The 72,089-nt window shown below is 47.1% G+C and overlaps 1 protein-coding gene across 1 annotated transcript; it reads right to left on the bottom strand.

Moving 5' to 3' along the window:
• Positions 1 to 22,147: 22,147 nt before the first annotated feature.
• Positions 22,148 to 62,119, bottom strand: LOC147124574 (uncharacterized). Its single transcript, XM_085989597.1, has 4 exons — positions 61,390 to 62,119; positions 35,716 to 35,929; positions 23,662 to 23,839; positions 22,148 to 23,584 (listed from the first exon to the last, which is right to left on the bottom strand). The coding sequence occupies exons 1-4, from the start codon at positions 61,811 to 61,813 to the stop codon at positions 23,351 to 23,353; spliced, it is 1,050 nt and encodes a 349-aa protein (XP_085845723.1). The 5' UTR covers positions 61,814 to 62,119; the 3' UTR covers positions 22,148 to 23,350.
• Between the last annotated feature and the right edge of the window lie 9,970 nt (positions 62,120 to 72,089).

The following is a 72,089-nucleotide window of genomic DNA, read 5'->3' as shown; positions in this document are numbered from 1 at the left end:
CGCGCCCCCCGCTATAACGCCGGTCGCAATCTACGACCGGTTCAGGGGGCCCGACCTGCGCTAATTAAAGGGGAGGTGCGGGGTGGCCATTTTGTTTGCTGGCCGCCTGCCAGCACCACCTCCGCGCCGCCGTCCCCGGCCTCCTGAGCCCCCCCCAGGCAGTGCCGGCTGTGTCCCAAGAGCCCGGCACCTCTCCTCGGTGCCGGGCTCATTTGCCGGCACTCGCAATCTCTGATCGTACTGGTGCAGGCCCCTCCCCTTTAAGAAGGCACGTTGCGCCGCGATATTCAGTTTCAGCACTCCAAGAGGGACGCGGGGCGCCTCGAGCAGCGCCCTGCTCCCATTTGGGGCGCTGAAACAGAATATCGCGTTGGCGCAAGCGGCTCCATCCGGAGCGGTAATTCCGGCGCCCAGGCGAGCTTGGCGCCACCGAATTTCTAGGCCGATGTATCCAGAAATACTGATAATAATCACCACCTTCAAGGTGAAACTGATTCTGCAAAGCCTCATGACCAGATGCCCTTTAACGAACAGCTGTGCAAGGCTTTTACACCTTTTACATTGAATTCGGTGATTGATGGCTGGTGCCGTCACCAAAAAGAACGGAAGCAAGTGCCCCCTTTTAAAGGGGCACAACCAATAAACCGCAAATTAAAACAAATTTAAATGAAACTTAACAAATCAAATCAAATCAAAATTTTGTTTCCGGGGGCGATGAATCACTCCGGTTCCTCCGGTGCCCACCGGTCACGGAAGGCCTCAAGCGTACCGGCGACACTGCATGCTCCATCTTCAGGTACACCCGCGCGTGAACATTAAAAATGGAAGCAAGGCAGGCAGTCGGGCCGAACGACCCACTCGACCGCCCGCTTCCTGGACCTGTTACTGGCCACCTTGGCCAGGTTCAGGAGCAGTCCAACAAGGAGGTCCTCTGATCTGACCGCTCCCCTCCGCACTGGGTGTCCAAAGATCAGGAGGGTGGGACTGAAGTGCAACCAAAAATTGAGGAACAGCCCCTTCAAAAATTGGAAGAGGGGCTGCAACCTCTCACACTCTGTGTATACATGAGACACTGAATCCTCCAGGCCGCAGAAATTGCAGGCAGCCTGGGAGTCCGTGAACCTACTTAAAAATTTATTGCACGGGACTGCTCCATGCAACATGCAAGGCTTTTACAGCCATTATCTCAGCAGCCCAGGAAACTCCACCCTGCCAATGCAGGAAGGTGTGATGCCATATACTCTTAAAACAGTTTCATTTTTTTAATATTCCACCTATTCTGCAACTTCTCACATGTATTTTCAGAATGTGGATGTGGAGCCTAATGCAGAGCCACGCATGGATTGGATAAAGTGTACACTAGTGATATAATGCTTTTCCTGGAAAGGCTAAAGGTGCTTGCCTGTGGGAAGGCACACTATCACTAATAAAGTTTGATTGTGACTCAGTACTGAAGTCATGGAGTCTTGGACTTTGCATCATCGTTGATCAGTGTATACTGCTGTCAGACTCTGGAAACAAACACAATAATAGTTGTGAGATTATATTGCAGAATCTACTGAATCATGCCAGTCACACTCCATATATAAAAAGCCTATTCTTATTCACCTTATAAGGGCAGACCACTTGTGGTTAAGTACAAAGAATGAAACACGCAACATGGCAACTCAGAATTTGAAGCTCAAATTTGACACAATTCCTCAGGCAGTGACTTCTTCATCTCAAACATGCCATTAAAGAAAAGTTCTAAGCAAAGCTAGATACTTCCCCACAGAGAAAAGCCCTCTCATGTCTGTTTATAGAGCAGCATTGTGCAAGTCGGCCGTCTACTTTCTCAGTCAGCATGTGGTGAACAGAAAAAAAGAGATGAGAAAATATAGGCTGTTACAAATAAATCTTATACCTGTAGTTAGATTTGGACAGGAAATCTAATCTCACCTAGAGATATTGCCTTCTGGGATGCAAGGCATACAAAATCGGACCTGGTGCAGTGTTACCTCTTAACTAAGATTTTAAAAATGCATGAAATATTGGCCCAGTAAACCTGTTTTGGTAAGTCAAACCTGAGACCGACACTTGTTATTACTCACCTATCATCAATGAAAATTTTGAACACGTGTTAACGTGTTGCTTAACACCTGCTGCAACATCTCTCCCTGAAGTTACCCTCCTGTAATTATATAGTTGGTCTCAAAAAATTCAGTCCTTTTTGCAAATAATAATGATGGTTTTTGGAGCATTTACACAACCAACTGAAATTACAGTCTGCACTGTCAAAATGCAAATTTTCCTCACTTATGCATTCACCAGTGTACATATCTGAAGATAATAATGGCTCGTAATTTGCAGTCAGCGGCGAAGCAAAGGCATTCGCCGCTGGCCCCGAAGTAAGCTTCCCACAAAGATCTTGCGATCTCTGTGGTGAGGAGTTTGGCTTTTCTGACGTTCAGTTGAGATCAGTGTAAGTTAATGGGGGATCCCTAGTGCGAGCTGCTGTGACATCAACAAGTTGTCTAAGCAGCCAATCACAATGCAGAATTCTCACAGACCGGGAACCAGGAAGTGAAGAAGCTCCTTCTATTTTAACTTCAAAAAAATGTTATACAGAGCAAAACAAAGATTAGGGTTCTCGCATGGGGGAAAGGTAAATCTGAAATAAAGATGAACAAACTAAAAAAAATAAAAAATACATTTTTTAAAGTTTCTTAAAATTTTTAATTATTATTAAAATGGATAAATTTGACACTCCACAAAATTAAAGTTAATTTTTCAGGGCCATACATTTGTTTACCAGTCAATACACTGTTAAAACCCCAGTTACACCTATTCAAAAAGGATCTAGTTTTTAATGAGTTATTTAACAGCGATATTACCGCGGAAAAGCCCAAGTTTTCGTCAGTTTTGCTGATTCCCTGATTACACAGTTTGCCGACTATTGGGGTGGTGAGGGGATGGCACAGCGTAGTCAGTGTCGGAGCAGTGAATGACCCACTGCAACTTCAGGGTTTCCGTGTTAGGATGCGTGTGCTCTATATCCTGAAGGTGTAGTCAGTTTCAGAGGGGTAATAACAGCGAACACTGTTCGTTTGCTGTTATTACCCACTGCAAATTCCGGGTCAATATATTCAATAGGATATTGGTCGAGAAGAGCAACAGGGATGATTATCATGGGAGTTAATACTCTTAAGTTGCAAGGAAAGGCATACATGACTGAATTTGTTTTAATTGGGGGAAAAAGATTGAGGCAAAATAAACCAGGGCTTTGAAACGCTGTAAGGCATGGACAGTGGAAATGTCAGTTCGTTCAAATTGTTAGAGAGCTAGAAAATGAAAGTTGAAAATTAACGTGCCTGAAGCAGCAATAAAGATGTATTGATTAGCTATCTTAAAACTATCTTAAAAGCTGCTGGATCACTGTAGTTAAGAACAAGATTGAAAGTTAGAAGGATGAGTGTAGAATATATATAATTTATGCACATAAAACTTGCATTTATATAGCAACATTCATGAACTCAGGACATCCCAAAGTAAGTGTAGTCACTTGGCTGCATTACAATTTATGCACAACACGGTCTCACAAGCGGCAATGAAACAGCAACCAAATAATTTATTTTGACATTTGTGCTGTCAGTGTTCTACAGCAATGAAGTGCTGCAAACACTGACAATGACTGCACAAAGGTGCACGGCTGCACCCAGGTTCTCCCATGACTCCCTCCATATGCTTATGGAGGGAGTCCCAGCACGCAGGGAGGTCCTCTTCCCTTCCGATGGGCGGAAGACACCTCCCCAGGAGACCAACACAGCCTGGTTGCACATTGCACAGGAGGGCACAAGCAGGGATGTCGTCAGGAGGTCCTGAGTGCAGTGGCGCAAACCTTTCAATGGTCTCATTAGATCATGAAATGTTAGTACAAAGCCACACTCACCTTCATCCTCCTGTGCTGCTCATCACATCCCCATCACTCTGCCTTCCATACCCAACTCCGGCACATCCTTACTCACACCAACTTACATTGCACCTCCACCAATCCCTCTCTATCTACATTATCACATCCCCATCTTGCTAGCCACCCCTCACACTCACCCTCATCCTAGTGCAATCATACCAACTAACAACACACAAGGGTAGCCACTTGGGTGTTTTATCCAATGTTCATGTAATCAGCTGGAGCAATAGCCACTGAACTCCCGTGACAGCCTTAGGTTGACAGCCATGGTCCCCGAATAGCGTGGTTCCCGTGGCCATGAAGTTAAGGTGAAAAGGTAAGTTAAAAAAGCTTGTTAATGATCTGTCAACAAGGCAATAATGAGATTAATTGGGTCCCCCGCAGCTGCCTGTCGGGTCTGCCCAGCGCTGACAGACCCGACATTGGGAAAGGTGCGTGGTGGCGGGTTGACACCAGGGTTCCGACCTGCTGTCAAAGAAAAGCACATTCCCACCCGACCCACCACCGATCCCGCCCGCTTGACCCCCCGGAAAATTCCCCCAGAGAGTTAGCATGCAGGTACAGCAAGCAATTAGGAAGGCAAATGGCATGTTGGCCTACTGGGGGTTGGAGTACAAAAGTAAGGAAGTCTTGCTACAATTGTATAGGGCTTTGGTGAGACCACACCTGGAGTACTGTTCACAGTTTTGGTCTTCTTATCTGAGGAAGGATATACTTGCCTTAGAGGCAGTGATTGAAGATTCATTCGATTGATTCCTGGGATGAGAGGGCTGTCCTATGAGGAGAGATTGAGTAAAATGGGCCTAGACTCTCTGGAGTTTAGAAGAATGAGAGGTGATCTCATTGAAACATATAAGATCCTGAGGGGAATTGATAGGATAGATGCTGAGAGGTTGTTTCCCCTGGCTGGAGAGTCTAGATCTAGGGGGCATAGTCTCAGGATAAGGGGTCGGCCTTTTAAGGCTGAGATGAGGAGGAATTTCTTCACTCAGAGGGTTGTGGTTTAATCAAGGTTCGATACAAGTTTTATATGACTTCCCTGCTTTTCAATTCTATCCCTCTAGAAATTAGCCCCAGTGCTTGGTTTGCTTTTTTATGTTCTTATTAACCTACGTCGCTACTTTTAGTGATTTGTGTATCTGTACCCCTCGATCCCTTTGCTCCTCTACCCCATTTAGACACATAGGCCGCGATTTTCCCAGCGCTCAGAGGCCAGTTTGGAGGCCGTTCAGATGGTAAAATCGCAAATATTGATGGCGGGTTCCGATCCCACCTCCGTGCAACTTTCCCAAATGCGGCCTCCCAGACTCCCGATCGGTCCCGCCTCCAAGCGGCGGGATAGGCCCTTAAGGCAGTTAACAGCTTGTTAACTGCCTGGATAATGCTATTTTGACAGCGGTTTTCCATTTTTCCACATTTTCAGCGTATTCCACGCCATTCCCAAACCACGCCAGCTGATTGTTCCGGGTTCACCAAGTGACTGACTTCTTGACAGCTGCAGCTCCAGCATAGAAACGGAGCTCTCAACAAGGATCACTTACAGATGACAGAACTTTGTTTTTTCAGGTCTTGGAAATCTTTTTGCAGGCCTACTGATCTTGTAAATGGTGAAGCTGAGATCCATCTCCACTGTGACCTCCTGGGAAAACCCTCTCCCCACATTGACTGAGCGCTTCCTCAACTGAGATATCTACCAGCGGAATGGGAACCATTTATACCCTGTCACCCTGGTCCTCAGAATCGGAGGAAGAGCAGCCGTGGCAGCAGCAGAACCAGGCACAACAGCAGCAACAACAGGAGCGCCAACCTCCTGCTCACCCACCTGATGCTGCACAGGGCAGAGGGCGTCAGAGCAGGGCTGCACGTCGCCGCAGGAGATACCCCCAACACAGGGTTTACAGGCCGAGGATGACCTTCCTCAACATGACTGAGCAGCAGTGCCAAAGGAGGCTGAAACTTTCGCGAGAGATAGTTGCTGCCATCTGTGCAATGCTGCAGCAACACCTGGAGCCCAGAGGAGCGGGTGGCACCCCTTAACAGTGGCTGTCAAAGTCACCACTGCACTCAACATCTTTGCTTCAGGCTCCTTCCAGGGCTCATCAGCAGACATCAGCGGCATCTCCCAGTTGGCCACACACACTTGCATCACGCAGGTTACTGATGCCCTCTTTGCAAAGGCGCATAATTACATCCACTTCTCGACGGATCAAGCAAGTGTAACCATACGTGTGGTTGGTTTTGCAAATATGGCAGGCTTGCCAAGGGTACAGGGCATCGTAGACTGCACACATATGGCCTTTAGGGCACCCCATCACAACCCAGCTGTTTTTGTCACCCGCAAGGGCTTCCACTCCCTTAACGTCCAGCTAGTTTGTAACCACAGGAACGACATTTTGCATTTTTCCCCGAAGTACCCTAACAGTTGCCATGACTCATTCATCCTTCAGCAGTCTACTGTGCCTCCACTCTTCAATCTGCCAACACAACCTTCCGGATGGCTACTTGGAGGCAAGGGCTATCCCCTGCAGACATGGTTGATGACGTTGTTGAGGAGGCCATCGAACGAAGCAGAGGAGCGCTACAATGCCAGCCACATTTCGACCAGATCCATCATCAAGCAAACCATCGGCTTGCTCAAGATGCGATTCAGGCGCCTTGACAGATCAGGTGGAGCCCTACAGTACTCAGCAGCCAGGGTCTCCAGAATCATCGTGGTCTGCTGTGCACTGCACAACATCATACAGCATCGTGGCTTGCAGCTGCCTAAGGAACAAGTGGCTCAGCGCATAACCTCCTCCGATGAGGAGGAGGAGGAGGAAGACCTTGCAGAGGCGGATGAGCCAGCTGCAGCAGCACACGAGCACATTGCTGCCCGTGATGCAAGGGATGCACTAATCTTTGCCAGATTCGCTTAGGTAGACGAATCAAACACATATGGCTGGCACCTTCTTATCACACCATACACAATGTACAAGAACCTGTGGGTTCCTATCACTCTCACCACCATCATTACAAATGCAAGTTGCCCTGAGCCCTCAATGTGCAATTTCCATTTCCCAGAACACATAGGCCAGAACTTCAACTGTTTGCCATCACTTCTGTTTAATCAATGCATAAAAGGATGACAATGGCAAATATAAAGACAACAAAAGACAACAGAACAGAACACCCAAGTTACTACTCTTGTGACTAATTGTGCTTTACCTTCCTCTTATGCATGCTTCTACATGGTGCTTCCCCTGTGGCTTCAGCAGATGTGGAGGCACCTTGCTCACTTTCATGCTGCTCCTGCTTCAACACCTTTGGCGGGCATCCTATGGGTTTGTGAGCCTGGGAGGGCTCGGCAACAGTGTGCTCCTCCTGCGGCTGTGCAGGGGCTGAGATGCCCATCTCAGTTGGGTGAGGACTCTGGTGGGGCTCTGACCGAGGGCTACTCAGTGGCATGGGAGTGTGAGCACTTGGAGAGGAGTCACCACCTCCTTGTTGCCTGCGACCAACATCCCTCTCATGGGTCAGCCCCACTTCAGTGCTAGCAAGTGGCTGGACAGGACCTTGCTGCACATCAAGGGGGCCATGAGGACCCGTATCTGCACTGGCAGTCCTACTCAAAAGGATTTCCATGAACCTCTGGTTTCTCTGCTCAATAGCTGCCCATCGCCCATCCAGAGATGTCAGTCTATTCTGAACATTCACCATGTTTCCCTGACTCTGGTGACTTATTTCCTCCATGGCCGTAGCCATCCTCTCCTCTACCGTAGCCATCCTTTCCAGAGAGGTAGCCATCCTTACCACGGAGGTAGCCATCCTTTCCATGGAGGTTGCCATCCTTTCCGTGGTGATGCGTTCATGCGCCATTGCCTCCACAAAGGCACTGCTCATGTTAGACGTGGACTCCTCCATCCTCTCTGCACTCGCAGTTACCCTGGAGACAAAACCTGCCAGAGACTCCTGAACTTGTTCCTGGAGTTCCAGCACCATTCTCCTTCTGGATGGCCCCAGAGGCACAGGGTCCACATGCAGCTGAGCAGAGCTGGGAGTGCCCTGCGGCCTCCGACTAGGACTCTCCACTGCTGTCCCTGTCTCCATTATCTGCTGATGCTCACTTGTGAGCTGTGATACACCAGGTGACAACACTACTCTATGTCGCGAAGGTCCCAGCGAGGTGTGAGTGTCTGCGCTGGTGCTGGGTGCACTTAATTCTGCTGACGCTGCACCCTCAGAGGTTTCAGCTTCCTCTGAGGAGTCTTCAGGCTCAGGCTCTTCCTCCTGGACAGTGGGTAGGGGGGATGTCGATGGTCCTGTGGGGGAGTAAAGGCATGAGTTAGACATGTGATATTAATGGTGCATGCACATGGAATTGTGCAGATGATCATAAGTCAATCTGTATGAGCATCAGATGCCATATCAGTCACTCATGCAATGTAAATGAGAGGGATGCAAATCTATTCTGTCACCAGCTTGCTCTGCTGCGCCCACTTCCACATCCTCATCACCTCCGATGATCTCCAGGGCCGCCTCCTCAGCATTGGTGAGATTGGAAATGGAAAGTGGCCCTCCTCCTGTCATAGCCCTCTCCCTCTTATTGTGGGCTCTCTTTTCCTACAATGAGGGACACAAGTAGAGTTTGAGTGAGAATGATGGCATGAGTGTAGAGAATCCATAGCATAGATGCTTAGGAGACAAAGATGGAGTGAGGTGCCAATACCAAGGGCCCTCCCTGTGCGTTGTTAGTTGTTGTCATTGTATAACAGTGGTAGCGAGTGTGAGGGCAGCATAGTCGAATAGTGAAGTGATTGTGTACATAGAGAGAGAGGGATGGTTAAGGGTGCAAGGGATGTAAAGGTAAAATGGGTTGACAATGCAGAGTGCTGGTGATGAGAGGAGATGGGGAGCAGATTGAGGCCAAGTGTGATGTTATACTCACTTTCCCTGAGCGTACCAGGTCATTGAACCTTTTTCCATATCCCTTGATAACCTTACCTATCAAAAATCTATCTCAGTCTTGAATGTTGTCCTAACCTTTTTCTGCAGTGCCCCCAGGATCGAGTGCACAACGATCTGGAGCTGACCTCCTGAGCAATTTGAAGCCAGGCTGCTTTTGTTTACTGTGGTGGCTTCTTCCGCCCAGAGGATGGGAAAAGTACCTCCCTGCACCCTCTGACTCCCTCCACAAGAGCATGGAGGGAGTCATCATTAAATCGGGGAGAGGCCTTGGCCCTTGAAGTAGTCATGGCAGCAGTTGTTAGAGTGAAATCCACCATCTAATAATGAGAGAATGAACCAAGGCTGCATGGGCCCCTTAAATGCAGCTGGCTGACAGACGTCAGCAGAGGCGAGCAGCAGACCCAAAACCACTAATTGGGCTGGGCAATGCACACACAGGGACTCAATTTCCCAATTAGGGGAAAATTGCAAGTTTTTACTGGCTGAAAGTGGCGGCGGGACCAGAACTCGCTGACCACCTGACCCGCACCCAACCCACCACCAATGGGAAAATTGCAGCCTTATTATCCAAGCAGTATGTGGCCTCCTTATACTTCCTACCAAAATACCTCACACTTGTATATATTGGAATTCATTTGCCAATTAAATGCCCATTCTGAACGTTTATTAATGTCTTCCTGTATTTTGTTGCATTCTTCCTTCATATTAACTACAACCTCCAATTTGGTGTCGTCCTCAAATTTAGAAATTGTACTTCTGAATTTGAGAGGTTATAACTATCAGGAAAGGCTGAACAAGCAGGGGCTCTTTTCTCTAGAAAAGATGTACAGCGGGTTGGGAAGGAATGTGCAACAGTGCTCCCAGAAGGGGTGGAGAGGGGAAATCCAGGTCAAACGTGAAGTGGGGGTAGGCTTCACTGCTTACATTTTCCTCACTCTCCACTGTGACCCAACGATCATGGAGGAGAATTCCGCCCGATCGCTTGTTTATTTGGAATAATGGAAGTAGCATCTGTGAAAAGAAATTGGTCAGAGTTAAATAACATAGGTTGTAATGATAAATCAAAATTTTAAATTTCACTAGGTAACTTTAAGTAATCATGGTTTATATTTGAGCTTTATATTTACATTTTAGGTGTGGTTATTCACCATCATCAGGAGGTTAAATGGGCAGAGTCCATGAAAGTGCAGATTGTAAAAGACTGGATGAAACAGCCTCTGGTTTAAATGCCATTTTCTCTTTCCTTATTTCTTAAATTCTTACCCATTATAATGCTGTTAAATAATCTTTAGAGTAGCATACTAGTTCATATTTGGCTGGATTTACCACCCATTCATAAGCAAATAATATTGAGGAGAAAACGTTCCTTTTACACGATCAATATATTTGTGTCTACTCAGCAGCTAAGAACTTAACAGATGGCAAATGAATAGCATTACCTCCAATGCTGGGCTCCCTATGCTAGGTACACATGTAATTACACAATATCATTTTAAACTCTCTATCCCTCCTTTCCTTCAAAAAGTTAAATGGTCAACAATAATACAACTAACTAAATTGAGAATTACTTACCAGTCACAACTTTATATAACAGAACAGTATATTTGATAGAAAAGGCTAGCAATACTCAGCAGGTCAGGCAGCATCTGTGGGGAGAGAAACAGAGTTAACGTTTCAGGTCGATGACCTTTCATCAGAACTGGAAAAAGTTAGAGATATAACAGGTTTTAAGCAAATACAGAGGCGGGGAAAGGTCTGTGATAGGGCGGAAGGCAGGAGTGATTAAATGGCAAAAGGGATGATGGTGCAAGGCGAAAGGGGTAATGAGACAAGAAAAAACCCAAAAGATGGGTCTAGAGGAGCTTCAAATGACAACAGAACCATTACCAACGCCTGCAGTCTGAAAAAATGGGAGCAGTGGTTATGATCTGAAATTTCCTTTTGTTCTTTCCTCCCCTCCCCCTTTCCCTACCCCTGCATTTGCTTAAAACCTGTTACATCTCCAACTATTTCCAGTTCTGACACAAGGTCATCGACCTGAAACGTTAAATCTGTTTCTCTCTCCACAGATGCTGCCTGACTTGCTAAGTATTTCCAGCATTTTCTGTTTTTATTTCAGATTTCCAGTATCCGCAGTATCTTGCTTTTGTATTATGTTGTACACTTGGACAGTCTCAATTATTAATTATTAATTACATAATGCATTAGATATACTGGCATTATCTTATTTCTTAGTAAATTTTGGAAAATTGCATTTGAGCCTTCCCATTCCGTTGCCTCTACCCTCATTGGTCCTCATTGCTACCTAACTCAATCTCATTTCTAGCATCCTTGGAATCACCTATGTCCATCACACCCATCTTAATTTTCTAGTAATGAGATGCATTATTTGTAAATCTATGACCATCTCTTTGTACAGTCACAACTGACTTTTTATATCCTAGTATATGTTTGTATGTATGGATGGATGTTACAGTTTTCTTTGCTCAGTTTTTCACCAACCCCATCTCTGACTTTTGGACATGCTTTCTCTTATCAGCATATTTTTTGAAAATCGTGTTTATTGACTGTCTTCTGAATTATATGTCTGTTTTGTTTTACTCATTTGTGTAAAGTGTTTCTCATTTTCTGATTGAATAAGGCTGGAACGGAGGGATATCTGTGTGGAATCGGATGGTAATTTCTCATACAGTTCCACAATTCTTGCCTCCATGATTTTCCTTCAGATTATGCTGTGTGAAGTGATTTTTTAAGTGTCCCCCTGAATCTTTCTGCTTCTTTATTGGTTTCTGGACAATATGATATTATCCTTCCATAATGCCATCTAAAATATTTTGTGACTTGTTGGATATCTGTGGCGTCAGAGTCTTAACAACTTCCACAACTCCATGAATGACAAAATCCTGATCCAGGTGCAGTATTGTGCTTCAAATAGATGTCAGTTTCAGAATTTCAGCTTTTGGAAACCTTGAATATCCAGCTAATCAGAAGCAAAGGGCCCACAGACATAGATACTTTCTGCCGTTGGTAGAACATTCAGACATTACAGAGGTCCTCATTTCTTTTCGACTTGTGTTACCTGGCAATCCTATCAGCACTTCACAGCTTCTTCAGCTTCATCTTTCTTGTCCATGCCAGGGTATCACACTTTTTCATATAGTAAAGATTCGGTTTCAGCCACTTAGAGAGCGGCGCAGGTAGATGAGCATAGCTGCAGGCCATCATGAAGTACAAAAAAACAACTTGCATTTATATAGCGCCTTTAATGTAGAAAAACATCCCAAAATAATTCACAGAAGAATAATCAGACAGAATGGATGCTGAGCCAAAGGAGATATTAGGAAGGGTGGTTAAAACCTTGGCGGTGTAGAGGTTTAGGGAGGGAATTCCAGAGTGTGGGGCCCAGATGACTGAAGGCATGGCTGCCAACGATGGGGTAAAGCGAATGGACAATGCACAAGAGGCCGTAGTCAGAGAAACGTAGGGGGTGAAGTCCCATAGCGCTGAAAAATGGGCGCGAGTACTGCGATGTGCGATATGCCCATGCCCGTTCAAGGAGCGCAAGCAGCACGTCAACTTCGTGCTGCCTGCTAATCATAATGATTATAGCGCACAACCTAGCGCTGAACACGCTGCTGACAGGCTGCGCACTCAACAGGGGGCCGAAGTTCGCGATTGAGCGAGGCTAGCTTTACTTAAAGGCTGTGCGCTATTATCATTATAATTAGCAAGCACCTCTTAAAGCTGAGCTGCCTCCTGCTGATGAAAAATGCTAAAAGTGCTTCAGCACTAACACAAATGGCTCAACAAGCCAGGGAAAGGGCACCCAGGGTGTCGGACGTCATGCTCGAGCTTTGTGCAGAGGGTCAACACTGGAAGAGAGGTCCTCTACCCACAGGAAGCCATGAGGCCCTCCAGAAAGAAGGGTGTGGAACCAGATCGCTGAGGCGGTCATGTCGTCCCCGGGACCTGGCTCCAGTGCCCAAAGAAATTTCATGACCTCAGACTAGTGGTCAACATAGGAACATTAGAAACAGGAGTAGGTCATTCAGCCCCTCCAGCCTGTACCACCATTCAATTAGATCATGGCTGAACTGCAACTCAAGTCCATTTTCCTGCCTTTGTTCCATATCCCTTGATAACCTTACCTATCAAAAATCTATCTCAGTCTTGAATGTTGTCCTAGCCTTTTGAGGGAGAGAGTTCAAGATTTCTGCTATTCTTTGTGTGAAGAAGTGCTTCCTGATTTCACTCCTGAATGGTCTAGCTCTAATTTTAAGATTATGTCCCCTTGTTCTAGATTCCCCAAAGGAAATCAATTTTCTGTACCTAACTTATCAAATCCTTTTAACCTCAATCAAATCACCCCTCAATCTTATATACTCAAGGGAATACAAGCCAAATTTATGCAGCCTGTTCTCATAATTTAACCCTTTCAACCCCGGTATCATTCTGGTGAATCTGTGCTATTTCCCCCCCAAGGTCAATATATCCTTCCTACCGTTTGGTGTCCAAAGCTGAATGCAGCACTCCAGATGGGATCTGACCAAGGTTCTGTACAACTGAAACATAACTTCCTCCCCTTTGTATTCCAGCCCCTTGCAATAAAGGCCAACATTCCACTTGCCCTTTTGATTTTTGTACCTGTCGACAAGCTTTTAATCATTTGTGTACTTGGACTCCCGAATCTCTCTGCTCCTCTACAGCCCCTAGTTTCTCACCATTTAGACAATGCTCGGATTTATCTTTCTTGCTTTCAAAGTGGATGGCCTCACACTTGCCCACACTGAACTCTATTTGCCATAGTTTTGCCCACTCACTTAATCTGTCGATGTCCCTTTGCAACTTTCTGCTCCTACCTGCACAATTTACTGTGCCTCCTAACTTAGTGTCATCTGCAAACTTGGATATACAACACTCTATTCATTCCTCCATTAATAAATATGGTGAAATGTTGAGGCCCCAGAACAGATCACTAGGTACACCACTTGTACCTACCCTTTATCCCCACTCTCTGTCTTCTACCTCCCAACCAATTTCTAAGTCAAGTCAAAAGGCTACCATCAATTCATGTGCTCTCATTTTTGATAATTATCTTATGTGTGCAACCTTATCAAATGCCTTCTGGAAGTCCATATAGATAACATCCATAGGCATTCCCATATCTACCTTATTAATGACCTCCTCAAAAAATTCAGATTAATCAGACATGCTTTTAACAAAGCCATGCTGGCGCTCTCTGATCAGCTCATATTTGTTCAGGTGCTCAGTTATTCTGTCCCCAATGATAAATTCCAGTAGCTTCCCCAAAACTGATGTGAAACTGACAGGCCTATGGTTATCTGTTTTTTCTCTCCCACCCTTCTTAAATAATAGAGTAACGTTAGCAAATTTCCAATCTAATAGCACAATTTCCGAACCAAAAGAGCTTTGAAAGATTATGACTGACACTGTGCAATTTCCTCACCGACTTCTTTTAATACCCTGGGGTTAAACACCTTGGGATGTTTTACTACTTTAAAAGCACGTTGTTGTTACAGAGATAGGTAGGGGTGAGGCCATGAAGGTTTTGGTGCAGCCACTGACAATCATCTCAAGGGATTGGGTCACCTGTGCCTTCAATTATATTATTTTCCATCTGTTCGTTCAGCTTCTCAATTTTCTCTCTAAATGGAAATGGGCATGTCCTATAGTGTTGTGCACAGATTGCACTACAATAGTAGTCTGTCATTTCACTAACTTAGCATCTTGGTGCTAAGATGTTTAGTATTTCTTTGCATTCTTCATCAACAATGCTATTTTTTTTCACTTTACTTACTCCACCACTTATACTCAGTGACTGCATCTCTTATGCCGGCTGTAGGCTTCCAAACATTTTCTCTGATAATGGATGTTTCACTGGTTGTGGATCTCTTTTCTGCCTTTATCGCTGCTATAAACATAGCAAGCATTTTCAGAAATGTGACTGAACGTATAAAAATGATGGATGGGAAAAGACCAGCTGGTGCATCAAGCCTGTCCCACACAGTCGTGATCCCTTAACATCATGATTCACAACACCTCCCCGCCTTCCCCCCCACCCACCAGCAGCCAAATAATCTTCTGATACAGGCTTAAAAACAGATAAAAGACCCAAGGGCAATTTAGGGGGAAAGGATCTGGAAAATTCCTTTCAAATATCCTTAGGCGATCAAAACCAGGCCAGGAGACCACATTAACCATGATTTATATTACATAGTCTTCCACCTACCTTCTGTAGGTTGTGATCTCTACCCTAACCAGAAATAGGTCCAGCTCTCTTTTGAAGGTTTGCAGTGAATCAGCACTCACCGGACAAGCCGGCAACTTGTTCCACAAGTCTACTATTGATGAATGCAGCTTCACGGAATTTGAAGCATATGGAAACAGCTTTATTGAATTTTTGTATAGCATTAACTTTGAACCAGCTCCATTTGCATGAAGCTGCATTCATCAACAATATTTCTCAGCCATCTAGAATGTAGGATTCGCAAAATTTCCACATTTCCCCAAAGTTATTAATAAAAGGGACCCTGCATGGACATTTTAAAAAGGGTACCCAAAAGATGGCATCCGCACCTCGTGCCCAAAAGCCTGCAAGATTTTAAAAGCTTGGACTGTGGCAGTACAAGCAGCCTGTGGGGAAATCGAAACCTAAAATGCAGTTTCTGTGAAAAAGGACTTTGTATTTTGGAAAGCAGACACAGGACTTTGAATATGCATTAAGCCAGATCGTAGACAGATCAAAACCAGTTAGGCCTATACTTGAGGCCATCAAGTTGTTATGTATTGTGTGTTCTCCTCCCACCTGTGGTGGCGCTGTCACAGCAGATAAATGGTTGGGTGTTCTCTTGGTTAAGTTTAGCTCTCTTTGTTCGGAACTCTCCAGAACTTTCCTTTCCTTCCTGAATAAAGCACTTCATGTTTGAATCTCCGAGTTCTGAGTTGTAATTGGGTCTAGGTAGAAAGGTACCGACACAACAAAGTGGCGACGAGGATCGGATGAATCTGCGTTGTGGGAACTTTCTTGTTTTCGACTACAAAACACTCGGAACAGAGATTGCAGCATCACATTAACATTACGGGTGCAGTGAGTAAACAGAAATTTTAATTTGAAACGTGAGATGGCTACTATATTAGGAAACATCGGTGATTTTGATGAAAATGTGGAGCAATGGAGCGCTTATACGGAACGTTTTGACTATTTTGTATTGGCGAATGCGGTGGCAAACAAAAAGGTCGTGCCTACCTTTTTGAGTGTAATGGGGCCGAAGGCATTCAATTTACTTCGCAGCCTTGTGCAGCCAGATAAGCCAGGAACTAAAACATATAAGCAACTAGTGGAAATTCTTGGAGCACATTTTTCACCAAAACCTCTGGTTATTGCTGAGCGATTTAGATTTCACAAACGGAATCAAGAGGAGGGGGAATCAGTGACGATATTTATTGCTGCTTTAAAAAGGTTGTCAGAACACTGCAAATTCAAGGAGGTGCTGAATGACACCATTAAAGACAGACTTGTGTGTGGTCTGCAAAGTGCAGCCACACAGAAGTGCCTTCTTACTGAGGACAGCCTTACTCTTGAAAAGGCCATTGAAGTTAGTGTCTCCATGGAGATGGCGGAAAGGGAGGCTCACCAGTTGAGTTCAACAGGGAGAGTTCACAAGGTGTCGTCTGAGCCTAAAAGTGCGCGGAACGGCACATGTTACCATTGTGGGAAAACGGGCCATCACGCTAATGACTGCTGGTGTACGGAGCTGGAATGCTGAAATTGTGGCAAAAAGGGTCACATTGAACGTGCCTGTAGAGGTAAAAAAAGAACAGACAGAGCTGGGAAGCATGAAAGCAAAATGTCTGTATTTGGACAAGAGAGGAAAAAGAGTGTTCATTCAGTGCAGTATGATGGAACAAGCAAAACAAAGGGGAGCGACACCTCTGAGGAGGAAGAGGTGCACATACTGACGGTTGCAGGTGGTTCAAATGGCTACTGGGTGTCACCACTGGTGGAGGGACAATCAGTGCGGATGGAGGTGGACACAGGCGCGGCTGTGTCCCTTGTTTCAGACACTGTCTACAACAAAATGCTAAAGCATCTTACCCTTCAGCCAACAAACATTGTGCTAAAGACGTATACCGGTGAACCTGTGGCCATGAGAGGCGCCATTGAGGTGACAGTTAAATTGAACGGACAGACTGCAAAACTGCCACTATATGTGGTAAAGGGAAATTACCCATCGCTACTGGGATGTGGATGGCTAGAGAAAATCACGCTGGACTGGCCTGCAGTCCGCATGATGTCAAAAGGGGAGTCAGGTCTGACTGCAGTGTTAAACAAACATGCAGAACTCTTCAATGGGGAACTTGGGAGCATGAAAAAGATCAGCGTGAGACTGGACATTAAACCTGACAGCAAGCCGAAGTTTCACAAAGCCCGACCTGTACCCTATGCAATTAGGCCAAAAGTTGAGGCTAACTTGGAGGCCTTAGTCGAGAATGGAGTCCTGGAGCCTGTGAGCGTGAGCAAATGGGCCACACCCATTGTTCCTGTCCTGAAAAAGGATGGATCTGTTCGAATCTGCGGGGATTTTAAAGTGACTATTAACCCGGTGCTGTCTGCGGAACAGTACCCTCTTCCCCTCATTGATGATCTTTTTACGGGCCTGGCCGGAGGGTAAAAGTTCAGCAAAATAGACTTATGCCAGGCTTATCTACAAATGCATGTCAATGACCAATCAAAGGAGCTGCTGACAATTGTGACACACAAGGGGCTATACAGGTACTGCCGTCTTCCGTTTGGAATTACGTCGGCCCCTGCTCTATTCCAAAGGGCAATGGATCAGATTTTGAGTGGACTGCCAGGAGTCCAGTGCTACCTGGACGACATCCTTGTCACTGGGACAAATGAGGTGGATCATCTTCTGAACTTGGATGCGACACTACAACGACTGAAAGAGTACGGACTCAGAGTTCGTAAAGACAAATGTGAATTCTTTCAGTCTTCAGTTGAGTACCTGGGGCATGTGATTGATGCTACTGGCCTGCATAAGGCGCCGTCAAAGGTCAAGGCGATCATGGAGGCCCCAGCACCCCAGAATGTGAGCCAGTTACGTTAATTTCTGGCTACTTAACTACTATGGGAAGTTTATTCCAGACTTAGCAACATTGCTGAAGCCGTTACATCAGTTGCTATGTCAAGGCAAAACATGGAAATGGACTGAACTGTGCAGCGAAGCTTTTGCCCAAGCAAAGAAAGCATTGCTGAAATCGGAGGTCCTGACACACTTCGACCCAAAGCTACCCGTGCAACTAGCATGTGATGCGTCACCATATGGTGTGGGAGCAGTCATGTCCCACATCATGCCTTCTGGTGAAGAGAAACCTATCGCCTTCGCATCATGCACCTTGAACAAGGCCGAGAGTAACTATGCACAGATTGAGCGCGAGGCCTTGGGAATCGTTTTTGGAATTCGAAAATTTCATCAGTACCTGTTTGGGAGAAGGTTCACACTCCTGATGGACCACCGTCCATTGACTTCAATCTTCGGGCCCCACATCGGAATTCCGTCTCTTGCTGCAAGCAGGATGCAAAGGTGGGCTTTACTGTTGTCAGGACACACATACGACATCAAATATCACAAATCAGACTTGCACGGCAATGCAGACGGTCTCTCGAGGCTACCCTTGCCTGTTACTCCCCCAGAGCCTCGTCAGATAGACATCTTCTACTTTCGACAAGTGGAGGGAGCACCTGTCACGGCAATTCAGGTGCGAAGGTACACCCGCAACGATCCAGTCCTGTCTGAGGTAATGGACGATGTCATTCGAGGGAGAGCTATAGGAGATTCTCCTAGTTTGAAACCTTACGTTTCAAAAAGAAATGAGCTCTCCATCCAGGCAGGTTGTCTTCTTTGGGGATGCCGTGTCATCATTCCGCCACCTCTGAGGGAACCTATACTGCAACAACTTCATACAGGCCACAGTGGGATGGTTCGGATGAAGGAAGTGGCAAGAAGCTACTTCTGGTGGCCAGGTCTCAATGGAAATATTGAGGAGAAAGCCAAAACATGTTCCCCATGTCAAAGGGTCCGGAATGTTCCACAGCTGGCAACCCTACACCCCAGGGTAAAGTCAGGGTTTGAGGCAGTCTACCTCTACCCGTGGTTAGTTGAGTGCATTGAAAATAACTTGCCTGTTGAGGAATAATGTGGACCTTTCATTTAAGAGGGGAGGAATATGTTATGTATTGTGTGTTCTCCTCCCACCTGTGGTGGCGCTGTCACAGCAGATAAATGGTTGGGTGTTCTCTTGGTTAAGTTTAGCTCTCTTTGTTCGGAACTCTCCAGAACTTTCCTTTCCTTCCTGAATAAAGCACTTCATGTTTGAATCTCCGAGTTCTGAGTTGTAATTGGGTCTAGGTAGAAAGGTACCGACACAACACAAGTTGTCTGCATAAATAATCGGAAACAGCTTAAGGAAGCCATCGAGGCTTGACAGGCCGATTAATAACAATACAGCTCAGACATCAGGCCATTAGGTACGATGAACGGCCATCTAAATCAGTTAGTTTAGATTGCTACAATTATTTAAACTAGCCCGCCAAAATTGGAACAATGAACTAACCTGATTTGGCGTGCAGATAAGGGGGCTTCGAAAGGAGTATAACTGCAGGCCCCAGGTAGCAATCTCTCTCTTGACTCTTGCTCTCCTGCCCTTGTCCCTGCTCTCATGGCTCCGGCCTCTTGGGCTGCCGCTCGCACTCGTGCCCTGGCCTCGTGGCGGGTTCTCTTCCCCGTAGCAGAATTTTCAGTAACTAAGGACACCATACCAATAGCAAGGGAGGGGAACGAGACCCAAGTCCATAGCCATCCAGGACGCCCAGGCCGCACAAAGGGGCGAGATGAAAGTGAGTAGGCAGTTCAGGACTCGTATAGTAACCGAACGAGACGAGACGATAGGAGATGAAGAAGACGGTTAAAGCTCAATAAGAGCAGAGTAGGGCAGCAGAAAACGTATTGATGAGGCCAAGCGTCTAGTTATAAGCTGCCGCTTGGCGAGACGAACATTCTTTGTTGAACACTGCGAAAACACAGGTGGCCACGCCACGATGAATATACTGGCGTTCTTAAGCTTGGGTAGGAAAATCTAGACAGTTAAAACTGCCAACTGCCCTGTAGGCACAACGTTGCTGCCGCCGACCGCCCGAGGGAGAAGAAGAGGAGAACCCAGCGCGACGAGACGACGATGGCAGCGGAGGGGGAGAAGGTGTGTCGCAGTAGCAGACCCAGCACCGCGCCCCTGAAGACCACATGGCGATGGGGTACCTAGAAGGACCAAAGACCAAACCTCAAAACCTGCATTCGTCAAACAGTTGGTTTTAATTTGGATTGGTGAGCATGAATTCTGGCCCCTCATAGCTTAATCTAGTTAGGTATAGGGGTGGGATAAGGAGAAGGGGATTGTTAATATAGTTTGTTTTCCATTGATGTGCCATGTGTTCCCCATTCCCTGCATAAGTATAATTGTAGTGCTATATGCCTGTAATTGTGTTTTATACTAGTAATTTCTCGTAAGACTGCGTTAATTTCTGTTTCAATAAAATCCTGGTTTTCTTACATCCAAACCACCTGCCTACTCAAGTCTTTCTGTATCGCCGCCTGTACCTAAGTCCAGTGTCTAGAACCCAAGGGGCGTGGGAGCGATTCGAACCGTTCACAGTCGGGCATAACTGACTGGGCGCACGCGCCACACCACACCACCCCCCCCTTACAAGAACCAAATACTGCTTGCATTGGTACAGCTTCAATCTTAGCATGGTTGTCACATCTTTAGTTGACCCACAGTTTGCTATTACCCTGTTACATGAAACAGACATTTCTCCTTTGCTGATCCATTATAAGCTATTTCCTGTAATATTTCTGATTTGGTGAGCTTTTTTCATTTTCCTTGTTGCTCTGCTTTTATGGTTTCATGCCAGCTTTCTGGTTCTGATATCTTTGCAAGTGACAGCAGTGTGAAAAATGGTCTACTTTCCCACAGGATTGATATGATTTTCCTTTTGCAGGACAGTTGTACTCATGTGGATATGTACCACTATAGAATTAATAATCCTTGCAGTGAGCTTTTGTGTCTTTTTGTTTTGATTTCTATTACTTAATATCTAACTTATTGACAACATCCTTTGGTTCATCTTCAACACACTTTGCTCTTTTTATACCTCCAACACTACATTGTGGATCACATTTTTTCTCTAATGCATGTTGATGCAACTTATTTGAAGCCCAACTTTAGATAATCTTGACTTGGATATCACAGTCTACATTTCAGAGCTCATACTTCTCTGCTAACTGTCAAGGCCCTAAGCTCTGGAATTCCCTCCCTAAACCTCTCCGCCTCTCTACCTCTCTCTCCTCCTTTAAGCTGCTCCTTACAACCTATCTCTTTGACCAAGCTTTTGGTCACCTGTCCTAATATATCCTTATGTGGCTCGGTGTCAAATTTTGTTTGATAACACTCCTGTGAAGTGCCTTGGGACGCTATATAAATACAAGGTGTTGTTAGTTGGATGCAAAGCAAACCAACGGTCTTTTCAACATTTGGCGTAAAATGCTTCTGTACTATTATAATCATCACTCTTGTCTAGATTAGTCAATAAGTCAATTATTTCTTGTAACTCCTCCCCACCATAATGCAGGAATAACACCTCATTCCACTCAGGTTCAGTAAAATTACATGCAATCATTGCCCTTCAAACCTTTTTAGCTATTTTGGCCAAGAACCTGCATTGGAGAATGTATATCAAATACAGGCAGCACATGCATGGCTGGGGCAATGATGATAGCACACTCACAATACCGGGAAGGCTGGCCAGCCCAGTAATAGGGGTCCATTCTCAGGAGGGTGTAACCTGGGGCAGCAGCAGCCTACATTAGTTTTGTGAAGCCCAGAGGAGCACTCTTACTGAATGGCTCCTTCTGCCCTGTAAAATTCTACAAATGACTAAAATCAGAACATCACTTCAACAATCCGATTAATCATAGTAATTTGCAACTCTTACAGTTCGGGCTTTTTTTTAAGACATTTTTGTCTTGCGCTCGTGACCCAAAGGCAGTTTCCATCAGCAGATCAAATATCCTTATATGGGATCATAGGAATGTACAGAATTGGGAAAGGCCACCGCAGTCCATCTGGCTTGTCTGAGTGGTTCTTGTATTGTGATTAATCACGGTATGCTTATTACTGGAGAAAATGAAGGATGTTCAGATTTATTGACAGGTTAAATAGTACAGAAACAGCAAGATGATAAAACAGCACAATAAAAATAGAATCAGTCCACAGGGGTTAAAATACCCTTTAAAAAATCTGTTTCTTATAGGCAACAGGACTTTGGGATGAAACAGTCAGGTTTGACTCTTGGTAGACCTTCAAGAAGTGATGTGCATGTGGGTGAGGCAAAGCCTAGGTTTCTCATGGAATCCATATCTCTTGCTAGAAGACAACAGGAGAATCCTACAATTCTTATTTGGCCCAAAGGCCTCTGAAGACGATGGTAATGATCACCAATGCTCAAATGGCAAAGTACATAGGGATTATTCCGCACAACAATCCCTAACAATTTATTACACACAACCTGGTGCACAATTCAATATGTACCTAGAATCTTTATCATAATTAATTTCCAGATCTATCAACCTTGCCTGGTTCCTGTAGACAACATGTCCTCCATTTTGAAACTTAGCGAGGGAAGACATCCTCCATTTTAAATTTAGTTATTTTGAAATTATATGAAATAAAGTCAGAAAGTCCCCTATCTATCACAATAAATGTTTTAAAAGACAAAACAATTCAAACTATGTACATATAATCCTATGTCCTAGATATTATAACTGTTTATCTAATTCTCTGTATGCAAACTTTTCATTTATGCTTTTTCATGTTTGCAGTTATCCAGGTTACAATTCTGTCTCAAGGATATTAATACCCAATATTATTGATCACTTAAGCCAGGGAGCAGAATTTCCTGGTCATAGTTGTGTTGCCCTGCTCATCACTTGTTAGTAGAGTTTCACTATCAATTGTAGAAATTTGAATCATTAGTCCAATAATTTGAGTACCCTGTACACTATGTATTGAATTATGAAGAGATACATACAGTAATTATGAAACGCATAATATGTAAGTGAAAGAGAATGTATAATTCAAAAGAAATAGGTGTGCATTATACATATGGCAACATCAGGGTTTGGGTGATAAATTTCTGCTGCGGATCTCTCAATTAATTGTCGTTGCTTCAGCCATTTCTCCAGCAATTTTGCTGAAATTATGGTGGATGATTGAGAGAAATCCTGTGGAAATTCCAGGTGCAATGGTCTTACAAATGACAAAAGAAATATCCTGGGACTTGATTAAAACCACAATGTATTTTTTTTTCTTTCAAACAGATTATGAAAACTCTGTTTCTGGATCTTCTAGAACATTGCGAATTTTTTCTTGTAACCAGTTGAAAGTTTTATCAGCAACACGTTCAAAAATGTTGACATTAGCTTGATAATAGTGATCCAGGCGCTTCTCATTACAGCAGTGCTTTAAAACATCCAAAAAGTTGCAAAATGACTTTCCCAATGAGTCCCAGTGCTGAGGTTCTGGATACTTTTCCCTAGTATGTAAATAGAGAAACTGCAAAGCAAAGAAACAGTGAGACTGTGAACAAGCTAATTATGTTAGTTTATTTAGAAAATAGCTGAAAAACCTACCTTCATCATGAATGACCCGAGAAAAGGTCGTATCTTTCCTTGATAGCCTTCACATAGTTGATCCACAGTCCAATCGTAGCTATTGTGAGATTTAAAGATTTTGAAGGCCTTTTTACGATAGCCTCCTTTGCTATCAATATCCCCAAGTAAAAAGGCATCGATCCTTGAGAAGGAAGGCCTTTTTAAAAAAAAAAAATGTTTAGCTGTAATTTTCCCTTGTGCATCATCTGGTTATAAATTAAAGCAACTTTGGTCCTGTTTACCGCTTGATCACACAATTTTGTTCCGTAATTGCAGCATTAATCAAACTCTAATAGCTGTAGTCACAAGGAGAGTCTCTGAATGTGTTTATTACCTACACTTAAAGGTTAAGATTAAATAAGGAGTCAACAACAACAACTTGCATTTATATAGCACCCCTAATGTAGAACAACATCCCAAAGTGCTTCACAGAGGCGCAATCAAAAATGGATGCTGAGCCAAAGAAGAAAATAACTTTGGATAAAAGCTTGGCCAGAGAGTGGGTTTTAGGGAGGGTGTTAAAGGAGGAGAGTGAAGTGGAGGAACAGAGGGGTTTAAGGAGGGAATTCCAGACCGTGGGCCCTAGATGGCTAAAGGTACAGCCACCAATGGTGGGGAGAAGGGTGGGAGATGCACAAGGCCAGAGTCCTAGGAATGCCAAGTTTGTGGGAGATAGGGATTGTAGTGCTGGAGGAAGTATAGAGATAGGGAGGGTTTTAAGCATTAGGATCAGAATTTTAAGTTTGAGGTATTGAGGGACTGGGAGCCAACATAGATCAGCAAGAACAGGGGTGTTGAGTGAGTGAGACTTGGTGCAGGATAGGATATGGGCAGTAGAGTTTTGGATGAGTTGAAGTTTATAGAGGGTGGATGCTGGGAGGCCAGACAGCATTGGAATAGTCATGGCTGGAGGCGACAAAAGCATGGATGAAAGTTTCAGTGGTAAATGTGCTGAGGTAGGGGGCAAGTGGGCAATGTTACGGAGGTGGAGGTAGGCGGTCTTTTTGATGGGAATAATATGGTGTTGGAAGCTCAGCTTGGGGTTGAATAGGCACCAAGGTTGCAAACAGTTTGGTTGAGCCTGGGACAGTGGTCAGGGACAGGGTGGAATTGATGGCTATGGTATTTGAGTTTGAGTTGTGGACCAAAGACGATGGCTTCAGACTTCCCAATTTTTAGCTGGAGGAAATTGCAACTCATCCAAGACTGGGTGTTGAACAAACAGGCTGACAACACAGAAGCAGTAGATGGGTCAGGGAGGTGGTGGAGAGATAGAGGTGGGTGTAAGCTGACCTCATGTCTGTGGATGGTGTTGTCAAGGAGCAGCATGTAGATGAGGAAGAAGAGGGGTCTCCTTGGGAGACTCTGGAGGTAATGGTGTGGGGCAGAAAGAGTAACCATTGATGAAGTAGGGTTGGATGAGGCTCATGTGGAGCATAAACACCGGCATGAACCAGTTGGGCCGAATGGCTTGTTTCTGTGCTGTATGTTCTGTGATTCTATGTAACTGCTGAAGATGCTTTGGCTACGGTCAGATAGTTAAGAGTAGAACCAAATGAGGCCAGTCCCGCTGAGCTAGATAACAGAGGAGAGGTATTGGAGCAGGATGGTGTAGTTTACTGTGTCATAAGCAGCAAAGAGGTCAAGCTAAAGAGTCACATTAAATACCTAGGCCTAGAAATTCATTGACGCCACTTTTGGGGCGCTAAAGTGGGGCGTCCGCTAAAGTTTGCGGCCGCCGCCAAATCGATGCCACTTCTCCGATATTCATTAGCTTCGCCCTACGAGTTCGGGCGAGCGCTAAAACTGCTGCTGGACGCCTCTCTTTGGGCGCTAAGCCGGGGGTGGTGATCGATAGCGCCGAGGCCGGGCGCAGCGCAGGTGCGGCCATCTCGTGATTGACAGCAGACACCCTGGCGCCGGCCAGCTCTTAAGGGGGAAGGGTCGACTGTGTCTGCTGCCACGCCCTAGATAGTGGAGCCCTCCAGCTAGGCCTGAACACTGCTGCTGGACCCAAATAGTGCCTGAAGACATGGAGAAGGCCCGTGAACGTGCGCAGCGCTTCTCAGAGCGTGATCTGAGTGTGCTGCTTGCTGCTGTGGAGAAGAGGCACCATGTTTTGTACCCGGACAATGGCAAGAAGGCGACGGTCCGCGTCTACAAGAGAGCCTGGAGGCATGTCGCCAGCAAGCTGTCAGCCAACAGCGACGTCCCCAGGACCGGTGTCCAATGCCGCAAAAAGTTAAATGACCTCACACGCATTGTCAGGGTGAGTACCCTTTCCAGTGACCTCCTCATCCTTGCATGTGCACCTCACATTATGGGCAAAGGGACCTGAAAGCTCTAATGGCCAGCCTTCATCCAGCAGCTATGGGACAGGCATGAGCATCAATTGCACATTCTGCACTTAACACACTGGCCAAGCTATTCCACCATGGGAGGCATTGCACACCAGATCATGGCGACACACTGGCCAGGCTACTCCACCATGGGAGGCAGTGCACACCAGATCATGGCGACACACTGGCCAGGCTATTCCACCATGGGTGGCAGTGCACACCAGATCATGGCGACACACTGGCCAGGCTATTCCACCATGGGAGGCAGTGCACACCAGATCACGGCGACACACTGTACTTAGAGGCTGTCCTTTCTCTTGCAGGCCAAGCTGGCGAATAATCGCAAGAGCCGGACTGCGACCGGGGGAGGCCGACCCCATATCCAGCCACTCACCGACCTGCAACATCGCGTGGAGCGCCTCATGGGTGGCCGGGTGATTGGGCCCGTTGCATGTGGAGATGCCGACCCTGTTCTGGGCAGCAATGGTAAGGACATCACCTTTTGCACCTCTCTCCTCCCACTTGCGCATCAGATCTACATCCTTTGCCACTGTCCGACCAATGCGCTGAATGCCACCACTCATGCATCCCGCACTGACGCCCCCTCCTCACTCTAAAGCTACTCTTGTGCCTTCCTGCTTTCAGATGGTCAAGAGGAGGTCCCTCAACTTGCCAGTGACAGACCCTCCGAGGAGGAGCAGGAGGAGGAGCAAGAGGAAGGCGGCCCATCAGGGGAACCCTCAGCCGCGGCCACCCAGGCCAATGTAGGGGACACGTCTTCCCTGGAGGGCAGCGTGGCGGAAGTGTCGAAGGGGAGGGGAGCTCCTGGGACCTGCGTGCTGCAGAAAGGCGGGAGGGGGGTGGAAGCTCGGCGGCCTTCTCCCCAGAGGGGGGATGCGTCGGAGGGGAGTCCAATTGCTGGGCCCAGCGGCCTCCAGCAACGCAGGAAGGGTCGGCCAGCTCGGCGGCCTTCTCCCCAGAGGGAGAGTCCGGCCTCCAGTCAGGAGATGCTCTTCGCCGAGGAGATGGAACACCTCGAAGACTTGTCCGCGGACTCGGAGCGCCGGCACATGGAGCTCATGGCGGCAGTGGCACGGTTGCCTGAGTCCATCGATTCCCTCTCTCGGAGTGTGGCCGAGTTCGGGCCCTCAGAGGCCACCAGTCGGGCGGAATACCGGGCAGATCTGTCAGCGACTGGCCAGGTGATCAGTGGTGCCGTCCAGTCACTGGCTGCTCTGATGCGGTCAGTGAACAGGTCAACACGGGCACTCACTGCTGCCACACTCGCTGTGTCAGCCAGGCATCGCCAGGGCACCCGGCGCGCTGCAGCAGCACAGCGGTCTGTCCCTCGGCAGATTGGTGCGCATGCTGCAGTGCTGGCCCGGGCGAGTGCCAGTGTCTCAGGCGACCAGCGAGCGCCTGCCATCCGCCAGCTTGCCGCCATTCCTCCAGCCGCCACTGCCACTCCCCCAGTGGAGCTGCCAGGAGCTGCTGCAGCGACTGATGCTGGCCAGCCACAGCTGCAGCAATCAACAGCCGCCCGCTCGACGGCCAGACCTCGACTAGGCCGACCCCCAAGGGCATCTGCCGTCACGACATGTGCCCCTCAGGAGCCTGCCCCCAGCCTTGCAGCAGCCAATGGCCTTACTTTGAGGCGGAGCAGCAGGGCGGGCAGGGGCCACACAAAGATGGCCAAGGCATCGCCCTAGCGGGCCAAAAAGTCGAATGTGTGGCCAGTTGTGTTTGTTTTTTGAGGCCGAGAATTGGATGTTTGTTTTTTGAGGCCGAGAATTGGATGTTTGTTTTTTGAGGCCGAGGATGTGATGTTTGTTTTTTACGAAGGCCAAGGATGACGGCCATTTTAGTTGCACTGTTTTGTTAATCCTCTCCAGGTTGTGGGAGCGAGTAATGTGTTTGAGTGTTTTTTGGGGGTTTCGTCTGTTTTTGGTTTTCATGTGGGAAGGGCCCAGAGTTTGTACAATAAAGCATTTTATTTATTCACATTGTCCATGTTTGATCTTTGAAGTGTTTGTTGCCTTAACCGGCTGAGGGCTTGCGGAGCGGCTGCAATCATGTTCTATCATTGGCACAAGCCATTCCCTGACAGGGGGCCTAGAAGTGACGTTCAATAAGCCGCCGACGGGCGGCCCTTGGACCTTGTGCGTCCCTCCTGGGCTGGTACTCCTCGTCGTCCTCATGCTCCTCCTGCTCCTCCTCCTGAGGTGGTGGTCCAACGTGAGGTGGCAGTGCCTGAGTCCTGCGGATAGCCAGGTTGTGCAGCATGCAGCAAACGACGACGAATTGGGAGACTCGATCCTGCGAATACTGGAGGGCTCCCCCGGAGCGATCGAGACAGCGGAACCGTTGCTTGAGCATGCCGATTGTTTGTTCTATGAGGTTCCTCGTCGCTTGATGGCTCTCGTTGTATGCCTCTTCAGCAGGGGTCGTGGGCGCGCGGAGCGGGGTCATGAGCCAGGTACACAAAGGATAGCCTTTGTCCCCAATAAGCCATCCTCTTGGGGGGGGCTGTGCCTGGAACATGTCAGCCACAGTTGTCTGTCGCAGGATAAAGGCATCGTGGCTGCGGCCTGGAAAGCGGGCATTGACAGCTAGGATGCGCTGCCTGTGGTCACACACCAGCTGTACATTGAGGGAATGGTAGCCCTTCCGGTTGCGGTAATCCTCGGCATGCTCAAGAGGTGCCCGCAAAGCCACATGCGTGCAGTCAATGGCGCCCTGCACCATGGGGAAGCCCGCTATTCTTGCAAACCCCACTGCACGCTGCTGCTGCTTGTCCAGGGTCATGGGGAAGGAGATGAATTGATGTCTCCTTCTGAAAAGGGCTACGGTCACCTGGCGGATGCAGCAATGCACGGTGAACTGGGAGATGTTAGCGATGTCCCCAGTAGCGGATTGGAAGGAGCCGGAGGCATAGAAGTTGAGAGCCACCGTCACCTTCACTGCCACCGACAGAGACGTCCTGCGCATCAGCTGTGGCTGCAGATCTCTCTGAAGCAGCCGGCAGATGTCTGCAACCACCTCCTTTCAGAATCGCAGCCTCCTAACACACATTGCGGCAGACATGGTCAGATAGGAGGTCTGCTGGCGGTATACCCTGCGTGGGTAAGGCCTCAGTTGGCGACGCCTGTTGCCCCCTCTGCGTCTAGCCAGGGCTGCCACTCTCTCACGGCGTCTGTAAGCCCTTCTGGCATAAGGCTGAAATTCAGCGTTGCCACCCAATGCAGCCCCCATTATATGCTGGCAAACACTGAGCTCTGAATGAAGGCAAAGATAATTGGTAAGCTCTGGCCTGAGCCAAAAATACCTGTCCAAGTGTTGGTCCAAACCAGTAAACTCTCCTCCTCGGTCTCTGTCCAAAAAACCGTTGCACAAGAGTGAATGCTGCAAAATGGCTGGCCTTTATACTGCTCGGTAAGTGCCCTTTAATTAGCGCTCCCCGCGGCCCGGCTGGGCTGTGTACCGTTCCACTTCACAGTCGCTCGGGCCGCCCGGCGCACAATGGGCCGGCGCGAGTGAAGTTCCGGTTTGGGGCGCACAAAGGGCGTTGCACTATTAAATGACGTCATGATCTGCGCGCGCAGCAGGGCGCGCGCTAAGACTTTGCGCCGGCGCTAAATGTGTCCTGAAGTTGGGGAGAGGCGCAGATCGCGCTGCGCCCGGGCGATAAGCGCCTAGCGCTCGAGATCTACTCCTCCTAAGGCGCTAACGGCTGGTGCGCCCAACTGAATTTCTAGGCCCTAGGCATTTTTCCCCCAGTGGCACACCAGCCAATGATCTACTGAAGAAGAATGAAAGAGTTTCTGCATATTTTTATCTTCAAAAAGGAAAGTACCTCCTATCTACTAAGACAATTCTCATTCTTGTACTGTCTTTTCTTCCTTGTGGATACCTACTACTCCAGATCTCTGCCAGCTTTCTGAAACAGCCGAGCAACTACCTTTCTTGGGGCACCTTGTATGAATCCAGGAGCTCGTACTTCAGATCATCCAGATACTCAACTAAGTAAGGAAAATCTTCTACCGGCTAGATACTGCTGGGTACTCAGTGAGTGCACACACATGAAAGGCAATCCTTCTGAACAGTACAACATAATACAAATAGACAATACTTACCTGATGCCTTCAACATTGTTACTTTTTGCCTTAGTTTGACCAACTTTTGGTCATCCCTCCTAAAATCTCCTCCTTTGGCTTGATTTATTTCTGATTACACCTTTGTGAAGCGCCTTGGGATATTTTTCTACTTTAAATGCAAGTCGTTATAATTGTGCCGCCGGTAGTACTTAGCATATTAGCAACTATACATTTATAGGAAAAACTGCTTTTAAGCCATTTTGATTTAATGTTGCGATATACTTCTTGTGTGATACTTTTAATGTATTAGCTCAAATTACTCCCTGTGGTGTATGTGCCTTTAAGAGCAATTATGGTGTATGTGCCTTTAAGAGCCCCAGGTGTGCGTAATGCCGGTAATTGCCACTTGGGCTATATAAGCCTGCGTATTGTGTATATCCTTTAGAAACCGCCCCCCCCAGACTTGCTTAGTAAATACCTATGAACCAACTCCTGTCTTCAGTGTCTTTATCTACACACGGACACTACAGTGGCGACGAAGTGGAAACGGACTTACCTGCAATTCGGCAGCACCTCAAGGACATCGATTCCTCCAGCGTCCAGAAGACTCAAGGAAGTAAGAGAAACTGCGGTTTCACCAGCTGGCCAAGCTGGTGACAGGTACTGCGCTAATCCTTCCTGGGCGTCAGGCTGGAGCTCCAGCGGCAGGCTCTACAGCTGAGACAGGCAGCGAAATCGGAGGCAAGCAATAACGGACTGGGAGGGTGCACTCAAGAGACGGCCGGCGCGGCAAGCAGGTCAGCATTTCGACCTCCGTCGGGAACGAGTCTCCAACAGTGAATAAACTGAAACCACAGTAAAACAGCGTTGTTATCGGTAGCAGCGGCGGAAAGCGCGGGAAACGCCATATCCTTGCTACAGAGAGAGAAAAAAAAAGCGCGGGAAGCGCCATATCTTTTCTGAAATGCCTAAATCTGGTAATATTGAGGCTTTTGATGGCGAAATAGAAGATTGGACCACATACGTGGAAAGAGTAAAGGTTTATTGCACTGCAAATGGAATAACAGATGAAAATAAAGTTTCAGTACTTCTGAACTTAATGGGCGCGAAGACATACGGGCTGTTACGAAATTTAATCACTCCAGCCAAACCAAAGGACAAGACTTTTAAACAAATTGTTGATACCCTGCAGGAGCATTTAAACCCAACACCGCTGCTGATAGCGGAACGATTCAAGTTCTTCAAGAGAAATCAACACAAGAATGAAAGTAACGCTGATTACCTAACCGAATTAAGAAAGCTATCAAAGTACTGCCAATTCGGAGCAGGACTATCGGATTATCTTCGAGACAAATTTGTTTGCGGTCTCTTAAGTGAAGGAACACAAAAAAGACTGCTTTCTGAAAAAGATTTAACATTGGACAAAGCTTTCAGTATGGCTGTATCATACGAAGCAGCAGCAAAAGGAGCTGCAGAGATACAACAAGAGACACAGGACTTCGGCACCCATAAAATGACACAGGAGTTCGGAAGATGTTATCGCTGCGGCAGATCCACCCATAACCAGAGGGACTGCTGGTTCAAGGGCAAAGCATGCAGGCAATGTGGTAAGATTGGACACATTGCACGGGTATGCCAATCTGGACAAAATAAATCCACTGACAGAAAACAAAAAATCAATAAAGAAAAGTACAGGAAGGTACAAATGATGACGGACAATAGCTCCGAAGACCAGAATAGCGATAGCGACTCCGGAAACAAGAGACTAAGCTGTCTCAAATTACATAATGTACTTGTCAAAGAGGATTACAAAACCATTTGGGTTACCCTCACAATAGCAGGGTCCCCAGTTAAAATGGAGCTAGATACAGGATCAGCTCTAACCGTAATAAATCGACGAGATTACGAGAGGCTATTTTCGCATATACCTCTAAAAGACACATCCATTATCTTAAAAACATATACGGGGCAGAAAGTCTACCCCAAAGGAAAAATAAGGGTGCCTGTGGTATACAACGGCAAAGAAATACAAAAGTTGTATTTATACATTCTACAAGATGGTGGTCCACCGTTGTTGGGACGTGAATGGATAAGGAAGATACGTTTAGACTGGCACTCCATTCAGGCACTGACGGTGACCAGTAAGGAAAAAAACAATGATGACATCATACCTGAACGATTAAAAGACATCTTGGCCAACGCCAAAGAAGTGTTTCAAGAGAAACTAGGAACCTTGAAAGGCATCACCGCCTCAATAAAAGTGGAAGATACAGCAATTCCAAAAATTTTTAAAGCAAGACCGGTGCCATACGCAATACGTCCGGCAGTCGAGGCAGAGCTGAAGAATTTGGAAAAGGCAGGCGTATTATCCAAAATAGATTGGAGTGAATGGGCAACACCCATCGTTCCAGTCATGAAAAAAACATTGAAAAATAACTCTGAGGAACAGAAAAAAATTCGCATCTGTGGAGACTTTAAGGTGACTGTAAACCCGGTCCTTCACACGGTACAGTAACCTCTTCCGAGGATAGAAGATATTTTCGCCTCACTATCCGGAGGGAAACGTTTCACAAAAATTGACTTGGCACAGGCATATCTACAGATGGAGGTTGAGGAGACCTCTAAAAAGTATCTCACAATAAACACACACAAAGGCCTGTACCAGTACAATCGACTGATTTTTGGAATAGCATCAGCTCCAGCTATCTGGCAAAGAGCTATGGAACAAGTCCTGCAAGGGATTCCGGGGACTCAATGCTACCTAGACGACATCCTTATAACAGGAGAAAATGACAACGAGCACCTTGCCAATTTGGAGCAGGTGCTCAATAGGCTGAAAGAACGGGGCCTACGAGCAAATCGCCCCAAGTGCGAATTTTTCCAAAATCAGATATCATATTGTGGCCACATAATTAATAAGGAAGGGTTGCATAAGTCACCTGAAGAAAATTGAAGCAGTTATAAAAGCCCCAGCACCTGAAAATGTTTCACAATTAAGGTCATTCCTGGGATTAATAAATTACTATCATAAATTTTTACCGAACTTATCAACTATTCTACACCCTCTTAATGCTCTTCTACAGACAGGAGTGATTTGGAAATGGAACGAAGACTGTAAACGTGCCTTCCATAAATGTAAAGACTTAATCACATCCGAGAAAATTTTGGCTCATTACAACCCATCACTACCAATCAGACTGGCGTGCGATGCATCCCCTTACGGCATAGGAGCGGTATTGTCCCATAGATTCCCTGATGGCTTGGAACGGCCGATAGCTTTTGCGTCACGCTCATTGAACTCAGCTGAGCGTAACTATGCCCAGATAGACAGGGAAGCACTCAGCCTGGTATGGGGAGTGAAGAAATTCAACCATTACCTACACGGACAAAAATTTACCTTGCTGACTGACCATCAACCCCTTATCTCCATATTCAACCTTAAAAAAGGTGTCCCCATTATGACGGCACAAAGACTACAGAGGTGGTCCCTTTTTCTAGGGGCACACCAATACAACATTGAATACAAAGGGTCAAAACAGCATGGGAATGCTGACGGTTTATCACGCCTACCGTTGCCAACGATAGAAGAGGCACCTACAGTAGACCCAGTAGAGATATTCCACTCTACCATAGTGGAATGTCTACCGGTGACAAATTCTGCCATTGAAAGGGAGACAAGAAATGACCCTACTCTCTCACGGGTCTACGATTTAACAGTGAAGGGATGGCCAGCACATGGCGAACCACTGTTGCCAGCATTCTCGCAAAGAAGAGAACAGCTGTCAGTGTGCCGAGGAACCTTGATGTGTGGATCCAGAGTGGTGATTCCACCCAAACTCCAGGATAAAGTGCTAAAGGAGCTTCACGAGGGGCATCTGGGTGGAGTGAAAATGAAGAACCTAGCTAGGGCGTTTGTATGGTGGCCAGGTATCGATGGAGACATCAAAGACATGACCAAGAGCTGCCTAGGATGCCAGAAGGTCCAAAATGCTCCGCCACAGGCCCCTCTACATCCATGGGAGTGGCCCTCATCTCCCTGGCAAAGGGTGCACATCGACTTTGCTGGTCCATTTATGGACTCAATGTTCTTAATCGCAGTTGATGCACACTCCAAGTGGCCGGAGGTAATAAAGATGACCTCCACCACCACGGAAAAAACCATCACAGTATTAAGGACCATATTTGCCAGGAATGGGCTGCCGGAGCAGATATGTTCTGATAATGGACCGCAATTTGTGTCCGAAGAATTCAGAAAGTTCTTAAAGAACAATGGGGTAAAGCACTACACGTCCGCCCCATACCATCCCGCCACCAATGGATTGGCTGAAAGGTTTGTCCAGACCTTCAAGAAGGCCATCAAGGCCATGGGTAATGAAGACATAAAACTTCAGCACAAGGTGGATAACTTCTTATTTGCATATAGGAATGCAACGCATATGGTTACTAACCAAACTCCCGCCATGATGTTCTACAATAGAAACCTAAGATGCCGGCTGGATTTGGTCAAGCCCAACATCCGAAGGGACGTGGAGAACCGGCAGTTTCAGGGCATGAATGAAAGGCCAACTAGGGCCTTCCAGATAGGCCAACCGGTTTTGGCCCGGGACTACCGTACCGAGAAATGGCAGCCTGGAACTATCTGCACACGATTAGGACCACTGATGTATACCGTGGACATCGGAGACAGCATAATAAGGCGCCATGCTGACCAAATCATCAAGTCATCCGAAAAGGGACAACCTACACCACCACTCTATACATCTAACGATGAAGTAGAGATACCCATATCTACCTCCGATCCGGTGATACTGGAGCCCGATGAACCCGACACTGGCCTTCAAGCCGAATCAGCCTTGCCAGAAGAACCTACTACACCACCAGAAACTATTACAGCCCCGAGGCGTTATCCGGACCGAGTCAGGAAGCCTCCTGAGAGACTAACTTATAATTAATTAATACAGCAATGTATATTATTTTGCATATAACATGTAATTAATAATTACTTAAAATATGATGTACTAGTTAGCTACAAGGGGAGGAATTGTGGTGTATGTGCCTTTAAGAGCAATTATGGTGTATGTGCCTTTAAGAGCCCCAGGTGTGCGTAATGCCGGTAATTGCCACTTGGGCTATATAAGCCTGTGTATTGTGTATATCCTTTAGAAACCCCCCCCCCAGACTTGCTTAGTAAATACCTATGAACCAACTCCTGTCTTCAGTGTCTTTATCTACACACGGACACTACACTCCCAATACGATCAACACCAGTAACAGACCTGTAACTAAAATTGTATCACACTGGTGTTATACAGCACCACGTGCTCTCTCCAGAGTCAGTCTACAGTTAGAAGCACAAAATCTATAATCCTTCCGCAGGGTGCTTGTCACAGTTCAAGTGGACATAGAACAAAATTTTCACACACTTACCATTGTCGTTTACTGAAATTCTAGTGAGAAAATAGCCTATAGTGTGCACTGTGTAAAATTTTGCAAACCTGCCGCTGTGCTTTTCTGAGATCCTAGTAACAACACTGATTTCCATGTTCAGTTCAATTAAACAAATATATGTTGTGGCAAATGCATTACAATTTTTTTTTTACCTCCAATGTATTCCCCGACATGTCATATCTATCCCCATGTTTTTGACTTCTTCTTGTTGTTCATAGCTCAGCCACTTGGACTGGCCATTCAGCCAGCTTGGAAAAGGCCATTTCATATCAGAGAACCGAAGGGCATTTTCAATGCAAAGCACAATATCAATTTTTATCCAGTCGATCATCAGGGGCAAAGCTGTAGCTGTCATCTTTTTCTTAACTATAAATACAAGTTCATTATTAGTTAAATGCATAAGATAGACTAGGTACAATACAACATCTAATGGCAAAGCTGAAAATGAACTCCCTTTAACTTGGGACAAATGAAACAACAATACACGATGGTAGCTTTCAAAATATTTGCAGATAAATTAAAAACTTAACTGTCTGTCATTCTGCAGTAATGATCATCGGGAACCATTGTTATCTGACCATACTTCAGAAACCAGAATATGATGGTTTTCTGTCTCTAATACAGAGTGACTGTTTATCGCTAGCTTTTAAATAAGAACATAAGAAATAGGAGCAGGAGTAGGCCATACGGCCCCTTGAGCCTGCTCTGCCATTCAATAAGATCATGGCTGATCATCGACCTCAACTCCACTTTCCCGCCCGATCTCCATATCCCTTGATTCCCCTAGAGTCCAAAAATCTATCTATCTCAGCCTTGAATATACTCAAAGACTCAGCATCCACTGCCCTCTGGGGCAGAGAATTTCAAAGATTCACAGCCCTCTGAGTGAAGAAATTCCTCCTCATCTCAGTCTTAAATGGCCGACCCATTATCCTGAGACTGTGCCCCCTAGTTCTAGATACTCCAGCCAGGGGAAACAACCTCTCAGCATCTACCCTGTCAATCCCCTTAAGAATCTTGTATGTTTCAATGAGATCACCTCTCATTCTTCTAAACTCCAGAGAGTATAGACCCATTCTACACAATCTCTCATCATAGGACAGCCGTCTCATCCCAGGAATCAATCTAGTGAACCTTCGTTGCACCGCCTCCAAGGCAAGTATATTCTTCCTTAGATAAGGAGACCAAAACTGTGCACAGTACTCCAGGTGTGGTCTCACCAAGGCCCTGTACAATTGTAGCAAGACTTCCTTACTCTTATACTCCAACCCCCTTGCAATAAAGACCAACATGCCATTTGCCTTCCTTATTGCTTGCTGTACCTGCACGCTAGCTTTCTGTGTTTCTTGCACGAGGACACCCAAATCTCTCTCAACACCAACATTTAAAAGTTTCTCACCATTTAAAAAATATTCTATGTAAGATCTTAATGATCTCTGAGTTCTTGGACAAGACACCAATAGGCAGCAGCCAGTATGTTTGAACAATAGATCAAGATTTATTAAGCTTACAGTGTAATGTTCTTAATAACAGGCGATAGTTTAACGATTAACTTGCAGCTCTTGGTCTCTGGAGCCACTCGGACACAGGTGACGACATCCTCAGTCTGTTCCTTTGTTCTTGCAGTATCTCTGTGTAAAGTTGTTCTTCTAGTATCGAGGTTTTAACCCTTTTCTTATCAACAGTTCGTTTGGCCAGTGTCCATATATTGTCTTTAACAAAATCACCTTTTTTCATAGGTTTTAATGGTCAAATTACCATTGTCACTGAGACTAAGGGTAGCATCTTGGCCATGCCTGGCTCCAGTCATTTTCCAACATGGTTATCTTGTTTATAGTTCTTCACCTCATTGGCATTTACCTTATCTCTCTTATTCCTAGCTTTCCCTGGTACAAGCAGTACATAGCCTGATACCAAGGGGCTCATGTCAGCGCTGTCTCCATAGTCTTGGTGCGGTCCAGACTATCTCACTTTAGTCTACCAGATGAATACCTTAACTCCCAAGATCTCTCTCATCTTATGTCTTTTATACAAATTATCTTTCAAATATCTTTGCAATTAGTTTTGTTAAGCAAACTCTAATTCCTACTTAGCATTATAATATGTTATTAGTATTATAATATTGTGGCAGAGCCACTAAGGGACTCTGAACAACTGTACATAATTCCCTTTAACAATCTGTTAGCTACAGCCTGAACCTGTACCTTTGTATATACTGTTTGCATGTACAGAGCGCGGTCCCTTTAAGAGTGCGGGCAAACGCAATGACGTCATGCCGTTAATCACGTGATCTCCAACGGCGGGAAAAACGTGATGACGTCATGACGCCGTCCACGGGACCGCCCTAGCAGTCCTCGTGGAGCCTTCGAACTCTAAAGACCTGTATCCGTAGTTCTCTTGCATTTGTCTGTTAAACTCAGTTAGTTTTACATTAAACTTCTTTTGATTGATCGCCTGAGTCGACCTCAGTCTTTTGATAGGAATTAGACCATTCCTACATTGGTGACCCCGATTTTTGCGAACAATATTCGCAGAAGGAATGAAGCATGGAAGCAAACTCCGTTGCATTGAAGCTGCCGCAGTTCTGGGAGCAACAGGCGACCTCGTGGTTCATCCAAGCCGAAGCCCAGTTCGCACTGCGGAATATCGTTGCATATCAGACCCGATACCTATACGTGGTCTCCGCACTCGACGGCTCCACCGCCTCGCGGATCGTCAGCCTGCTTGAGAACCCCCTGGACGACCGCAAGTATGAAACACTCAAGGCGCGGTTGCTACAGGTCTTTGGGCTCACGACGTCGGAGCGCGCCCGCCGACTGCTCGCTATGCCCGGCCTCGGGGACTCCAAGCCTTCCGATCTAATGAGCCAAATGCTCACGCTCCTGGGCTCCGAACCGGAATGCTTCCTCTTTAGGGAGCTATTCCTCAGCCAATTACTGGAACAAGTACAAGCTGCCCTGGCCAGGTCCGAAGTCACAGACTGCGCAGCGCTTGCTGCCAAAGCAGACAAGATCTTCGTGGTTACGCAGCAGTACTGCGCTGCCACGAGGTGCCCATCCCCCACAGACACCGCCCTAGCTCCTCAACCCACGGGGCTGTGCTTCTACCACGCCCGTTTTGGCGTGAAAGCATGATGTTGCTGCCCTCCCTGCAGCTTCTCGCCCAAAAAAGCCCAGCAACTCTGCCAAAAGAGGATCGGGTCTAACGGGTGCCCCGCGGCTGCGATGGCAATCGGAAATTCAGGCAAGCTCCTGTTTATCACCGACTCCTTCTCCGGTCGGCGATTCCTATGCGACTCCGGGGCGCAGTGTAGCATCCTACCTGCGTCAGCTCTTGATGTACAGGCTGGAAGGCACGGCCTCTCCCTCGAGGCGGCTAATGGCGGGGCTATTCGGACCTTCGGCAGACGGCGGATCCAGGTGTGCTTCGGCGGCCAGCAGTTTTACTGGGAATTCGTTACGGCCAAAGTCTCTCAAGCCATCCTCGGTACGGATTTCTTGTGCGCCAACAGCCTCCTGGTCGATGTCAGGAACCGACGGTTAATCAATGCAGCCACGTTTCACTCTATCCCTTGCCACTGCAGTAACGCCATGTCGCACACCGTCTCCTGTGCTTTCCCGACTCCGGATGAGTTCACTCGCCTGCTAGGCGAATTCCCAGACCTGACCAGACCCACCTTCTCCTCTACGGCCACGAAACATGGTGTCGAACACCACATCACCACTACTGGCCCCCCGGCCTACGCATGGGCCCGGCGCCTCGAACCTGGCAAGCTCACGGCCGTGAAAGCGGAGTTCGCCACAATGGAACGGTTAGGGATTATTCGCTGGTCGAATAGTCCCTGGTCATCGCCTCTCCACATTGTCCCGAAACCTGGCGGTGGATGGCGGCCATGCGGCGACTACCGACGCCTCAACGACGCCATTACTCCTGATCGGTACCCGATCCCTCATATCCAGGATTTCTCTGCCCATTTGGCGGGAAATACCATTTTTTCCAAAGTCGACCTTGTCTATGGCTACCACCAGGTCCCTGTGCACCCACAAGATGTCCAGAAAACTGCAGTCATCACCCCATTCGGCCTTTTCGAATTTCTGCGGATGCCGTTTGGACTGAAGAACGCTGCCCAGGCTTTCCAGCGCCTGATGGACTCCGTACTCCGGGACCTCAAATTCATATTCGTCTACCTGGATGATATTCTCATCGCCAGCCCTAACAGGGAGCAGCACATCAGTCACTTACGCACCCTTTTTCAGCGCCTCAGCCAACACGGCCTGATCATCAACCCGGCCAAGTGTCAGTTCGGCCTGTGACAAATTGATTTCCTGGGGCATCACATCACCTCGGAAGGAGCAGTTCCTTTGCAAACCAAGGTGGAGGCAGTAACATCTTTCCCACGCCCACAGAATATTAAGGCCCTGCAAGAATTCCTCGGTATAGTAAACTTTTACCACCGTTTCGTGCCTAAGGCAGCACTGTTCATGCAGCCCCTCTATGAGGCCCTCAAGGGCAAGTCTGGCAAGGATCCAATAAGTTAGATGGTCGACATGGACCGTGCTCTCGTTGACACCAAAAGTGCCTTGGCCAGCGCGACCATGCTGGCGCACCCGCTGCCAGGAGCCACCATTGCCCTCACCACCGATGCGTCAGACTACGCCATTGGTGCAGCACAAGAACAGTGGGTAAACGGAACGTGGCAACCGCTGGCGTTCTTCAGCCGTCAACTATGGCGGAACGAGCGAGCGTACGGTACCTTCGACTGGGAGTTGCTGGCTCTTTTTCTGGCCAACCGCCATTTCCGGTTCTTGTTGGAAGGACGTCCTTTCACCGCTTTTGTGGACCATAAGCCACTAACTTTCGCCATGGCCAAGACCGCCGAACCGTGGTCAGCCCGACAACAACGTCAGCTAACGTTTATATCTGAATTCACTACAGATATTCAGCACGTGGCCGGTAAAGACAACCTGGTGGCAGATTGCCTCTCCCGCGTGACCATTCATGTGGTCCAGCTTGGCATCGACTATGCCCTCATGGCCGCAGATCAAGCCTCGGATCCGGAGGTGCAGGCTTACCGAACCAGCCCCTCTAGTCTCCAAGTGGCCGACGTCAAATTCCATGCCGCAGGCACCACGCTACTTTGTGACGTCTCCGTAGGAGATCCTCGCCCTATCGTGCCGGTCGCCTGGCGCCGCAAAGTGTTTGACGTCATACACGGGTTGTCACACCCTGGAATGAAGGCCTCGCAAAGGCTAATGTCGTCCAAGTTCGTTTGGAGGGGCATGCATATGGATGTCCGCGACTGGGCCAACACCTGCGTGTTCTGCCAAAAGGCCAAGGTGCAGCGGCACATCAAAGCTCCATTGGCCACCTTCGCTGTTCCGGAGCGGCGGTTCGATCACGTGAATGTGGACCTGGTGGGGCCACTTCCACCTTCCCATGGGTTTACACATATCCTAACGATGGTAGACCGCACCACTAGATGGCCAGAGGCAGTTCCCTTGTCATCCACCACTTCGGCAGACGTAGCCAGGGCGTTCATCTCCTCTTGGGTCGCCCGTTTCGGGGTACCTGCGGACATCTCTTCTGATCGTGGACCGCAGTTTTCCTCTGAGCTCTGGAACGCAGTGGCTCAGGGGCTCGGCATCAAGCTACATCGCACCACAGCCTACCATCCACAGGCGAACGACCTGTGCGAACGATTTCACAGGTCGCTCAAAGCCGCACTGAGGGCCAGCCTCCAAGGCGTTGGATGGGCGGACAGGCTACCATGAGTCCTGTTGGGTCTTCGCACGGCACCCAAGGAAGATCTTCACTCGTCCTCGTCAGAGCTCGTCTATGGCCAGCCACTATGCGTACCAGGGGATTTCCTTCCGACTCTAACAGAGCCATGGTCCGCATCAGACCAACTCATCAGCCACCAGGAGGCAGCCAGGTGTTTCGCACCAGTACCAACATCGCAGCATGGCTTTCAGAGCTCACAGGTCCCAGCAAAGCTGAAGAACGCCGAATATGTGTTCATCCGCCACGATGCTCATCGGGATCCGCTCAAGGCCCCTTACACTGGTCCTTTCCGTGTGCTAGAGGCAGGAGACAAAAGCTTCTTGGTGGACATTTCGGTGGACCGTTTGAAACCGGCACACTTGGACCTTGACCGTCCTGTCGAGACCGCACAGCTGCCAAGACGTGGTCGACCGCCCACAGTTGCCGTGCCAGGACAAGCGCAACCACCTGACAGCCCGCCCGCCGTCCAGCAGTTTCCACTTCAGGAGTACAGAAGTCACTCTGACAGGCTTGTCAGGCCTCCTCGCCGTTTGACTTTTTCCATTAAAGACAATTCTGGGGGGGCGCATGTGGCAGAGCCACTAAGGGACTCTGAACAACTGTACATAATACCCTTTAACAATCTGTTAGCTACAGCCTGAACCTGTATCTTTGTATATACTGTTTGCATGTACAGAGCGCGGTCCCTTTAAGAGCGCGGGCAAACGCGATGACATCATGCCGTTAATCACGTGATCCTCCAACGGCAGGAAAAACGTGATGACGTCATGACGCCGTCGAAGAGACCGCCCTAGCAGTCCTCGTGGAGCCTTCGAACTGTAAAGACCTGTATCCGTAGTTCTCTTGCATTTGTCTGTTAAACTCAGTTAGTTTTACATTAAACTTCTTTTGATTGATCGCCTGAGTCGACCTCAGTCTTTTGATAGGAATTAGACCATTCCTACAATATGTTATTTAACAATTTGACCTTCATTCGCAGCCTGTGGCAGTTTGTTATCCGAGCTTAGTCAAAACTGCTTCTTAACTGTCTTCGTGGCTACATTTGAACAGTCTTAAACATTTCCATACCCACACGGGATCATGGGTAAGATTAGTTGGTCAGTGGCTACACTTGAATTTATATATGTATGTTTCCCATCTACTAAGAATCTGTAATACCAGTCTTTCATACATCTGTTTTTCTATTCTTCCTACCAAAGTGAATAACCTCACATTTCCCTACATTATACTCCATCTGCCACCTTACTGCCCACTCACTCAGTCTATCTATCTCCCTTTGCAGACTCTTTGGGCTGGATTTTACCTGCCGAGACGAGTTGGGGGCGGGACTGCTGCCTTCCGGGTTCTAGTCCCGCCCCCAGCAACGTCCGACGCACAGACGCTATTTTCCCCTGATTGGCCTTGTTAAGCCCGCCCTGCAGGCTTGCCGGCCAATTAAGGGAAAGATAACGTCAGTTGATGACGCTTCATCTGCTGGTTTTCTTAAAGGGACATGTAGCATTTATTTTTGACAGATGATTTGTCAGTGTTTGACAGCATTGAGGTGCTGTCAAACACTGACAATCACTGTATAAAGGTAAGCCCTTGTACCCAGGCTCTCCAATGACTCTCTCCTTAGGATAAAACAGATGGAAGCTGCAGGTGAGGGTACAGAAGCGATCTGTCACTTCTCCCAATGAGGTGAGGCCACACAAACACTTCAAAGCTTGTCACCTACAGAAAAATCTAAACGCATTAAAAATTACTTTCCCAACATTTCCTTACCTCTGATACTCACCAGTGTCCCATTGGATCCTTCACACCACTTCTGCAGCTGTCATAGAATCATAGAAAGTTACAGCACGAAAGGAGGCCATTTCGGCCCATCGTGTCCGCGCTGGCCAAAAAAGAGCTATCCAGCCTAATCCCACTTCCCAGCTCTTGGTCCGTAGCCCTGCAGGTTAGAGCATCCCAAGTGCACACCCAAGTGCTTTTTAAATGTGGTTAGGGTTTCTGCCTCTACCACCCTTTCAGGCAGTGAGTTCCAGACCCCCACAACCCTCTGGGTGAAGACATTTCCCTTCACGTCCCCTCTAAACCTTCCACCAATTACTTTAAATCTGTGCCCCCTGGTTTTTGACACCTCTGCTAAGGGAAATATGTCCTTTCTGTTCACTTTATCTATGCCCCTTGTAATTTTATACACCTCAATAAGGTCTCCCCTCAGTCTCCCCTGTTCCAAGGAAAACAGACCCAGCCTATCCAGTCTTTCCTCATAGCTAAGATTCTCTACTCCCGACAACATCCTTGTAAATCTCCTCTGTACCCTCTCTAGTGCAATTACATCTTTCCTGTAATGTAGTTGATGTGCCTCAATAATTCCGAGACTCGATGTTAGCGAAACAAAACAAGGCTTTTATTAACTTAGAAAGTAACACGTAAGAGAGAGAGGTATCTTCCTTCTGGAGACTGAGGCCAGACTGAGCTAGCTTACAAAAGGGGCCAGGTATGGGCGGAGCCCTACACACAGCACATTCCAGCACATTCCAATAAACAATACAATGAGGACTGGGGGAAGGGAAATGACACTGAAACCGACCACAGTCACAGGCAGTGATGAATGGAATATTTCATCACATTCACCCCTTCTATAGATTTAGTCTGTTCGGGGGTTTGATAGTCCTCTGCGACCGACGTGGCTGTTGTGGTGCCGCGGGTGTCGGCTGGGTGTCCCCGGTAGCCTCCTGGGTCTCTGCCGGGGGTGCCGCCAGGGTTGTTGAAGGGGTAGTTGGTGGGGGTGCCGTTGGTCGATGTTCTTCCGGGGGTGATGAAAGAGTAGTGGGTGGGTAAGAGTTGCTGTGATCGTTGTTGCTGCTATTGCCGTGATTGTTGTCGATGCCGGCTGGGGCGACGTCTTTTATGGACACGGTGTCCTCCCTTCTGTCGGCGTGCCGGACATATGCGTATTGGGGGTTGGCATGGAGTAGGTGTACTGGCTCCACGAGAGGGTCCGTCTTGTGGCCCCTCACATGCCTTCGCACGAGTACCGGACCTGGGGTGGAGAGCCATGATGGCATGGATACGCCTGAGGTGGATTTCCGGGGAAAGACAAACATTCGTTCATGAGGCGTGGCATTAGTGGCCGTACACAATAGCGACCGTATCGAATGGAGCACATCCGAGAGGACTTCCTGCCAGCGGGAGATAGGGAGGCCCTTGGTCCTTAGAGCTAGAGTGACTGCTTTCCATACTGTCCCGTTCTCTCGCTCCACTTGGCCGTTACCCCGGGGGTTGTAGCTGGTGGTACGGCTCGTGGCGATCCCCTTGGACAGCATGTACTGGCGTAGCTCTTCACTCATGAAGGACGCCCCCCTATCCGTATGGATGTAGCTCGGCATACCGAACAGGCAGAACAGGCTGTTGAGGCATTTAATGACCGTGGCGCTGGTCATGTCTGGGCAGGGGAAGGCGCATGGGAACCGGGAGTATTCGTCCACAATGTTCAGGAAGTAAACATTGCGGTCGACGGACGGGAGGGGGCCCTTGAAATCTAAGCTGAGCCGCTCAAAGGGCCGTGTAGCTTTGATTAAGTGGGCTCTATCTGGGCGGTAGAACCGAGGCTTGCACTCAGCGCAAGTGCGGCAGTTCCTGGTCAGAGACCGAACTTCCTCAATCGAGTAGGGTAAGTTACGGGACTTTATGAAGTGGAACAGCCGCGTGACCCCTGGGTGGCAGAGGTCGTTGTGGAGGGTCTGTAGCCGATCCCCGGTGGCGCTGGCACACATCCCTCGTGAGAGGGCGTCAGGGGATTCGTTAAGGGCCCCTGGCCGGTAAATGATGTCGTACTCGAAGGTGGAGAGCTCGATCCACCACCTAAGAATCTTATCATTTTTAATCTTCCCCCTCTGTTTATTATTGAACATAAACGCTACCGAACGCTGGTCGGTAAGTAGGGTGAAGCGTTTGCCGGCTAAGTAGTGGCGCCAGTGGCGCACTGCCTCCACGATGGCTTGGGCCTCCTTTTCCACGGAGGAGTGTCTGATCTCGGGCCCTTGGAGGGTCCTTGAGAAGAAAGCTACGGGCCGCCCCGCCTGGTTGAGGGTGGCCGCCAAGGCGAAGTCAGATGCATCACTTTCCACTTGAAATGGAGTGTTCTCGTCCACTGCCTGTAGCGTGGCCCGCTCAATATCCTGCTTAATGCTTTTGAAGGCGGCGTGGGCCTCAGCAGAGAGCGGAAAAGAGGATGCTTTCAAGAGGGGGCGGGCTTTGTCGGAGTAGTTGGGGACCCATTGGGAATAATAAGAAAATAACCCCAGGCACCTTTTCAGGGCTTTGGGAGTGTTGGGCAGGGGCAGCTCCCGTAGGGGGCGCAATCGGTCGGGGTCTGGTCCGATTTCCCCATTCTCCACCACGCTGCCTAGTATGCAGAGGCGCTTGGTGTTGAAAACGCACTTGTCCTCATTGTAGGTGAGGTTGAGTTTTTGTGCGGTTTCCAGGAACCTCTCGAGGTTCGAGTCGTGATCCTGCTGATTGTGGCCGCAGATGGTGACGTTGTCGAGGTAGGGGAAGGTTGCCTGCAAGTGGTGGTCATCGACCATGCGGTCCATCTCCCTCTGAAAAACCGAGACCCCATTCGTCACCCCAAAGGGGACTCTGAGGAATTGGTAGAGGCGTCCGTTCGCCTCGAAGGCGGTGTACGGGCGGTCCTCTGGTCTGATAGGGAGCTGGTGGTACGCTGACTTGAGGTCGATGGTGGAGAACACCCGGTATTGGGCGATTTGGTTCACCATTTCTGATATGCGGGGTAGCGGGTAGGCGTCTAGTTGGGTGTACCTGTTGATCGTTTGACTATAGTCGATCACCATCCATTTCTTCTCGCTACCCCTTACCACTACCACTTGGGCGCGCCACGGGCTGTTGCTGCGTTCAATAATGCGCTCTTTCAGGAGCCTGTCTACCTCGGTCGCGATAAACCGCCTGTCCTCCCAGCTGTACCTCCTGCTTTTGGTCGCTATTGGCCGGCAGTTAGGGGTAAGGTTCGCGAATAGCGAAGGCGGCTTTACCTTCAGGGTAGCCAGACCGCACACTGTGAGGGGCGGCTGGGACCCACCGTACTTGAGCGTGATGCTTTGGTGGTTGCACTGGAAATCCAGGCCCAAGATCACGCTCGCACATAGGTTCTTCATGATTAATACTTTAAAATTATCGTATACAGTTCCGTTAACGCCCAATTGTACCGTGCAGTAACCCAGAATGGTCGATGTCTGGGTTTTATCAGCCATAGAGATGGTACCCTGAGCAGGGACCACCTTTAGGGAGAGTTGCTGTGCCAGTTCAGGGTGGATAAAACTCTCCGTGCTTCCACTGTCAATTAAACATTTAACCCGGCACCCGTTTACCTCGATGTCCACCATTGATTTGGATAGCGGGTGCGGCCTGGTCTGGTCCACTGTGACCGATGCCACTGTAGGGCCCTGATCGATACAAGATGGCGTCCACGCTGTCTGCTCATAAGATGGCGGACCCCACGAGGTCGGGCAAGATGGCGTCCAAGATGGCCGCTCCCACGGCGCACATGCGGCGGTGGCGGGTTTTCCGGTGGTTGGTTTTCCGGCGGGGTTCCCTCTGCACACCTTCCCGAAGTGCCCCTTCTTACCGCACTTAAAGCAGGTGGTGCCTTTCGCCGGGCACAGGTTTCTGGTGTGTTTTGGCTGCCCGCAGAAGTAGCAGTTGGGTCCCTGACGCGTCGCGGCTGTCGTAGGGCTTCTGGGGGGAGAGCGGGGCCCCGCCGGTGTTGGGCTGCCGGGCGGGGAAGATGCCTTCCAAGATGGCGGTGCCCTCGGTGCACACGTGGCGGCATGGACGGCGCGGGCTGAAGAGTAGGCGTCCGAGTTTCTCTGGGCCTCATCCAGGGATCGCGCGGTGTCCGCAGCCTGTTTCAGGTCCAACCCCGTTTTTTCCAGCAGTCTTTGCCGGATGTAAGTGGAGCCTGAGGCCTGTGATAAAGGCATCGCGAACAAGCTCGTCAGTGTACACTGCGGCTTTTACATCTCGGCACTTGCAGTCTTTGCCAAGCATTTTCAGGGTGCTTAGGAACTCCTCCACCGATTCCCCAGGTCGCTGTGCGCGAGTAGCGAGCAGATGCCTAGCATACACCTCATTCGTAGGCTGCTGGTAATGCGCCTTTAAGATGTCGCATGCGGCCAGGTACGTATCGGCGTCTTGGATGAGGGGGTAAACCCGGTGGCTTACCCAATTCCGCAGAATTCCGAGTCTCATCCTCGCAGCGTCCGTAGCGTCTTTGACGGCTGCGGAATTGTCCAGGAAGAATTCCATACACTCAAACCAGTGTCCGAAGCGTGCTGATGCGTCCGGAGCATGTTGATCCAAATCCAAACGTTCGGGTTTCAGGAGTTGATCCATAGTGTTGAAAAATAAGTTAATAAAATTGATGTGCCTCAATAATTCCGAGACTCGATGTTAGCGAAACAAAACAAGGCTTTTATTAACTTAGAAAGTAACACGTAAGAGAGAGAGGTATCTTCCTTCTGGAGACTGAGGCCAGACTGAGCTAGCTTACAAAAGGGGCCAGGTATGGGCGGAGCCCTACACACAGCACATTCCAATAAACAATACAATGAGGACTGGGGGAAGGGAAATGACACTGAAACCGACCACAGTCACAGGCAGTGATGAATGGAATATTTCATCACAGTAGTGACCAGAACTGCACGCAGTACTCTAGCTGAGGCCTAACTAGTGTTTTATACAGTTGAAGCATAACCCCCCTGCTCTTGTATTCTATGCCATGGCTAATAAAGGTACGCATTCTGTATGCCTTATTAACCACCTTATCTACTTGACCTGCTACCTTCAGGGATCTGTGGACATGCACTCCAAGGTCCCTTTGTTCCTCTACACTGCTCAGTGTCCTACCATTTAATGTGTATTCCCTTTCCTTGTTAGCCCTCCCCAAATGCATTACCTCACACTTCTCCGGATTGAATTCCATTTGCCACTGTTCTGCCCACATGACCAATTTATTGATATCTTCCTGCAGTCTACAGCTTCCTTCTTCAGTATCAACCACACAGCTGATTTTAGTATCATCTGCAAACCTCTTAATCATACCCCCTATATTCAAGTCAAGATCGTTGATATATACCACAAAAGCAAGGGACCTAGTACTGAGCCCTGCAGAACCCCACTGGAAACAGCCTTCCAGGCACAAAAACACCCATCAACCATTACCCTCTGCTTCCTGCCTCTGAGCCAGTTTTGAATCCAACTTGACACTTTGCCCTGGATCCCGTGAGCTTTTAACTTCGTGACCAGTCTGCCATGTGGAACCTTATCAAAAGCCTTGCTAAAGTCCATATACACTACATCAAATGCGCTACCCTAATCTACCCTCCTTGTTACCTCCTCAAAAAATTCAATCAAGTTTGTCAGACATGACCTTCCCTTAGCAAATCCATGCTAACTATCCTTGATTAATCCGTGTCTTTCTAAATGAAGGTTTATCCTGTCCTTCAGAATTCTTTCCAATAATTTTCCCATCACCGAGGTTAGACTGACTGGCCTGTAATTACTCGGTCTTTCCTTTTCTCCCTTTTTAAACCAGGGTACCACATTAGCAGTCCTCCAGTCCTCCGGCACCACACCTGAAGCCAGAGAGGATTGAAAAATGATGGTCAGGGCTTCTGCTATTTCCTCTTTTGCTTCGCTTAACAGCCTGGGATACATTTCATCTGGGCCTGGGGATTTATTCACTTTTAAAGCTGCTAAACCCCTTAATACTTCCTCTCTCACTATGTTTATTTCATCTAATATTCCACACTCCTCCTCCCTGATAGCAATGTCTGCTTCACCCCTCTCCTTTGTGAAAACAGACGCAAAGTATTCATTAAGAACCCTACCGACGTCTCCCGCCTCCACACACAGATTACTCTCATGATCTCTAATAGGCCCTACCTTTTCTTTAGTTATCCTCTTACTCTTAATATATTTATAAAACATCTTTGGGATTTCCTTGATTTTACTTGCCAAGAATTTTTCATGCTCTCTCTTTGCTTTCCTAATATCTTTTTTAATTGCACCCCTGCACTTTCTGTACTCCTCTAAAGATTCTGGAGTATTTAGCCCTTGGTATCTGTCATATGCTTCCCTTTTTTTCTTTATTCTACCCTGTATGTCTCTAGACATCCATGGGGCTCTAGATTTGTTAGTCCCACCTTTTTTCTTTAAGAGCACATGTTTGGTCTGAACCCTCCGGATCTCCTCCGTGAATGCCTCCCATTGCTCTGACACCGATTTACCTTCAAGTCGCTGTTTCCAGTCCACTATGGCTAAATCCCCTCTGAGCTTAGCAAAATTTGCTTTTCCCTAATTTAGAATTTTTATTCCTGGTCCTTTTCCATAACTACCTTAAATCTAACAGAATTATGGTCACTAGCACCAACATGCTCCCCCACTGATACGTCTTCTACCTGCCCAGCTTCATTCCCTAAAACTAAGTCCAGAATCGCCCCCTCCCTTGTTGGGCTTGCTACATACTGGCTAAAAAAGTTCTCCTGGATGCATTTTAGGAATTCCACACCTTCTATACCCTTCACACTAATTTTATCCCAGTTAATATTGGGGTAGTTGAAATCCCCAACTATTACTGCCCTATAGTTTTTGCACTTTTCAGAAATTTGTCTACATATTTATTCTTCTATCTCCCTCTCACTGTTTGGGGGTCTGTAGTACACTCCCAGCAGTGTGATCGCCCCTTTTTTGTTTTTCAATTCGACCCATATGGCCTCGTTTGATGATCCCTTCAACATATCATCCCTCCTCACAGCTGTAATAATTTCTATATACAAACATTAGTCATCTATATACAAACATTACAACAGACCCACAGCACGCCTCACTTACCCTGGCGGGGTTCCCCGACGTCGGGAAGCCCGCAGCAGAACTCTCAAAATGGGAAAAAGCCTCTTAACTGCCTGTTAGCTACCTGTTAACAGGCAGTTAAGAAGCTATAAACCTCTTCCCACCACTAGGAGTCGGGTCCCTGCGCAAATCGGGGACCCGACTTACAGGAAGATTGTTTGGAGGTGGGTTGGGAGTGGGTTCGGGGCCCGCTCCCATTCTTTATGATTTTGCCAGCAGTCCTGCCTCCAAACCCCCCTCCTCAGTGCTGGTAAAATCCAGCCCTCTGTGTTCTCCTCACAGCTTACTGTCCTACCTAGCTTTGTATCGTCAGCAAACTTGGATACATTACACTCGGTCCCTTCATCTAGGTCATTAATATAGATTGTAAATAACTGAGGCCCCAGCACTGATCCTTGCGGCACCCCACTAGTTACAGCCTGCCAATCTGAAAAAGACCCATTTATCCTTACTCTCTGTTTTCTGTCCGTTAACCAATCCTCTATCCATGCTACTATATTACCCCCAAACCCATGAGCCCTTATCTTGTGTAATAACCTTTTATGTAGCACCTTATCGAATGCCTTTTGGAAATCCAAATATACTACATCCACTGGTTCCCCTTTATCTATCCTGCTAGTTATATCCTCAAAAAACTCTAATAAATTTGTCAAACACGATTTCCCTTTCATAAAACCAGGCTGACTCTGCTTAATCATATTATGATTTTCTAAGTGCCCTGATACCACTTCCTTAACAATGGATTCCAGCATTTTCCCGATGACTAATGTCAGGCTAACTGGCCTGTAGCTCCCTGTTTTCTCTCTCCCTCCTTTCTTGAATAGCGGTGTTACATTTGTTATCTTCCAATCTGCTGGGACCGTTCTAGAATCTAGGGAATTTTGGAAGATCAAAACCAATGCATCCACTATCTCTGCAGTCACCTCTTTTAGAACCCTCGGATGTAGGCCGTCAGGTCCTGGGGATTTGTTGGCTTTTAGTCCCATTAGTTTCTCTAGTACTTTTTCGCTACATATATTTATTACGTTACGTTCTCATTAGCCCCTTGGTTCCTCACTATTTTTGGTATGCTTTTTGTGTCTTCTACTGTGAAGACAGATACAAAATATTTGCTTAACATTTCTGCCATTTCCTTATTCCCCATAATAATTTCTCCTGTCTCAGCCTCTAAGGGACCAATGTTTACTTTTGCTACTCTCTTCCTTTTTACATACTTGTAGAAGCTCTTACAATCTGCTTTTATATTTCTTGCTAGTTTTCTCATTCTATTTTTTTCCTTTTTATCATTTGTGAAACTTTCTCAATCCTCAGGCTTACTATTATTCTTCGCAACATTATAAGCTTCTTCTTTCAATCTAATGCTATCCTTAACTTCTTTAGTTAGCCATGAATGAATCACTTTTCCCATGGAGTTTTTGTTTCTTAATGGAATGTATTTTTGTTGAGAATTATGAAATATTTCTTTAAATGCTAGCCATTGCTTATCTATTGCCATACTGTTTAATCTATTTTCCCAATCTACCTTAGCCAACTCGCCCCTCTTACCTATGTAATTGGCTTTATTTTAGTTTAAGATTCTAGTTTCAGACTTAGGCAAGTCACTCTCAAACTTAACGTGAAATTCTATCATATTATGATCTCTCTGCCCCAGAGGATCCTTTACTATGGGAGTGCTGATTAACCCTGTCTCATTACACAATACAAGATCTAAAATAGCCTGTTCCCTGGTTGGTTCCACAACATCTTGTTCTCGGAAACTGTCTCGAATGCATTCCATGATCTCATCCTCCAGATTACCTTTGACAATTTGATTTGTCCAGTCTATATGAAGACTAAAGTCCCCCACGATTATTGCATTACCTTTGTTACAAGCTCCTACTATTTCTTGATTAATATTCTGTCCAATGGTATAGCTACTGTTAGGGGGTCTATATATTACTCCCACCAGTGTTTTCTGCCCCTTGTTATTCCTTATCTCCACCCATACTGATTCTACTTCCTGATCTTCTGAGCCAAGATCCTTTCTCTCTACTGTCCTTATGTCATCCTTTATTATCAGGGCTAGCCCCCTCCTTTTCCATTCTGCCTATCTTTTCGAAAAGTCAAGCACCCTGGAGCATTTAGTTCCCAACCTTGGTCACTTTGCAACCACATCTCTGTAATGGCTATTAGATCAAACCCATTTATCTCTATTTCTGCCACTAGTTCAGGTATCTTGTTATGAATACTTCGTGCATTCAGATAAAGAGCCTTTAATTTAAATTTTTTACCATTATTCCCTGCTTTGACCTTATTCTCTGCTGCACTGCTACCGTTAAACTCTCTCTCCCTTCCTGTCACACTCTGCTTACTTTTACCCAAATCGTTACACTGCTCTATTGCCTTGACCTTTCTCTTTAAATTTCTAAATTTCCCCTCACCTGACCCCTTCACCCCTTTTTTTAGTTTAAAGCCCTATCTACAGCCCTAGTTATTCGATTCACCAGGACGCTGGTCCCAGCTCGGTTTAAGTGCAGCCCGTGCTGACGGAACAGCTCCCTCTTTCCCCAGTACTGGTGCCAGTGCCCCATGAATTGAAACCCCTTTTTTCCACACCACTCTTTGAACCACGCATTTAACTCTCTTATCCACTTGACCCTATGCCAATTTCAGCATGGCTCAGGTAGTAATCCAGAGATTATTACCCTTGATGTTCTGCTTATTAATTTAGACCCTAGCTCCTCAAACTCCTTCAGCAGAACCTCATTCTTAGTTCTACCTATGCCATTGGTTCCTACATGGACCACAACAACTGGATCCTCCCCCTCCCACTCCAAGTTCTTCTCCAGCCGTGAGGAGATATCCTTAACTAACCCTGGCACCGGGCAGGCAACACAGCCTTCGGGACTCTCTTTCGTGGCTGCAGAGAATGGTATCTATCCCCCTGACTATACTGTCCCCTACCACATTCCTTCCTTCTCCCCCTACTTGGATGGCCCCCTGTACCATAGTGCCATGATCAGTTTGCCCATCCTCTCTGCAGTTCTTTTCCTCATCCATAAAGGTAGCAAGTACCTCGTACCTGTTGGACAAGGTCCAGGGCTAAGGCTCCTCCATCACTACATCCTGCTTCCCCATACCTTCCTGACTCGCAGTCATATCCTCCTGTCCCTGACCACTGATGAACTCTAAAGTACTACTTAACCTAATGGGTGTGACTGCCTCCTGGAACAAGGTGTCCAAGTAACTCTCCACCTCCCTGATGCATCACAATGTCTGTAATGGGTGTGAGTACCTCCTGTAACAAGGTGTCCAAGTAACTCTCCCCCTCCCTGATGCATCGCAATGTCTGCAGCTCGGACTCCAGCTCAACAATTCTGAGCCGAAGTTCCTCGAGTTGCAGACACTTACTGCGGATGTGGTTGCTCGGGATCGCGATGCTATCCACAGACTCCCACATGCTGCAGTTATGACACACCACCTGCCCTGCCATCTCTAACCTTGTTTTATTTATTAATTAATTCGTTAAAGCTTTTATTCAATCGATATTTTAGTTTTACTGATTGATTATTTTATCTAGTAGCAAGTTACAGTTTCTCAGCTCTCAGCCCTTCCCTAACTTAGAGAGCAAAAAAAAGCTGTAATACTCACCAACCAAGTTGCTCTCCTGTGACATCACTCTTTGATTTTTATTTTGTTGTTTTTTCAATCGCAGCCTCACCACTGCCACTGCTTTAATTCAGGTCTGCTCTCGGGCCCCTCATTATCCTCTCGCCGCTGCTTTAATTCAGGTCTGCTCTTGGGCCGCTCTGTAGTGTATGTAACCGTTCCACCTTTAAGAGAACTATTTTAAGGGTTGCACTACTTTATCTTGGCTGCTGTATACTGTAATACCGGTGGTGACCACACCGGTATATAAGTGCTGTGTAATGATTTATTGGGCAGTTCCGCCCTGACCTTCAACTAGTAAAGACCTGTTAAAATTTACTCTTGTGGTCTGTGTAGTAATTCTCAATATAACACACAGACTTAACAGTGGCGACGAGTACGATCTTACCCTGCGGCAGAGATACATCCAAGGCAGTTTAACGGGCGTCGAGAGGAGGCATCCGCCCTCATCATTCTGCTGAGAGAAGACTCGGGTCTGCAGAGAAAAGGAAGAATTCTGACACGAAGCCTTCCATCAGCAACAGGCAGTGATCATCCCTTCTATCACGGTGGTGGGTAAGCCGATCAGCGACGAGCAGCAAGTCGGCCACGTTGACTGTGAGTAGGGGAGAAAATAAAAAAAACAGAAGATATAAGGGCGGAGAACTCGACCACGGCCGGGGAAAAGAGCCGGACAGAAGTCGGGGCCAGAGGCGCTGAGACTGGGGCAGCGTAAGGCACGGAAGCCGCGGTGATTGCAAAGGCAGCCGGTGTGAGACACCGGGCTACAAGCGGGCTGGGAGACGCAACAGCGTTGAGAGAGAGCTCGACCGCGACCGGTGAAAAAGGCCGGGCAGCTACCGAGGCCGCGAGGCGCAGTGACCAGGTCAGCATAAGGCGCGGAGAAAATAAAAAAAAAACCGCAGAGAACTCAGCCGCAGCCGGGGGGAAAGGACCGGACTGCAAGAGGGGCTGGGAGGCGCGATTTGAAAACCGCTGGGGGAGGGCGAGCGCAGCAATACGGCAATCGCCATTACAGCCAGCGGGGGAGAAAGGCAAACGCGGGAAGCCGCCATTTTCGGAGGCGGGGGAAGAAGACAAGCGCGGGAAACCGCCATTTTGTAAAAGAAAAAAAAAATAATTCTTTTGTTTCTCAAGAAGGTTGCGAAGATGCCTAAGTGTGGTAACATCAACGATTTCGATCCCGATGTTGAAGATTGGGCCACGTATGTAGAACGCATAGAAATATATTGTAAGGCAAATAAAATATCAGATGAAGATAAAGCACTAACCTTACTAAACTCAATGGGTGCGAAGACATACGGGCTATTGAAGCATCTTCTATCACCAGCTAAACCGACGGATCAGACTTTTGCTAAAATTGTTGCTGTTCTAAAAAATCATTTGAACCCCACACCGCTGATGTTAGCGGAACGATTTAAATTTTATGCGAGAACGCAACTGAAAGAGGAAAGCAACGCGGAGTATTTAATTGAACTGCGTAAGCTAGCGAAATACTGCCAGTTTGGGGAAAGCCTGACAGAGGCACTGAGAGACAAATTCGTGTGTGGATTGTCGAAAGAAGGAACACAAAAGCAGCTGCTTGAAGAGAATGATCTTACACTGGATAAGGCTGTCTCTATTGCAGCATCGCACGAAGCCGCAGCGAGAGGCACTGCGGAAATGCAGCTGAAGGCAGCGGTACTCAGCGTAGATCAAATGGCTTCGGGTACAACGAAATGTTATCGTTGTGGGCAGACAACACACGATCAGAATCAATGCTGGTTTAAAAACCAGGAATGTAGAAAATGTGGCAAGCTTGGTCACATAGCTAAAGTATGCCGGTCAGGAAAGAAGACCAGCAACAAAAAGTCACCACAGGAAAAGTGCAGAAAGGTACATAAGGTGGCTGAGAAGAGTTCGGATGAACAGAATTCGGATTCAGGCTCCAACAGCAAGGAACTGGGTAGTCTGAGAATTCACAACGTGAGTAAGGAAGCTGACCGACAAACTATCTGGGTCACACTGCAGATAGCAGGAGTCCAAGTGAAGATGGAATTGGACACCGGATCGGCGTTGACGGTCATGAATAAGCAAGATTACAAAAAGTTATTCAAACATATTCCCCTACGGGATACGGAGATAGTATTGCAGACATACACGGGGCAAAAAGTATACCCCATCGGAAAGATAAAAGTCAAGGTGATACACAAGGGCAAAGAACACCAAGGAATGGACTTATATGTACTACCTGAGGGAGGTCCACCACTTCTGGGACGGGAGTGGATCAGGAAAATAAATATGGACTGGCACTCCCTAAACGCAATAACGGTAGATTCCGGAAAAAAAGATGTCAAACCTGAACGATTGTCCAGAATATTGGATGAGGCTAAAGAGGTGTTCCAACAGGGACTGGGAACACTGAGAGGAATTAAGGCAAAAATCAAGATTGCAGAACATGCAAACCCAAAATTTTTCAAAGCCAGACCGGTACCGTATGCGATACGACCTGCTGTGGAAGCTGAGCTGGAAGGGCTGGAACGTTCAGGAGTACTGTCTAAGGTGGACTGGAGTGAGTGGGCCACGCCCATTGTTCCCATCATGAAGCGATCATCGAGTAACAAGCCAGGGGAACCGGGGAAGGTCCGCATCTATGGAGACTTCAAGATCACAGTTAATCCGGTGCTTCACACGGTGCAATATCCGCTTCCGCGGATTGAGGATATCTTTGCTTCATTGTCTGGCGGGAAACGCTTCACCAAGATAGACCTGGCGCAAGCGTACTTACAGATGGAAGTTGAGGAAGAGTCGCGCCAGTATCTCACAATCAGCACGCACAGAGGCTTGTATCGATATAATAGACTAGTTTTTGGAGTGGCTTCGGCTCCGGCAATTTGGCAGAGGGCCATGGAGCAGGTATTACAGGGAATTCCAAGCACTCAATGTTACTTGGACGATATTCTGATTACAGGAGATGACGATGAGGAACACCTTGCAAATTTGAAACTGGTGCTCACCAGGTTGAAGGAATATGGCCTTCGAGTTAATCGCCAGAAATGTGAGTTCTTTCAGAAACGGATCTCGTACTGTGGTCATGTCATTGACCAGGAGGGGCTGCACAAGTCACCTGACAAGATCGAGGCTGTTGTGAAGGCTCCCGCTCCGGAAAATGTATCCCAGTTGAGATCGTTCCTAGGGTTGATTAACTATTACCATAAGTTTCTGCCAAATCTATCCACGGTGCTGCACCCGCTGAATGCTCTTTTGCAGAAAGAAGTACCATGGAAGTGGAGCGAGGACTGTAAGAAGGCCTTTCGCAAAAGCAAGACATTGATCACCTCAGAGGAAGTGTTGGCTCACTTCAACCCAACGCTACCTATTCGTTTAGCTTGTGATGCTTCTCCTTATGGTATTGGAGCAGTACTCTCACACAAGTTGCCAAATGGCTCGGAAAGGCCAGTCGCATTTGCATCCAGATCATTGACCTCCGCTGAGCGCAACTATGCTCAGATAGATAGGGAGGCTCTCAGCCTGGTGTGGGGAGTAAAGAAGTTTAATCATTACCTGCAGGGCCAGAAGTTTACACTGCTGACAGACCACCAGCCGTTGGTATCCATATTCAACCCTAAAAAGGGCGTTTCCATTATGACAGCGCAAAGGCTACAGAGGTGGGCCCTTTTCCTAGGGGCACACCAATATGACATAGGATACAAAGGATCAAAACAGCATGGGAATGCTGACGGTTTATCATGCCTACTGTTGCCAACGGTAGAAGAGGCGCCTACAGTGGACCCAGTGGAGATGTTCCACTCAACCATAGTGGAATGTCTACCAGTAACAAATTCTACGATCGAAAAGGAAACAAGAAATGACCTGACTCTCACGAGTCTACGATTTAACGGTGAAGGGATGGCCAGCACATGGCGAACCACTGTTGCCAGCATTTTCGCAAAGAAGAGAACAGCTGTCAGTGTGCCGAGGAACTTTGATGTGTGGATCCAGAGTGGTGATTCCACCCAAACTCCAGCATAAAGTGCTAAAGGAGCTTCACGAGGGGCATCTGGGTGGAGTGAAAATGAAGAACCTAGCCAGAGCGTTCGTGTGGTGGCCAGGTATCGATGGAGACATCGAAGAAATGACCAAGAGCTGTCTAGGATGCCAGAAGGTCCAAAACGCCCCACCACAAGCTCCTCTGCATCCATGGGAGTGGCCCTCATCTCCATGGCAAAGGGTACATATCGACTTTGCTGGTCCATTTATGGACTCAATGTTCTTAATCGCGGTGGATGCACACTCCAAGTGGCCGGAGGTAATAAAGATGTCCTCCACCACCACGGAAAAAACCATCACAGTATTAAGGACCATATTTGCCAGGAATGGGCTGCCGGAACAGATCTATTCTGATAATGGACCGCAATTTGTGTCCGAAGAATTCAGGAAGTTCTTAAAAAACAATGGGGTTAAGCACTACACGTCCGCCCCATACCATCCCGCCACCAATGGATTAGCTGAAAGGTTTGTCCAGACCTTCAAGAAGGCCATAAAGGCCATGGGTAATGAAGACATAAATCTACAACATAAGGTAGATAACTTCTTGTTGGCGTACAGGAATGCAACACATGCGGTCACAAACCAAACTCCCGCCATGATGTTTTTCAATAGAAGACTAAGATGCCGGCTGGATTTGATCAAGCCAAACATCAGAAGGGACGTAGAGAATCGGCAATTTCAAGGCATGAATGAAAGGCCAACTAGAACTTTCCAGATGGGTCAACAAGTTTTGGCCCGGGACTACCGTACCGAGAAATGGCAGCCTGGAACTATTTGCACACGACTAGGACCGCTGATGTATACCGTGGACATTGGTGAAAGCATAATAAGGCGCCATGCTGACCAGATCATAGCGTCATCCGAAAAGGGACAATCTACACCACAACTCTATATGCCTAATCATGAAGCAGAGATACCCATAGTATCTACCTCCGATCCGGTGGTACTGGAACCAGATGAACCCGACACTGACATTCAAGCCGAATCGACCTTGCCAAAAGAACCTACTACACCACCGAAAACTACTACACCACCGAGGCGTTATCCGGACCGAGTCAGGAAGCCTCCAGAGAGACTGAATCTGTGAACTGTTTTTACATGAAGTTGTATATATATGTTATGATGTTATGTTTAATGGGAATATATACTGTTAACCTAAAAAGGGAGGATTGTAGTGTATGTAACCGTTCCACCTTTAAGAGAACTATTTTAAGGGTTGCACTACTTTATCTTGGCTGCTGTATACTGTAATACCGGTGGTGACCACACCGGTATATAAGTGCTGTGTAATGATTTATTGGGCAGTTCCGCCCTGACCTTCAACTAGTAAAGACCTGTTAAAGTTTACTCTTGTGGTCTGTGTAGTAATTCGCAATATAACACACAGACTTAACACGCTCTTTATCCTCTCGCCGCTGCTTTAATTCAGGTCCGCTCTTGGGCCGCTCATTATCCTCTCGCTGCTGCCGCTGCTTTAATTCAGGTCTGCTCTCGGGCCCCTCATTATTCTCTCACCGCTGCTGCTGCTTTAATGCAGGTCCGCTCTTGGGCCGCTCTTTATCCTCTCACCGCTGCTGCTGCTTTAATGCAGGTCCGCTCTTGGGCCGCTCTTTATCCTCTCGCCGCTGCCGCTGCTTTAATTCAGGTCCGCTCTTGGGCCGCTCTTTATCCTCTCGCCGCTGCCGCTGCTTTAATTCAGGTCCGCTCTTGGGCCGCTCTTTATCCTCTCGCCGCTGCCGCTGCTTTAATTCAGGTCCGCTCTTGGGCCGCTCTTTATCCTCTCGCCGCTGCCGCTGCTTTAATTCAGGTCCGCTCTTGGGCCGCTCTTTATCCTCTCGCCGCTGCCGCTGCTTTAATTCAGGTCCGCTCTTGGGCCGCTCTTTATCCTCTCGCCGCTGCTGCTGCTTTAATTCAGGTCCGCTCTTGGGCCGCTCTTTACCCTCTCGCCGCTGCCGCTGCTTTAATTCAGGTCCGCTCTTGGGCCGCTCTTTATCCTCTCGCCGCTGCCGCTGCTTTAATTCAGGTCCGCTCTTGGGCCGCTCTTTATCCTCTCGCCGCTGCCGCTGCTTTAATTCAGGTCCGCTCTTGGGCCGCTCTTTATCCTCTCGCCGCTGCCGCTGCTTTAATTCAGGTCTGCTCTCGAGCCCCTCATTATTCTCTTGCCACTACTGCTGCTTTAATTCAGGTCCGCTCTTGGGCCGCTCTTTATCCTCTCGCCGCTGCCGCTGCTTTAATGCAGGTCCGCTCTTGGGCCACTCTTTATCCTCTCGCCGCTGCCGCTGCTTTAATTCAGGTCTGCTCTCGGGCCCCTCATTATTCTCTCGCCGCTGCTTTACTGCAGGTCCGCTCTTGGGCCACTCTTTATCCTCTCGCCGCTGCCGCTGCTTTAATGCAGGTCCGCTCTTGGGCCACTCTTTATCCTCTCGCCGCTGCCGCTGCTTTAATTCAGGTCTGCTCTCGGGCCCCTCATTATTCTCTCGCCGCTGCTTTAATGCAGGTCCGCTCTTGGGCCACTCTTTATCCTCTCACCGCTGCCGCTGCTTTAATTCAAGTCCGATCTCGGGCTGCTCTTTATCCTCTCGAGAGGATAAAGAGCGGCCCGAGATCGGACCTGAATACTGTCACAGAATTGAGGGACGATGTAATTTGTGGGCATGGCATTCATTTCTTGCTTTGAGTAGTCCTGACCTTACTGTTTTGATTTAATTTTGTTACTTGACATACATTTTGTTTACTTTTTGGGAGTTTAAATTAGTTTGAGTGGACCATCCCTCCTTATGTAACACCTGTTGTATCCCAGTGAGCTTGAGCTAGTCTAATTCCACAGCCTCACCAGCCGATTTCTTTTCTTTTATTACAAAATAGGATTCTTTCATGTTATGACTGGTTTAGTTGGTCCATCTTAACTTAACCAGTCCTTGCTTTTACATTGGGCTTGTGGTTTTTTGTCGGGGTTTCCCTGTGGATGGCTATAGCGAATCTGGCAAGTTTGTTTGAGGTTCCCCACCAACTAGGATTAGTAGCCGGAGATAGTAACACGGGGCAAAACAATGCAACTGATGCTCTAACCATAAGGTCCAGCTTCTTGCTATTATTAAAGTGAGGTTTTTTTTGCCCTATTTACTTGGCACTACACTGGCCTGACTGCTTCCCTTCCCCAAGCCCTGAATTTTAAACAGACGGTGAGTGAGACAATATCTAGAGACCAGGTAAATCAGCAATCAAAATCTGAAACTTGGAAAGAGTTTAATTATGATACTAACTAGACTTAACAGTAATAAATACCTTGTTTCATGTAAATAATGACAGAATATGAACAACTGGTTTTAAGGAAATAGAAAATCTAACATCGTTTGGCTCAGTTCAGGTATTTTTACCCGTTAACGTTCAAACTGATTGGCTAAAAGTGTTCAGATAATTCCTTTAGATAACGTTATGTATGCTTTTACCTTGAAAGCGAAGATCATTCTTGTAGTAAATTTCTTTGTATTCATTTACCAACTCAAACAGTTTCAAGATGGTTTCATCATGAGAAAGGCATCTCCACGAACCATCAACATACTCATCAATTGTAAACATATCCAAATTCTTGTCAACTGGAATAACCTGAAGTTTGTCCTTCTGCAAGGGAACGAGCACATCAAGTTCATCGACTGACTCCGCTTTGGTTCTGTCTGCAATACTCCCCACCTGGATAAAATAATTCGCAAACAACTTGTCCCGACTGTGAATAAATTCAAGAAGTTCTTTTAGCATCGACTGCAAAGTGCTTTTCTTATCCGCTTCACCTGGCTCCTTCTTAATGTACTTTCTATAATACTCTTGCAGGGGCTCTTCCAGTGGGCCACTCATTGCAGGTATTTGCAATTCCATTTTAACTCAATTATTCTGCAGTAATTCTGAAGCTTTAGTTGCAGTGTTTTTGTGTTTGCTTCGAACCTCTTGACACGACCAGAGCACTGTTAGAAGGAAGTGTTTGGACTTCCTGTACAACTGATATAGTGTAAAAGAGATATGCTGATTAAGTATTTTCCAGTCTGTTGTACGACAGTTGTTGCACAGGTTAATAAGGCCATAAAAAAGCAAATAAAGCAGCCATAAGGTAGTCACCAATAAATCCAATAGGGAATTCAGGAGAAACTTCTTTACCCAGAGAGTGGTCGGAATGTGAAACTTGCTATCACAGGGAGTGGTTTAGGTAAATGGCATAGAGGTATTTAAGGGGAAGCTAGATAAGCATATAAGGGAGAAAGGAATAGAAGGATATGCTGATAGGGTGAGATGACGAGGGGTGGGAGGAGGCTCGTGTAGAGCACAAACTCCGGCATGGACCAGTTGGGCCAACTGGCCTGTTTTTGTGCTGTAGACTATGTAACTCTATGCATTCCGCTGATAACTATTGAAACCACTGAGGGAAGTGGTTAGTGCAGTGGGAAAATGCATAGTAGAATTTGACATGTTCAGGGCAATGAATCTGAATCAAGACACACAGCTAAAAGACACATGAGTATTTTAGCATTGACCTAGTCAAAAGGTTATTAGTTAAAATCCAAGGATTGCTGGACATACAAACTGACCTGCTCCATTTACTGTTTTATGAGTATTCTGCTGGGATCACCAATCCCAGATGAAATGGCACACAACTCAATGATATTGTACCAAGGAAAGGGAAACTGGATACTGCCCAGCCTTCTTTGGGAAGACCCTGCCTGCTTGATTTTTTTGAGGAAGTGATAACCCAACTAGACCATGGTAAACCGTATGATATTGTCTGCTTAGACTTTCAAAAGTCATTGGATAAAGTTCCACATGGAAAACTATTACTCTCAAAACTGTGGGAATTCAAGATAAAACTTGGGAAAGAATAAAAAATTGACTGAAGTGTAGAAAAACCATGGATATTTGTTAAAGAGGTAATGTCAGGGTAAAGAAAGAAACAACTTGCATTTATACAGCACCTTTCACAACCAGCTAATGAACTACTTTTGAAATGAAGATACTGTTGTAATGTAGGAAACATGGCAGACAATTTGTGCACAGCAAGGCCCCACAGCAGTAATGAAATAATTGTAATGTATGTACCTTTAAGGGAGAGAACTACTTTTTACAGCTCCTGTATACTGTAGTACCGGCAGTGACCACACCTGTATATAAACCCTGAGTAGTGATCTGTACAGTTAGTTCTAGAGTAACCCTCATTCAGTAAACACCTGTTGATCGTTCCCTGCAGTCTTTTGTCTGATTATTGAAGGACAAACATTAAGATACACGGATCTAACATTGGTGACGACGCAGATTCGAACCTACCTGCAACTCTGCATCACCTCCCAGGGATTCGCTCCTGGAGAACAGTGGAAGGAGGTCGAGTCCAGAAGCACGGGCGTCGACCACGGGCAACCGCCCAGTCATCCAGCGGAGATTTGAGCATCGCAGGGGAGGCTGTCGAGAGCCAGGCTTGGCTTTCCAGTCATAGTGGTCCAGCGAAATGGGCTGGCAACAGGTACTGCGCAGACCCTTCCTGGACAGCGGCGGCTAGAGCCAACCGAGCGGCGCAGAAAAAGGCCGAGCAGCGTCAACGGGGGAGAGAGAGAGGGCAGAGCGCACAGGGCGCAGCCAGTGTTCAGGACAGAGCAGCGTCAATGGGGAGAGAGATGAGAGAGAGCAGAGTGCAGCCGGTGTTCAAGGGCCGAGCAGCGTCAACGGGGGAGAGAGGCGTGCAGGAAAACACGCAGAGCGCAGCCGGTGTTCAAGGGCCGAGCAGCGTCAACGGGAGTGAGAGGCGCGCAGGAAAACGCGAGGCACTGCCATTGCCACGAGGACCACAGAGAGCGGCATTGGCAGCAGCGCAGAAGCAGCAGCACGGGGCGCTGCAGAGATACAATGGAGACCGCAAGAATATGGCACAAATGAAATGTCATACGGTAGAGTGAAGTGCTATCGCTACGGCAGAACAACACACGACCATAATGATTGCTTGTTCAAGGACAAAGTGTGCAGACAGTGTGGAAAAGTAGGACACATAGCAAGAGTCTGCAGGTCGGGAAAGAAAACCAGCAGCAAGAAATCTCCACAGGAGAAGTACAAGAAGGTACATAAGGTGACGGAGAGTAGTTCAGACGAACAGAAAAGTGATACAGATGCCGGAAGCAAGGAGCTGGGTTGTCTGAAACTACATAATGTGATCAAAACGGAGGATCACCAAACTATCTGGGTCACACTCAAGATAGCAGGAGTCCAAGTGAAAATGGAATTGGACACAGGATCAGCCCTAACAGTCATAAACCGAAGGGACCACAAGCGGCTATTCTCACATATACCCTTGAGAGATACAAAGATTGTCTTGAAGACGTACACGGGGCAAAAAGTCTACCCCAAAGGAAAAATAAGGGTGAACGTTATATATAACGGCAAGGAAACACCAAAAATGGACCTATATGTATTGCCAGATGGAGGACCACCACTACTGGGACGTGAATGGATCCGGAAGATACAGCTAGATTGGCATTCCATACAAGCACTGACTGTAGATGCCAAAAAGGATGACGACGTCACACCTAGACGACTGTCAAAAATGCTAACTGACGCACAAGAAGTGTTCCAGCAGGGACTCGGAACACTAAAAGGCATAACAGCAACGATCAAAATAGAGGAAAATGCAAGCCCAAAGTTTTTTAAGGCCAGACCTTATGCAATCCGCCCAGCCGTCGAAGCAGAGCTGGAAGGTTTGGAACGTTCAGGAGTACTGTCCAAAGTGGACTGGAGCGAGTGGGCTACACCCATCATTCTTGTAATGAAGAGGTCGTTGAGTAATACGCCTGGGGAACCAAAGAAGGTTCGCATCTGTGGGGACTTTAAGGTGACAGTGAACCCAGTCCTTCACACTGTAAAATATCCGCTTCCGCGGATTGAAGATATTTTTGCCTCGCTATCTGGAGGGAAATGCTGCACTAAGATTGATCTGGCCCAGGCGTACCTGCAAATGGAGGTAGAAGAAGCCTCGAAACAGTACCTCACGATCAACACTCATAAAGGTCTCTACCAATACAACCGGCTGGTGTTCAGGGTAGCATCAACTCCGGCTATTTGGCAAAGGGCAATTGATCAAGTCCTGCAAGGGATTCCAGGGACCCAGTGTTATTTGGACGACATCCTGGGCACGGGCGAAAATTACAGTGATCACCTCGCCAACCTGGAGCAGGTGCTCACTAGATTGAAGGAATATGGGCTCCGAGCTAATCGCCACAAATGCGAGTTTTTCCAGAAGCAGATCTCGTATTGTGGCCACGTTATTGATAAAGAGGGGTTACATAAGTCCCCTGAAAAGATTGAGGCAGTAGTCAAGGCTGCAGCACCGGAAAAGGTGTCACAACTGAGGGCGTTCCTCGGGCTGGTGAACTACTACCATAAGTTCTTGCCAAATTTGTCTACCGTACTACACCCACTGAACACCCTACTGCAAACGGGGGTACCATGGAAGTGGAGTGACGAATGTAAACGAGCTTTCCAGAAGAGCAAAGCATTGATCACATCAAAAGAGGTGTTGGCTCATTTCAACCCAGCACTACCAATTCGGTTGGCGTGTGATGCATCACCCTATGGCATTGGAGCGGTGCTGTCGCACAAATTCCCGGACGGCTCGGAGAGGCCAGTAGCCTTTGCGTCTCGGTCACTAACCTCAGCCGAGCGTAAATACGCCCAGCTTGACAGGGAGGCCCTCAGCCTAGTGTGGGGAGTGAAAAAGTTCAATCACTATCTGCACGGGCAGAAGTTCACTTTGCTGACTGACCACCAACCACTTGTCTCCATCTTTAATCCAAAGAAGGGCGTTCCGGTGATGACTGCGCAACGGCTACAAAGATGGTCCCTTTTTCTAGGGGCGCACCAATATGAAATCGAGTATAAGGGCACGAAACAGCATGGAAACGCTGATGGGCTATCACGCCTGCCACTGCCTACTGCGGAGGAAGCACCAGCAGTGGATCCTGTCGAAATATTTCATTCGACTATAATTGAATGCTTGCCAGTAACTAACGCTGGTATAGAGAAGGAGACCCGAAATGACCCGACACTGTCTCGGGTATATGATTTGACGGTGAAGGGATGGCCAGCACATGGCGACTCACTGTTGCCAGCATTCTCATCCAGAAGAGAACAGCTGTCAGTATGCCAGGGGACCTTGACGTGTGGATCCCGAGTGGTAATTCCACCCAAGTTAAGGGAGAGAGTGCTCAATGAGCTTCACGAAGGTCATCTGGGAGGGGTGAAAATGAAAAGCCTTGCTAGGGCTTATGTGTGGTGGCCGGGGATCGATCAGCAAATCGAGGACCTGACAAAGAGCTGCTCAGGATGCCAGAAGGTCCAAAATGCACCACCACATGCCCCTCTACACCCATGGGAGTGGCCCTCATCTCCATGGCAACGGGTGCATATTGATTTTGCTGGTCCATTCATGGACTCAATGTTTTTAATAGCCGTGGATGTGCACTCGAAATGGCCTGAGGTGATCAAAATGTCCTCCACCACCACGGAGAAAACTATTGCAGTCCTACGGACCATTTTTGCCAGGAACGGCTTGCCAGAGCAGATTTGCTCTGATAATGGACCACAGTTTGTGTCCGAAGAGTTTCGAAGATTTATGAAAAGGAATGGGGTAAGGCATTACACATCCGCCCCATATCATCCAGCCACAAATGGATTGGCTGAGAGGTTCGTACAAACCTTTAAAAAAGCAGTAAAGGCCATGTGTGATGACGACATTCCACTGCAGCATAAGGTGGACAATTTCCTGTTAGCCTACAGAAATGCAACACATGCAGTCACCAACCAGGCCCCGGCCATGATGTTCTTTAACCGAAGGTTGAGATCTCGTCTGGATTTGCTCAGACCAAATGTACGAAGAGATGTTGAGAGTAAGCAATTCCAGCACATCAATGAGAAGCCGACAAGGAGCTTCAATGTAGGGCAACCAGTCTTGGCCCGTGACTACCGAACAGAGAAATGGCAACCAGGAACGATATGCACACGGCAGGGGCCACTAATGTACACAGTGGACGTTGGGGAGAACATTGTGAGACGCCATGCTGACCAGATCCTAGAGTCACAGGAACGAGTCAACCCCATGTCTTGGCCATACGTACCTGGCGAGGAACCCGATGTACAGGTCGCATCTACCTCAGAAACAATAGCATTGGAAGCTGATGAATCAACTGACGACAGGGTGCTAGAATCGCCTTCGCACCAAGAGCGAGACACTCGGGAAAGGCATTATCCAGAAAGAATCAGGAAGCCTCCCCAAAGACTGAATTTATAAATAGACTATTTTCAGCTAATGTTGCATGTTAAAAGTGTTAATTGTAATTAGTTTGATATTTAATTGTTAAATGAGTGTTATGGTACTGTTAATCTAAAAGGGGAGGAATTGTAATGTATGTACCTTTAAGGGAGAGAACTACTTTTTACAGCTCCTGTATACTGTAGTACCGGCAGTGACCACACCTGTATATAAACCCTGAGTAGTGATCTGTACAGTTAATTCTAGAGTAACCCTCATTCAGTAAACACCTGTTGATCGTTCCCTGCAGTCTGTTGTCTGATTATTGAAAGACAAACATTAAGATACACGGATCTAACAATAATTGTAATGTATGTACCTTTAAGGGGAGAACTACTTTTTACAGCTGCTGTATACTGTAGTACCGGCAGTGACCACACCTGTATATAAACCCTGAGTAGGGATCTGTACAGTTAGTTTTAGAGTAACCCTCATTCAGTAAACACCTGTTGATTGTTCCCTGCAGTCTCTTGTCTAATTATTGAAGGACACAGCATCAAGATACATGGATCTTACAATAATGACCAGAGAATCTGATTTATTAATGTTGTTTGAGGGATAAATATTGCCTAGGACACCAGCGAGAACTCCCCTGCTCTTCCTCAAAATATTGCCATGGGATCTTTTATGTCCACCTGAGAGGACAGACGGCCTCAATTTAATGTCTCATCTGAAAGACAGCACCATCAACAGTACAGCACTCCCTCAGTAACTACACTGAAGTATCAGCCTAAATTATGTGCTTAAGTCAGTGATTCAGAGGCAAGAGTTCCACCACTGAGCCAAAGGTAGTGAGAAGTATTGAATGGGGTGCTCCAGGGATTGGTGTTGGGACAACTGCTGTTTCTAATTTACATAAATTACTTGGATTGAGAAACTTAATGCAAATTGGTCAAATTTGCAGATGACTCCAAATTAGGAGAGGCAGTGGAATCAAAGGAGTGAATCCATATATTTCAGAATGGTTTAAACAAAATATGTGAGTGGGAAGAAGAATGACAGATGAAATTCAGTGCTGATAAATGTGAAGTACTGCACAGAGGAAGGAAAAATGGGTGAATGTTGTCCCAAATTCACTGTATCTATTGAGCTAGTAATAAGTAATAAGCTCAACAACAGTTCAACAATTATGGTTCTTAGTTCAGAGTGTCAAATGTCGGTCGGACTCAGTAAGTTGCATACATTCAGTACTTTATTGGTTAACAAGTTGTTTGAATAACTTACAAGGAAAATGACATGGGACTCACTTCCCTGTGTGCTAGCTTAAAACAATATTACCCGTTTGAAAATTGATCAGCCTTCGCGCTGGTGTCCTACAACAAGTCCCAGACTTGTGGCTCCTCCCTTCTCGAGTGTGATTCCTAGATTCTTGCTGCCAGGTTCTCGCTGCTCAACTAGCTCTTGGCTCCCTTCTTTTATACCTATATTTTACTACCTATCTGCCGCCCCCCGATAAGACCGTTTGCACAAAGGTTGCTCTAATCAGTCATGAGACCTCTTGACAGTTAGCTCACAGCTTCTGTGATCATCACAACAGAATGGTCAAGGCGTGCCGTGTGCAGATTCGGCCATTTTGTCTGAGATGTGTTCATCCTTAGCCAATCAGTATCCTTGGTCGTTTAGGGAATTCCAGAGGTCCCTTATTATGTGATTTGCGACTGCTCAACTGTTAGACTAGACTGTCACCCTTATCTTGAGTTAATTATTGTTGTAGACTCGATCATCCTGCAAGCATGTCATCTTTTGCAGGCCTGTTAACTATGTTACTTGAGCAGCCCCAGGCCCCCAGCTTCAAGTTTTTGTTTATTTGAGATCTCACTGGCTGCAGTTTTCGCAGTCCTAGACCATTTTCTAAAGGCACCAGTTCATATTTCTACAGTGACTTACATACTTGATGAATGGTACCCAGACAGCTAAGGATGAAGTTGAAAGAGACCTAGGAGTCTTAGTGGACCCAATTCTCAGTATTTCCAACAAACGCAGAACAGCAATCAACAAAGCCAACAGAATGGTGAACTACATAACCAAAACAGTAAAGAACAAAGCAGAGGAAATTGTGATCTAACTGTACAGTGTTCTGGTCAGACTGCCCTTGGAATACTGTGTCCAGTTCTGGTCAGACTGCCCTTGGAATACTGTGTCCAGTTCTGGTCAGACTGCCCTTGGAGTACTGTGTCCAGTTCTGGTCAGACTGCCCTTGGAATACTGTGTCCAGTTCTGGTCAGACTGCCCTTGGAGTACTGTGTCCAGTTCTGGTCAGACTGCCCTTGGAATACTGTGTCCAGTTCTGGTCAGACTGCCCTTGGAATACTGTGTCCAGTTCTGGTCAGACTGCCCTTGGAGTACTGTGTCCAGTTCTGGTCAGACTGCCCTTGGAGTACTGTGTCCAGTTCTGGTCAGACTGCCCTTGGAGTACTGTGTCCAGTTCTGGTCAGACTGCCCTTGGAGTACTGCGTCTAGTTCTGGTCAGACTGCCCTTGGAGTACTGTGTCCAGTTCTGGTCAGACTGCCCTTGGAGTACTGTGTCCAGTTCTGGTCACTGAGCAACATGAGACAATCGAACAGTGGGTGCAGTGCAGGGAAGATCATGAGCCTGATCACCAGTGTCAGGTCTGAATTACGGGGAGAGACTGCAGAGAAACGGCTTTTCAGCCTGGACAGGAGGGGATTTTGATGTGATCTTATAGCTGCATATCAGATAGTTAAAGGAATGGAAAAGGTTAATCTGGAATATTACTTTAAATCAACAAGTGGGAATAGGACAAAGAGACACAGGTTCAAACTAGTAAAACATAAATTTATAATATCAGGAAGTTCTTCATGCAGAGATTAATCAACACTTGGAATGAACTTCCAGATGGAGTAATGGAGGTGAAAACCATGAAATCATTGAAGAAACAATGGCCCAGAACTTGTGGTCAGTGGTGAAGCAACGGTGCTCGCCACTGATCTCGAACAAAGCTACCCACAAAGATTTAGCGATCTCTGTGGCATGAATTTCAGCTCTCCCGGCCTAAGTTTGAATCTGGTGCCAAATCAAATGAATCTCCAGCGTCCAGCAACAGTGATGTCATCAAGAGGCTAAGCAGCCAACCACATTGAAGAATTCTCACAGACAGCAAACCAGGAAGTAAAATGCACAGATTATAATTTACTTTTTATCAATTTTACAGCGAGCGAAATAAAGACTGGGACATACACATAGGATTAAGGTAGAAGCTGAAATATCATAAACAATTTTTATTTTAAAATTATTATATTAAAAGCCATGTAATTCTTATCATATTAATGGAAAATTTTGACATTCCACAAATATAAATGAGTTTTTCAGGGCCACAAAGGTTGTTCAGCAGCCAATACGCCGTTAAAAAGCCAGTTACACCTCTTTCAACAAGGCTTAGCTTTTTCAGGTGGGGGCGGGGGGGGGGTTGCGGTGGAGGGTGGTTAACAGCGATATTCCAGCGTAATAGAAGTTTTCGTCACGAACTGTGATTTGAATTGATTGCTGGCTCTGGGGAGTTCCACAGCGCATCCTGTGGAGGAGCAGGGAATGACTGACAGTAACTTCTGGATTTCCATGTTTATCTGCACATGCGCTGACTCCAGAAGTTGCTGTCTCTTTCAGAGGAGTAATGACGGCAAACGCTGACAGTTTTGCTGTCATTACCACCGCAAAGTCCTGGCCAAATATTAGATGCAGTATTGAGTGTACTTTAGGCTCATTTAGATGGATGAATTAAGAAGTGCTGGAATTCTTCCTTATCTGTAAGTATCTTGTGGCCTTGTAGTAAATGCCAGTGAGTTTCACATTTAGATGTATTGAACAACCAGTCTGTCATCAATGCACAAGATGGCAAACTGAATGTTTGTGTAGTTCGTTCTTTATCCTTTTCTTCTCAATAATTATGTTTTTAGATAGTACAGATGTGTGTTTGACTCTTCATAGTCAGTTTTTCATAGAATTTTACAGCACAGATGTAAAGTACAGGATTGTTTTGGATCATTTAAATTTCATGAAATTTTAACTCTTCGGCGAATGGAAAACCCAGTCTGTAAGTTAACTACAAACAACATACTTTCATCTACTGCTAAGAAAGACAGAAAACAGTTAAGCGTACACTGCAACAGCAACAAACCACAGACGTCTGTCTACTGCTAGAAAATAAGCAGAAAGCATAGATAGAACAGAAAAGCTTCTTTGGACACGGCAAGAAAGAAAATGATAACAGAGGAGACTCCTGTGCCTTAAAAGGGTATCAATCAGACTGGTCTCAAAACTGTATATAAGGAGAATGACTGTGTTATCGGGAGGAGAGGCAACATGAAGAAGACCAGGGAGAATCACTTTGGTAGACACTCCTGGCCCTCCCCAGAACAACAGTCTGGTCAATCATTATCACTGTACACCACAGTTCTGAGTATTGCTTAGAGCTATTACCTATTGCTCTTCGGCAATCGAATAAAGTGCTTAATAAGCTTAATACCAGTTTCTGTGAGGCATGAGGTTGAAAAGGCCGTCCGACAACTAAAGAACGACAAGGGCTCAGGAGCAGATGGAATCCCCGCCGAGGCACTAAAGCATGGCGGAGAAGCACTACTGGTGCGAATTCATGAACTAATTTCTCTTATCTGGAAGGCAGGGAGCATGCCAGGGGATCTCAGAGATGCCGTAATTACGACCATCTTCAAGAAAGGTGAAAAGTCCGATTGCGGTAATTACAGAGGAGTTTCCCTGCTGTCTGCCACAGGGAAAGTCATCGCAAGAATCCTCCTCAATCGTCTCCTCCCAGTGGCTGAAGAGCTCCTCCCAGAGTTGCA

Source organism: Somniosus microcephalus, chromosome 1 (assembly GCF_052327205.1).
Source record: "Somniosus microcephalus isolate GS21.2 chromosome 1, FLI_Smic_1.0, whole genome shotgun sequence".
NCBI lineage: Eukaryota > Metazoa > Chordata > Chondrichthyes > Squaliformes > Somniosidae > Somniosus > Somniosus microcephalus.
This window is presented reverse-complemented; position numbering and strand designations above follow the sequence as displayed.

Excerpts from the sequence above, each read along its gene's own strand:
- LOC147124574 (XM_085989597.1), bottom strand. The coding sequence starts at position 61,813 with ATGGAATTGCAAATACCTGCAATGAGTGGCCCACTGGAAGAGCCCCTG. Across the intron at positions 35,930-61,389 it reads GAATGATCTTCGCTTTCAAG|TTAAGAAAAAGATGACAGCT; the intron begins GTAAAAGCATAC and ends TTGTATTTATAG. Across the intron at positions 23,840-35,715 it reads TGTCGGGGAATACATTGGAG|GCCTTCCTTCTCAAGGATCG; the intron begins GTAAAAAAAAAA and ends TTTTTTAAAAAG.